At 43.7% G+C, this 63,217-nt stretch overlaps 1 protein-coding gene across 2 annotated transcripts; it reads right to left on the bottom strand.

The window, feature by feature from the left end:
* Positions 1-5,833: 5,833 nt before the first annotated feature.
* On the bottom strand, positions 5,834-22,221 carry EIF2S2 (eukaryotic translation initiation factor 2 subunit beta). Of its 2 annotated transcripts, XM_040981617.1 has the most exons (9): positions 22,033-22,221; positions 15,465-15,642; positions 13,950-14,053; positions 11,282-11,417; positions 10,084-10,184; positions 9,419-9,567; positions 7,714-7,770; positions 7,045-7,130; positions 5,834-6,305 (listed from the first exon to the last, which is right to left on the bottom strand). In XM_040981617.1, exons 1-9 carry the CDS (start codon positions 22,045-22,047, stop codon positions 6,130-6,132), a joined length of 1,002 nt encoding a protein of 333 aa, XP_040837551.1. In that variant the 5' UTR covers positions 22,048-22,221; the 3' UTR covers positions 5,834-6,129. The 2 variants fall into 2 exon arrangements, with proteins under 2 accessions (XP_040837551.1, XP_040837552.1); XM_040981618.1 differs by lacking the exon at positions 7,714-7,770.
* Positions 22,222-63,217: the final 40,996 nt, after the last annotated feature.

Below are 63,217 nucleotides of genomic sequence, written 5' to 3'. Positions count from 1 at the left end.
GTCTCATTGGTTGGGGCTGGCAGTAGGGGAGGGAGGAATAGCACTGAAAATCAGGGTTTCTTCCAAGCCTGGCAACTCCTTCCTCCTCCTCCCCCTTGACCTGCTGTCATTATTTGAGTTTCACAGGTTCTAAGAACTGCTCATTTCCTCCTCCCTGCAGCCTTTCCCTTCCCATCCTCCGAGGCAGTCTGGGTACTTTCCTTATCTTTACACGTCCTGTTTGCAAGCTAGCTGGATCCTTCTGCCCACCCCACTGACCCTAGGCTTGGGGTGTGTGTGTTTTAATTGGAAAGGCAGATACATGGAAAGATCCTCCTGACTTCACTCCACAAGTGGCTACAATGACTGGAGTTGAGCCCGTCTGAAGCCAGGAGCTTCTTCTGGGTCTCTCACTTGGGTACAGGGTCCCAAGGTTTTAGAACGCCCTTAGTGCTTTCCCAGGCCACCAGCAGGGAGCTGGATGGGAAATGGAATAGCTTGTGGTGTGGAAGTCCTGAGGGGCGATCTTTGCTACCTCCCACTTCCCACACTGCTTTGCTGTCATGAGTAGTCTGACATGGCAGTATGGCTGTGGGTCTCAGCCTTTCCTGGCTTTGCAGGGGCCTGACCAGGCTAGTCCCAAGCCTGCCAGGATTCTAGCCTCACACCTGAGCCAAAGGTCCTGCTGGGGACCATATTCTATATTTCAGCCCTTTTGAGCATTAATTGTCCCACAGGAAGACAGTCCCATATCTATCTGCTGGGTTCTCTGCCCCTGGAGAGGTTTCTGAAGAGCCTTATGGTGCCAGCTTGACAGAGTACGAAAGGCTTCACTATGCAGAGGTGAAAGCATAGTGGAGCATAGCTGGTCCACAGAGAGAGTCCCGTTAGTTAACCCCTGTTTCTCCCCACTCCCCGTGGGACACAGCCATCCAGTCCTTGAACCTGTGACTTTCCTCAGTACCTAGAAGGCCAAAGCCAGCAGGCAGCAGATCCATGGGTATGCCCACGTGGTCCCCTGTTTTTCCTGTCTTGGTATTCCTGTCTTACAACATGGGGAACAGTTGCCCTGGATCAGAATTCAGGCAGAGTCCAAAGAAGGGGATTTGGGGCTTGGTAAGTCCCTGGATCTCCAGAGTCTAGTGTGATATTCACTGCAGGCGCGGCCTGTTAGTTTTCACATTGCAGAGCTCGAGGAGCAGGGAGACCAGCAGCGACCACAGCCTGCCTTGGCATGCTGCGGAGGTGGAGCGCCACAGGAGAGGGAGGGGAGGCACCTGTCCTGCCCAGCCCCGCCCTAATCCTCCTGGTACAATCCTAGCACCCCAGAAAAGCCATGCACTGGGGGCCCTGAATTGGAGTCTGGCAAGGACATCCCCTATTCTATCACTTCTTGAGGTGTGTGCACATCCTCAGTTGTGATGCTAATTGCCATCCTGAAAGAATAAAGCAGCCGGGGATTTGCTGCGGACAGGCCGGTGACCGATAACCAATCTCTCCTTGCTAGGTCTCTGCTTCTTCAGCTGTGCGATGAGTGGCTGCTCTGGGTCAGGAGTGGTCCACAGGCCTTCTGTATGTAACAGCTACCCTGGAATTTAGCTGAATAACTGCTTCCACTTCTGGTACTGGGCACTGGTCAGCCCAGTTACCCCTCATCTCATCTTGGCTCTCATGTGGCTGAAGTGAGCTGGCAGGTCAGTTGGGGCGCTGGTTGGTCTCAGGTGGCCTCACCCATGCTTAGGAGCAGCTGGGCCACATGTCCTCGGCCTGGGATTCCCTGTGTCGTGGCTGGTCTAAAAAAACCATGAGAGTAGGTCCCAGCGTGTGAGTATTTTCCAGGACCGAGCTTTTGTCCTGTTTCTAAGATCCCGTTGGCCACGTCCCGTGGCAAGCAACCTTCTATATAGGAGGGAATTTGGGTCCAGTGCTATAGCCTAGTGGCTAAAGTCCTTCCCTTGCACGCACCAGAATCCCATATGGGTGGAAGTTCATGTCCCGACTGCTCCTCTTCCCATCCCGCTCCCTGTTTTGTGTCCTGGGAAAGCAGTGGAGGATGATCCAAAGCCTTGGGACGCCGTACCCCTATGGGAGACCTAGAAGCAGCTCCTGGCTCCTGGCTCCTGGCTCTGAATTGGCTCAGCCGTGGCCGTTGCAGCCACTTGGGAGTGAACCAGCAGACAGAAGATCTTTATCTGTCAATTTGGCTTTCCAATAAAAAATTCTTTAATCACAAAGTCAGATATATTTATTTTAATTGGAAAGGCAGATACACAGAGAGGAAGAGAGACAGAAAGAAAGGAAGATCTTGTGTCCACCGATTCACTCCCCAAGTGACTGCAAGGGCTGGTGCTGCGCCGATCAGGAGCCAGGAACTTCCTCCAGGTCTCCCACGTGGGTGCTGGGTCCCAAGGCTTTGGGCCGTCCTCGACTGCTTTCCCAGCAGGGAGCTGGATGGGAAGTGGGTGGCTGGGATTAGAATCGGCGCCCATATGGGACCCTGGCGTGTTCAAGGCGAGGACTTTTGCTGCTAGGCCACGCAGCCAGGCCCAAGCTCATGACTTCTAAGAACATGAATGCAAGATTTTTCTTGGTAACACCACAGAAACGCAGAAGGCAGAACAAAGCAAAAGATTCCAAGCTAGGCATTTTGGGTTTGAATCCTAATGACAGGACCCCAGTGTGGGCTCTGGGCAAATGAAGTCCCTTCCACCTATGGGTTGTCTTCCTAATAGAAACACGCATAAAGCAAGCTACTTCCTGAGTACCTGCTGGTAATAACCTTAACCTTGGGAATATGCAGAGAACTGAAGACACTGTAGTCAGACCTGCTTGAGCACAAGTTTATTGGTTCAGTCAGTCCAGGGATCAATCTTGAGGCACAGAGGAGTCCTGAACTGCCTTCAGAAATATTTGGTTCTCAGGCGATTTCAAACTGGTGGTAAAACATGCTTATTGTGCCTACGAGGGTGGAGAGAGAACTAGGGTTCTGTTCCTGGCGGTTTTTACTGAGGTGTTAAAAGTGTGGTCTTTTAGTAGAACTCGGCAGTGGTCATCCTGCCAGTCTACTGTCCCAGCTGCTTTCTCCCTTGTCTTCTGCGACTCCAGCTCTTGGCACCCGGCCCTGTGTGCAAGTGCAGCTGACGGCCACCATTTACTGTCACACTAGCATGAGGATGTCTCTGAGAGGATGCCAGCTTGGCCACTGCCTGAGAACCAAGACTGCTTCACTGACCACAAAGCCCAGCACAGTGAGGGATGATAAAAAGAAAAAAAGTGCTTTTTAAGCAATGATAAGTTTTGAAGTGGCTTGTTGGATTTCAAACAGCTAAAACAGACTTGAAGAGCTTAAGTAACTTGACTTTATTTCAAAGCCAAGTTCCTCTCCTAGCTACTTAACGTATCTGAGCTTTATCTTCTCAGTGCTTACTACATAACAGCATTTAACTACTAATTCAATTCAGACTCGTGATTTTTCTCTTTAAAATTATTCACTGTCATGTCCTCTCCTGATACTCATGACGCCTGGCGGGCAAGCCGGCTGTCCCTCCCCTCTTTATAGTAGCTGCCTTCTCTCTTGAACTAATGTGCTGTGTACAAGTCCCCCTCCTTGTAGCTGCCCTACAAAGGGGCCAGTACCTAAGCACGTGCGTGTGGCTCTTCTGTGTACAAAAGAAACAGGCAGGGTCGCCCGGTCCTACCTGCTGACTTTCCTCCACCAGTCTCCACCCACCCTTTCACATTCCAGTGGACACTCATGATTGCTTCCTGCAGGTTTTTGAGGAACTTGGCCAGCAAACTAACTGGAACAATCCAGTATCTACCCTTGTGCTCTTAACTGCATACATTTACAGCATTTTTGGTGCTGGAGAGGTTATTGGGTCAATACTGATAGCTTATACGGGATGCTCTACAGGGACTGGGAAACTGAAATAGTTGACTGGTCACTTGGAGGTAGGGGCTGGATGCAAGCCTTCCCCCACCCACCATAAATGACTCAACTTCTGCTCCTGGTTTTTTGATGAGTTTCTTCTGGCTCGCCTTTCCTGGATACTCTTTCCCTTCGGACGTGTACTTCTCCGTGCTTGGCTCTGCATGTTCCCCAGGTGAGCTCGTCCAGGCTCCACAAATCTCTGCTGCTTGTGAGCACCAGGGGATATACAGAGAGGCCTGTAGCCTCACCCGTGTTTCGCCAGGAATTGCGTCTCTTAGGAAAGGGCGCCACTGTATGCTTTATTTGCCCTGTCAGACATCTGCGTGTCCTCATCCCTGACTGGTTACCTTGAACTACATCTCGACTTGAAGCCTTGTTAACCTGTCAGGCCCCCCTCTCGTGTTGGACTTCGGCAGGGACCTTCTGACTAGCCTCCTTGAGTGTTTTCTTTCAGTTTTTCCTTTCCCCTTTACCACCTTGTTATTCCCTGTTGACTGAATAAAATCTAGGTCCCCTAGTTTGGCACAGAAGCCTCCCCGCAGCCCTCTCAGGTCTCCACTGCCCTTCCCACAATCTGCCCCTTAGTCTCACACCACATACAGCTAATCATGTTTAGGTCAGGGCAGCTCAGCTTCTGTCTTACACAGGCTTTGGGCTCTACCTGATGAGCTGTCTCTCTTCCCACTGGTTAACCCTCACTACCCCTCACAGCTCAGTTCCTGATCTTAACCACGGGCAGCTTTTAGCTAGACTCTTCCACTGGTTTGCCTTGTTTTCTGCTATACTAAAAGCCCCTAGAAGGAAGGAATGTGGTTTTTGCGTAAACAATCAAACTTTTGAACCTATACCATGCTTTCCCTTTAAGAAATAAACAAAACAGACACGCACAGAAAAGCAGTAGAGCGCTAATTGTAGAAGAGGCACTGATCCTTGCTTTATTCACGAATAATCCAACATGGGGAATTGTGTGGGCATAGATAACAAAAAAGAAAAGTGTGTGTGTGTGGGGGGAGGGGAATCCAGGATGATCAACAGCAGGTGGATTTTTGATGGCAGTGGCATCAGCCTAGCCAGTCTGCAGTCCTGCAGAAGGAAAGCTCCTTCCACCTCCCAGCCTAGGTATTTGAGACACCTGGCTTGTACTTTAAAAGGTCACAGTGATTAGAAACAGACTAGACAGCGACTGCCCTGGGTCACTTAGTGTAGGTCTGGCAACAAGGAAGCGAGGAGCACCGTATGTGCAAGCGTGAGCGAGGCGGGTCATGACAGACATTAATGGTGCCCCTGGCACCAACAGAGAAACATGAGTAGCAGCACCCCTCGAGCTTTCATGGTCACATTCAAAAGCTACTTCAGTGCAGAAAACAGAAAATCATCTGTGGTGGGCTGTTTTCAAATTCAGGACAGAGGAAAAAAGGTGAGGTCACCATTTGGACTCTGAAGAGGAGGTTCCTGTATTGCACACAGCACACTGCTTTCTCACCAACAGAGACCTAACTAGTGTGCCAGCTCTGTTTATATAATACCTCTTGGTGGCCATTATGGAAGACCACTCTAAGGAGGGAGGGTGCCCAGCAGCATGGAATCCTTCACACACTTACAGCTGGAGGAGCAGGCAATGAGGTAGCAGCAAGTCCTCACATAGGAAAATCATGTCACTCCCTGGGCACAGAAACTGGGCAGGCTGCCCTGATCTCATGCCCTAAGTGCCCTCTCAGGGCAGGTGCCACCACTCAAACTTCGTTATCGCAAGAGAAGTAAGAAAAATGGGCTGCCTGGCTCAAGTGCCTGCCAGTGTCCAGATTCTGAGGACAAAAATACAGAGACCTCACTAGAGCACAGGCATAAAATGTATGCTTTTGTTTCCACTAAATAATTTTAATGGGGGGAAAAAAGACTGAAGGACAAACCAAATTGAAAGAATCACTGTTAGAATAACTTTAATTTATCTTGCATTTTACAGAAGTCTATGAACGATTTTAAAAAAGCACCTCCTTACCCCATCATGTTTTTTCTGACAGTTGTTAAAGGAGGCAGTGAGTATGTCAACAGCTCACGCATCGGCATCTTGCAAGGATTTCAGCTCACCAACCACTCACCATAGAACTTGGTGACTTTTCTGTCTTGTTTTTAATACAATGGCTTATCCACTCTGATGGGAAAACCTGTCCAGTCAACTCTCCACAATACACTTTGCAAAACCAGTGGTGATTAGCAAATTAGTTAGCTTTGGCACGGAGCTGTGCTCGCTTGCCCGTGACAGCCTGGAAGCCAGTTTTGATACTGGCAACAGAGCATCGAGAATGACAAGTTTCGCACTGTAGGAAGTAGAGTCGGGTGTCCTTCTGCAGGATTGTGTCTGGTGATCGGCATGTGTGACAGGTGACGTATTCCTCTGCAGGAGAAGTAACACAGCGTTACCTGGTGCCTCTGGAATCTGCCTTCTCAAATACTAGAGTACTTCAAAGAAAGGTTTATGGAAAACAAAAGATATCTGGTGCACGAATTTCTTAAATGCATTTTCCCCATAATGTCCATTTTCTATTAACTTTCTGAAGAGGATCCATACACTCTGCACCAAAATAAATCTACCTGTAATTTAATTTTCCAAAATAATTACCTTCATACCTCTTTACAACTCCACTAAACCCAGGCTTACATAATTGTTTCTCTGGACATCATAACCAGCAACATACAGCTACTTTAAAAGGGTAAAAATTAAAGTGGTCCCTTTAATATAAAAACATGGCTTTTTTAAGAAAAAGACTCCAAATGCTGGAGGGTGCAGGAGGAGTCAGAGATGCTTACTCTTGGTTTTGAAAAGCAGGGAGGGAATCCAGCAGCCTCCGGATGGGAGCAGCTAAATACCAAATTATAAGCAATTAACGTAAGAGATGATCAGCTCACATCCAAACAAGACACACTTTACCTTGTTCTTCAGCTTAAGACCCAGCAGTCTTGGCCAGCTGGTCATTCTCAAAAATTGCAAACCTCCTCCTTGCATCCCTTGCACACTTCTGGCCCAATTTTCTGGCACTATCATTTCCTCAACTTTTAAATGCCAGCTTTTCTACACTCATTACAAATAATTCCTCAAAACATTGCAGTTTGATGAAAACAAACTGTGTACTTACTGATATATCTTCTCAAGACATTTTCTATTTGTTTCTGTTGGAATCTTCCTTTGATTACAAGTTGGTTATTACCATCTATAGAACCACTATGGGAAAAGAAACCACAAACACATGATTGATTTTTCATGTTTAATGAATTTAAAATGTATTTAACAGTGTAGGTTTTCATGACCTGCTGTTTCAACATACATTTCTAATTATAAGTAGGTGGTGCCTGATAACCCACCCATACTTCCTAATATTAAAACCCAATATCGGGGGCCAACACCCCTGGTGGGAGACCCAGAGGCTCTGGCCATTGCACCAATTTGGAGGATGAGCCAGCATATGCAGTTTAAAACAGGGAAAATAAAAAAAAGGAAAAATAAACAATTAGGCCTCTTTTTTTCTACCATTGTGAAAAAAAATTCTTCTGAGTATCTGAAACCTAACCTTTGCTTTTCAAAAAATACCAATTTCTGTCTGTTAACTGGCAGGAAACGGTAAGCAGGACAGTGTGTAGTACTCCTGCTCCACAGCAGGCCTGAGAGGAGACCGCTCTACCTGTTTCTGAGCAGCCAAGGTCTCCTAGAAGCTCACCTCAAGATTCTCAGTAATCTGCACTTCTAAAGAGGTCCTTATGAATTAGTCAACAATACTTTACATAAATGTGAATATGCAGGTTCTTACCTTGTACCCAATTCAGCCAATAAAAACGCAAGGAGATGTTTGGGCTGACGATGTAATCTAAAAGGAAAATAGAAAATGTAAGCCTCCTCATGTAAAAGTCCAAATATCTAAAAAACATTCATTGTCTTTGATCTATAGTTGCTTAGCTATTAGGTGAATTTAAGGGCACCACTGATAATTTTTAAATAAATTTGACTTAAACATGATACTATTACATTGTAATATCCATAAGAGTATAAATACACAAAAGCCAACTTCTAGTCTAGAAACAGGAAACAACTGTAAAGGGTAACATCTGCCTCTGGGAAGACAGGAGAAAAGGCTCGGTCAGAGATACAAGGACAGCCTTAATTAGCTGAAAAAACCCAACAGTTAAGCTGTGGCCTGTAGCACTGACATCCCATATGGGTGCCAGTTTGAGTCCTGGCTGTCCCACTTCTAATCTAACTCACTGCCAGTGTGCCTGAGGAAGCAATGAAGAGATCTGCAAGAAGCTAATGGTTTTGGAATGGCCCAGTCTTGGCTCTTTCAGTCATTTGGGGTGCAAACCAGCAGACAGAAGACCTTATTCTCTCTCCTCCTCTGTCTCTGTAACTCATCCTTTAAATAAATCCTTAAAGCCAGCATGTCCACAAATGGCAATACACACCAAACCCAGACAATGGATATGTAATGTCTTTTGCGCTAATCTTTGTATATTTTCTTGTCTTATGAGGTAATATAGCAGGTTAATGTTTTGCCTGCTAGCGCCAGCTCATGTCCTCACTGCTCACCTATGGCCTGGGAAAGCAGCCGATGATGGCCCAGGTGCATGGGCCCCTACATCTACATGTGACACACAAAAGCTCCAGAGTCCTGGTGTCAGCTGGGCCCAGCCCTGGTTATTCTGGCCATTTAGGGAAGTGAACCAGGGGATGAAGATTCTGTCTCTCTTCCTGCCTCTTGACTTTGCCTTTCAAATAAAAATCTTTACGGAAAAAGAAAAAAGGTGGTTGCTGAAGTTCTAAGGAAAATTTTGAAGCAACAAGATATTAAGGAAATATTAGAATGTAATGTGTATTTAAAACAACTATATATTAATTGGAAAGGCAGATACACAGAGAGGAGGAGAGACAGAGAGCAAGATATTCTGTCCACTGACTCACTCCCCAAATGAGCACAACAGCCAGATACTTCAGGGTCTCCCACACGGGTGCAGGGTCCCAAGGCTGGGCCATCCTCGACTGCTTTCCCAGGCCACAAGCAGGGAGCTGGATGGGAAGTGGGGCTGTCGGGATTAGAATTAGCACCATGGGATCCTGGCGCATGCAAGGTGAGGATTTTAGCTGCTAGGCTACCATGGTTGGGCTACCACATTTTAAGTATCCTCAATAATAGTATAGAGATTATATATAATTTTTCCATAAACTAGTGTTAAAATACAGCTTTTCTATAATAAACATATACTAATGTTGTAAGTCTAAATACTTTTAAGTAACACATGAGGTAACAGAAACAGGTGATTATTGCTGCGTGGTAGAATTCTGAGTGCTGCCATCTTGACTGTGGTCACCATTTTTTGTACAACAAGCTTGTCACTTATGGAATTTAAACACCAATAGTCCTTCTTTTTTAACTGTGGCAAAGTCTGCAATAATGACATTTAGTATCCTTAAGATGCCACTGAAGGTGTGGCAATTGGGAGACTCTGTATGAACCAACTTACAGTTTACAGATATCTGTGAAGTTGACAAAAGAAGTTTTCTTGGTTCCTACTCGGACAACCTGTGGAGGCTTCATGACGAACTTCCTTTTCTCCCCAGCAACCATATCTGGATTCTTCTCCCTCATGATGTTGAACACTCGATTCAGCAGCTACAGAAACAAAATGGCATTTGTGTACATTCTTAGCACCCGCAGGAATACTAAATTCCCACTTGAGCCACTTTTCTTTATCGTCCCTTTTCACTAAAATACCAAAGCAGAACTACGTGTTCTGGCAGCTGCTTGAGGGCATTACCACCCAGAATCAGGTCCATCATGGATCCTCAGCAACTCCTTAAAGTTAACTTAAGGTAGAAACCCCAATAATTCTGTTGTTTCTATAAGAAAGTACACCATCCACGGAAAACAAAGATTCAGGAGAACCCAAAACAAGTAAAACCCAGGCTAACCTGGCCTCAATTCCCAGGGAGCCCATACCTTATTAACTCCAGCTGGGGACATTTACCACAGTAAAGCACTCCTGCACTCTGGGCTGGCAGCTTCCCAGGCATGAGCTCTCTGCATCCAAACCCATTTGTATCTTAAAGTTTGGGAAATATCTATCATGCCTTTTTGTGAGCTCCAGTGAACAGCTCAGTGTGTTCCGACAACAGAATTTTGCCTTACCTCCTCGTAAGTGTAGTCTCTCTCTGAGCCTGCCCAAGCAGGGCCTGTCTGGTTACTGAAAGAGATTCCATCGTCTTTCTTGCTGTCTTCGTCTTCTAAAGCTACAGATAACAAAGACTAAAAATGAGGGCAGACCCTGCGACAATAACAAAATGGGGAGAGTGCAGATCTGGAGAAATGAAAGCTTCAAAGACTCTCTCCCACTAGTGCAATCCTGAACAACCTCAAAGAAAAAGGGACCAAGAACACTTCCCCTTTCCTTACAGCCTGACATATTAAGACTTCAGGAAGGAGTATGTAACTTTACTTCCATATTCACAAAAACTCACCTGTGCCTAAAGTGCATTTAGAAACTTTAACAGAACAAAACATTTTTTACCATTACTTAAATCAGTTGTAATGAATTTTCCAGGCCTGGACCAGCATGTAGCAATGTAATCATAATGGCCAAATTCTTTCCCTACCCACAGAAAATCTTTAACTGCCCATATTAAGTGAGGGATCATTTCCTGTTAGCCTCCATGATCATGAAGCAGGAGTAAGGGGTATGCATAGACACACTCCATCAAGGAAATCAGGACTGAAGACTTAGGTAATCTAAAAATGAGCCGTGATGGCCAGTGCTGTGGCACAGCAAGCTAAGCTGCCACCTGCACAGCTTGATGCCCAGGTGCTCTACTTCCAGTCAAGCTTCCTGATAACGATCATGCACCTGGTTACTTATGTAACCACAGGAGAGGCTTGGAAGAAGCTTCTGCCTCTCAGCTTTGGTCTGACCCAGCCCTAGCTGCTGCGGTGGCCATTTGGGGGAGTGAACCAGCAGATGAAAGCTCTCTCTGTCCCTATCCTCCATAACTCTGCCCTTTAACAATAAACAAATCTATGGTGCTGGCCTGATGGCTCAATGGCCTAATCTTTCCGCTGTAAGCATCAGCATCCCATATGGATGTTGGTTTGTGTCCCGGGTGCTCCACTTCCCATCCAGCTCCCTGTTTGTCTAGGAAAGCAGTGCAGCACGGCCCTGCATCCACATGGGAGACTTGGAAAAAGCTCCTGGCTCTGGATCAGCTCAGCTCTGGCCACTGTGGTCATCTGGGGAGTGAACCAGCAGGTGGAAGATCTTTCTATTGGTCTCTCCTTCTCTGTAGATCTGCTTTGCCAATAAAAATAAATAAATCTTTAAAAATACATATATTACCTTCATCCTTCTCTAGTATCTCATCCTCATCTGGGAACTTGACATTCTTCTTTTTCTTTTTTTTATTGCCAAGCATAATATCAAGGTCATCCTCTGGTTCAGCTGGTTCTTGAACATCACTTTCAATTTTAAGATCCTAAGAAATTGAAGTAATAGTTTCAATGTTTTGTACTGGTTTCTGGCAGGAGGAAATTCAAATACTAAAAAACTAAAGCTATAAACAAGAAACACTGTGAGAGGTGGGCTTCACTTGCTCACAGCGCTCTTGGCCATTTAAACTGAATTCCTCAAAACACTTTTGTGGAATCGCTCCCTCTTTTTTAATCCCTTTTTTCCCTCTTCAGCCTTGGGATCTTCTTATTTCCTATTGATGTTTCCAAACCAAGCTTCCATCAGTATCACCTGGAAAATCCTAAATATTCTGATTGACAAACTTAAGCATGGACAAAGTTGATAAATTTTCTAGAAAGAAGTTTCTAAGTGAATTTGATGCAGTTACTCACACTGAAGTCCAACAAATTACCAGTAAATGACATTCAATGGCCTGCAAAAATGGCTCACAGACCACAGGTAAGAGCTTAATTTACTACTGCCACCTTATAGAGACTGACTCAAGAACTGCTAATGCAAGGGACAAATAGGATATAAGGGTGAGGAACTGGGGGTGAGGACTGGAAGCCTAGGGCTGGCATCAGTCTGGACACTCTGTGCTGTGTGTTTACCCAGGACAGTTAAATCCCGTTACTTCAGTATAATCTGAGAGTTTCTTTCTCCAATTTCCCTATGACAGCAGGAAAAGAAGGAAACTCCTTTCTGAAGGATTTGAATTTTCCCTGAACTAAGATACCTCTGAAAGCAGAAGCATCACTTCAGCTCTGTAGCAATTAGCATACAATGCCTTACTCACCGTAATCTCAAATTCATCTACATCTACTAAATTAATCAGATCATCAAAATTGTGACAGTGCTTCTAAAACTCAATGAATTATTTCCTGCTGCATATGGCATATACTTTGCTTTGAGCAAATAAACTATCAAAAGATTGTATGAGGGAATCAAATGGAACACTGATGTATGTGAGCATGTGCAGTCTCACTCTTGTTCTGTGTATAAATACATATGCATAAAGTTGTGAGCATTCTGTGTTTTCTGAACAGATTGTGTTCTGCCAAAGCAATTCCTGGACAGCCTCTTTAAAACAATTTATCTTTAGCCAGGGCTGGTGCTTGCAGTATTGGTTTGAGTCCCAGCTGCCCTATTTTTGATCCAACTCCCAGCTAATGTGCCTGGGAAAGCAGCACAAGATAGCCCAACAGCATGGATCCCCGCCCCATATGGGGGACCTGGAGTAAGATCCTGGCTTTGGTCTAGTCCAGATCCGGCTGTTGTAGCCACCTGGGAAGTGAACCAACAGATAAAGATCTCTAGTTTTTGTAAACTCTGCCTTTCAAATAAATGTTCTGTTTTTTAAACAACTGTAGCTTTAGGCAGAAGAAGTTCAGCTTATCTCCCCATCTATCCTCCTTCTTACTTGATGCTTAGCGCTATCTCTACTGGAACTTAATCAAGAGTCAGAAGGTCTCAAGTGCAGAGATTTCCAAAGAAACCAGTGTTGAATGCTCTGCTTTGACTACAGGCCACATTATCATCACCACCACTCACCCACTATAGCCTAGGATTCACTCTTTGCTGCTCAAAGACACAAATTTAAGGCAACTAACAAAATTTAATGCAAGACACCATAGGAATATCTGCTCTGCAGGATTTCTCAGAACTCTCTTCTCTTAGCCAAAAACCTCAGTGTAATTGAGGACAAGCGGCATTTTATGACCCATTTATGGCACACAATCCAATATAAATGATCTAGCTTTATATTTCTTATGTTACAATCCCTTTAAGATATACTACCAGAACTAGCAGAGTGGCATTGCATCTTAAGCCTCTACCTGCAATGCCGGCATCCCATAGGGGTACCAGTTGGAGTCCCAGATGCTAAACTTTCAGTCCAGCTCCCTATTAACTGCTCCTGGGAAAGCAGCAAAAACACAGCCCAAGTGCTTGGACCCCTACATCATCTGCATGGGAGATCCAGAAACGGCTCTGGACTCCTGGGTTTGCCCTGGCCCAGCTGTACCCACTGTGGCGATTTGGTGAGTGAAGCAATGGATGGAAGATTCTTTCCTTCTCTCTCTGTAACTCTGAGTTTCAAATAAATGAAAAATAAATCTTAAAATAAAAATAAGATACACTGCCAAAGGGCTGGCAGTGTGATACAGCAAGTTAAGCGTGGCTTGTGACACTGGCATCCCGTATCAGAGCACCAGTTTAAGTACCAGCCCAGTTTCCTGCTAATGCACCCGACAGTACAGTGAAGGATGGCTAAGGGCTTGAGCCCCTGCCACCCATGTGGGAGACATGGAGGGGTTCAGTCCGGTTCAGACCCAGCTGTTATGGCCATGTGGTAAGCGAAGGAGCAGAAAAAAGACTGCCACGCTGCCTTTAAAATAAGCAAACCTAAAATAAAAAATAGATACATTCCCAAGAGAAACTACCGTTAACGGCGGTTAAGGACTTGACAGTAACAGTAAAGCCAGTAGCAAGAAGGACATCAGCCATTAACAACCCTTCAAGAGGTCGAATTTTACCTTCAATAAGAAAGCAATACTACCTTTACACCTTCTTCCGCTTCATCAATATCAAATATCTTTTTTGTTTTTTTCTTCTTTTTCTTTTGATTAAAGAAGTTCAAATCATCTAGATCATCAGAAGCATCTAAAAAGACAGGATTGAGGATTATCAATTTCTAAGAACCAGCAGATAAGCAGTTGGTTTTCTGCCACCCACACGGAAGCATGAACTGAGCTCCCAACTCCCAGGTTCAGTCTGGCCCAGCCAGCACAGCCCTGGCTGTTACCAGCTAACCAGTCAGCAGTGACTGCTGCAAGATCTCTGTTTCTCTGCCTTCTAAATAAAATACATGAAAACAATTCGCAGGAGACAAGGAATCTAATTATGAGTTACATCAACACATTTTAGTGATTAACCAACAGCTAAATGATAAATTAACAACTTCTAGTTAGGGGACCATGTTAAGAATATTTACTAATCTGCATAACATTCCACATTATTCCCAAGACATGGAGTTGTACACTTCCCATTTCCAAGACTCTAATCTGTCCCTCACATCTTGGCTTCAGCCCTGCTCAACTAGCTCAAAGTACAGCGTGAGTGCAAGCTTTCCCATGGGCCCGCTTGCACAGCTACCACTTCCATCTCAGGACAGTAAGTCTTCACAAGGCCTGTCCTTTCCCCTAATTGCGTTAAGAGTTCCCAGTGTGCTTGGAGAGTACCTTCTGCTCAACCCAGTGGAGGTCTTAGTTCCAGCTTGCGTTTCTATCTTCCTTGCACATACAGGGTGAGCCACATTCAACTAAATCCTATTGCCAGAGGCTCATTTGCTGAGTTAATCAATCATTCAAAACCTTATAACATTTTTTCATGTTCACTAAAATAAGACTGTACCATAAATATGCCTACCAATTAATTTATATCTATCACTAATGAGAAATAATGGATCTTGCTTTGCTCTGCCATGTTGTATACTGAAGATATTCTGGGCTCCTGCTGCTGCTGTTTCCAGGAATTCCTTATGAATTCATTCTGCCACATTACAACAGAAATGATTTAATTTATAAGCTTATTTTAAGCATGTAAGAGATCCTTAGCACCTGGCAGAAGCTCAATGAATGTCAGATCCTTTATTCCAGCAGTGTTTTATTTGATATAAATTACATTTACTGAATCACTTGCTTCTGATAGTTAAATTGCGTCTATGTTAGATCTCAGAAATAAGTGAAGTTTCTAATGTCAAAAACATTTGAGGTTAGGTTGTAATTTTAATCTCATAGAATTTCAGATTTGCCTGCCTACATTCAAATACAACCATCATTAAAACTGAAGAGATCTGACAGGTCCGACTGGAAAACCAGCCCTGAAATGATAAGGTTTCACCATCTCAGCAACTTATGAATTCCAGGGGCATGCTATAAGCCTATCACAAGTCGGCAAGGTCTAGAGTGTGTGGGCCCTGGTGACCTGGCCAGCTGTCCAGGCTCGCTCAGCCCATGCACGACACCAACAGGATGAAAGCTCCTAGCACAAGCGTGAGTTTGCAGCACTGCACCTTTCTTCCTGCTGTCCTCCTCATCAGCTTCCACATCTTTGTCCTCCGTTGGCTCTGGTTCTAATTCTTTTGTTTCTAAGGGCTGGGTCTCTTCTGTCTGAGTATCCCCTTCCTCATCGAGCATAAAAGGCTTCTTCTTCTTCTTCTTCTTCTTGCTCATAGTAGGATCGAAAATCATCTGTTTAAGACAGAAAAGAAAAAGCATCCAAGTGTTTTAGATAATGCTCACATTCCAAACAGCCGTTATCCGCAAAAGGCAAAGTCTTCAGAATGACAACACCGCAGAGGATTTTACAGTAACTATCCAACCTTCTGCCTACTAAACACACAGCAGGGAATACCAGATGCACATGTGGATGCCTCAGCACATGCGTGTATATTCCAATTTGCAAAATACAAGATACTACAATTTCACTTCTACAGGTTTACCTTGTGGGTTCCTGGGGAGATGCAACCTGAAGAAATGGGGCACAGTGCTCTCTTAGGGAACTGACAAAGCTTATTTCCAGGGTTCCAGTTTATATTCATTCAACAAAGCAACACTTGAAACGTAGTTTAGCTCAGACATCGGGTAAATGATCAGGTTTGATATACAACTCATGTCACATGTGTGTAAGCAGGGAGTTCCAGGAGAGCCAACAAGGCACCAGGATCAAAGCACCACTGGTGTGAGATAAGGAGCACTACTTTGAATTGGATAATAGGCTGACTAAGCACAGATGTTCGCCATATATCAGGGAAGCAGGAAAGCACATCCAAGGACTCACTAGGGGCAAGAGTACGCACTGGGCGAGAGGCCGTCCGTCTGCTCTTTCCTGGAACCTCTTCTTAACAGGATCCCACAGGCCTCTGCTGTCCCGGCTACCCCGCTGGATGTATCCGACAACTTTTAGTTTCATGAGCAAATCTGGACATTATGAATGAGTTATGGAATTTAGGGAGGGAACCTCAGAAATAATAGAAGCTCTACACCTCACCTTATAGGCGAGGAAATCCACGGGGGAAGCAGACATTGAGGTATAGCAGGCCAAGCCACCACTGGGCTCCTGGTTCCCACAGTGGAGTGCCTGGGATGAATCCCACTGACCTGGCTTCCTGCTAAAGTGTCTGGGAAAGAAAGATTTTTATGATGACCCAAGTGCTCGGGTTCCTTACACCTATAGAGACCACACTGAGTTACTGCCTCCTGGCTTCAGCCTGGGCTGGCCCTTACTGTGGACATCTAGGTACAAAAGCAGACAGTAACTCTCTTTTCCTTTCAAAACTAATACATTTTTTTAAAGTTCTCTTTACTATTACATATAGATAGATATATTTTAAAATATTTATTTATTTTCATTGGAAAGGCGGATATAGAGGAGGAGAGACAGAAAGATCTTCTGTCTGATGATTCACTTCCCAAGTGGCCACAACAGCTGGAGCTGAGCCAATCCAAAACCAAAAGCCAGGAGCCTCTTCCGGGTCTCCCACATGGGTGCAGGGTCCCAAGGCTTTGGGCTGTCCTCTGCTGCTTTCCCAGGCCACACGCAGGGAGCTGGATGGGAAGCAAGGCTGCCAGGATTAGAACCGGTGCCCATATGGGATCCCAGTGAGTGCAAGACAAGGACCTTAACCACTACTACATAAATTTTTACATATATTTTAAAATGTAGATGACATTTATTTAAATATCTGTAATAGAAAAGTTAACCCATAGACTGTACTTATCCATTGAAAAAAGCTACTCTAAACATACTTGTTTTGATACTCACACATAAAGGACAACATGCCTAATAGAGTAGGAAAAACATCTTTGAAGTTAAAGAGAATGGATTCAAATCCCAAGCAAATGGGATTTATGCCTTATCTATAAAAAGGAAAATGCCGGACACAGTGTGGTAGCCTAGCAGATGAAAGTCCCCACATTGCACATGCTGGGCTCCCAAATGGGTGCAGATTCTAATCCCGGCAGCCCCACTTCCCATTCAGCTTCCTGCTTGTGGCCTGGGAAAGTAGTCGAGGCCAGCCCAAAGCCTTGGGACCTTGCACTTTCGTGGGAGACCCAGAAGAAGCTCCTGGCTCCTGGCTTCGGATCGGCTTATGTCTGGCAGTTGCAGCTGCCTGGGGAATGAATCAGTGGACGGAAGATCTTCCTCTCCATATATCTGACTTTCCAATAATACATAAATAAATCTTAAAAAAAAAAAAAAAAGATGATGACACTGGGGCCCAGGGGCTAAATCCTTGTCTTACATGTACCGGTTCTTGTCCTGGCTGCTCCACTTCATCCATCTCCCTGCTTATGGCACAGGAAAGCAGTTGATGGCAGTCCAAAGCCTTTGTACCCTGCACCCGTGTGGGGGACCCAGAAGAAGCTCCTGGCTCCCAGTTTCAGGCTGATAAAGCTCTGGGCATTATGGCCATTTGGTGAGTAAATCAGCAGATGTAAGATCTTTCTGTTTCTCCTGCTTTCCATAAATCTGAGCTGCCTTTCTAATGAAAACAAATAAATCTTTTAAAAAAAAAAGTTTCAAGGGCTGGAATTTTGGTGTAGGAGGTACAGTTACCACCTGTTAGGCCAGCATCCAGCTGCTCCACCTTTAATCCAGCTCCCTGCTGACTTCCCTGGAAAAAGGCAAAGGAAGATGGGCTACAAGATGCGGTTTCTATAAACCACATGGGAAACTTAGAAGAAAATCCTGGCTTTGGTTAGCCCAGACTGGGCTAAGGTAGCCATTTGAAGAATGAAACATTAGAAGATTTTTCTGCCTGTCTCTTCCTCTCCCTGTACCTCTTTCATATAAGCATTTCCCCCTGAGCCCCATTCTAGAACCTGTCCACATTCTACCTGGCTTAAGCAGCATCTGCCCAATGATCTGCAGCAGGCTCTGGTCCAGATCGTAACTACTGGATTCAGATCCTGACTGGCTCACACCTGTGTCATCCCATGCCTCGTCTACAAAAAGGGAGTTGCTCAGCAGAACTGAAACTGAATTTCACCAAGTTGCTTACAAGATTTAGTGAGTAAATAAATACACCCTAGGCACAATGCCTGGCATGTGTTCTTGATGCATTTTCACAATTATAATTTGTATGAAAAGCTTTATAGTTCACAAAGCATGGCATCTCTAGATTCGTAGCACTAAAACATCAACAAGTCACCTAATTTCTTACACATAAAATACTCGAAATGTTCCATAGATTGGCTTACTACCCAGATGGCTGTCAGTGGCCATAACTGGACTGGTTAGGAGTCAGGAGCCAGGAGCTTCTTTTGGGTCTCCAGCATGACTGCAGGGGCTGCAGCAGTTGGTCCATCCTCTGCTGCTTTCTAAGTCACATCAGCAGGGAAGTAGACCAGAAGTGGGACAGCAGAACCTGAACTGTGCTCACACGGAGTGTTAACACTGCAGGTGCTGTTTTAACTGTCTAACCCACAGCTCCAGCCCCTCAACTTGTAATCTGTGTATGTCACAAGCATATTAAGGAAAATTTATTAGACTGAAACTCCAGTGCTGTCTGTAAAAGGTAACGCAGTTATTGTCTACACTCAGTACAGAAGCATTTGGGAAGCATACTAAAAGTTCTAAACAGTTTTAAAGTTATCAACTTGCCTTAAGCAATACAGACCAAAAAATGGGAGGGATCCTGAAATAATCAGGGCAGTCTTAGTTTCTAAAAAAACACTCAATTGTAGCCTGTAAAGGAAAATAAATGTGCCATAATCTGAAATTATTCACTCTCAATTACTGTCTCTGGATACTAACATACATTCATTCCCTCATTTTATTTATAAAACTTAACAATATAGTTTACTAAGATTTTTATATCTGCTTTCCAGATTATTCAATGACTGCACTGCACTAGCTCGCATCTGAGAAGCAAATAGTTGTTGACAGTGTACGTAGGACGATAAATTACAGCATCACCGGAGCTACTATTTTTCAGTCTACAACCAAATCATCCAAAGCATCAAGTTTCCACTTTTCACATTTCACCTTGTGCTGGAGAAGGCTAGGGAAGGGATGCCAGCTAACAGCACGCTGGTGAGTGCCTGGAGTGCTCTAGCAAGCAGGAAGTCTCCCACCCCTCCATCACACCAACCAAGACATCAACTTTAAGGCCAGCATTGTCATCACTGGATAGTAAGAATTTGGGAGAGTTGCCTTCTTTGTAGGCAGAGTTTTGTAAACTTCATCCAACATACATGTGGACATTAATTGGAAAAATTTTTAAAGTTTCTTTTGCAACCACATCCTAATGTTATACCCAATGTTCTGATAGCTTGTGAATGGCATCTGGAAGTACACAGGTCTTGGATGCTGACACTACTTTTTAAAAACACCCTGAGCAATACTAAATCCCTGCAAATGAAGGGCTTCCTTTCCTTTGCAAATGGCACCTGTATCTCCAGGACGCTGCTTTTTAAAAGATGATGGCTATACAAGGTTAAAGGTGGTTGCTATATTTTGGTCAGGCCCAAGCTTGTCAGGTTAGAAAAAAAAAAATGGTGCAATTTATAAATTACAAGTGAAGAAAATGCTAAAAATGTTTTTCTTTAAAAAAAAAAAAAAACAGTTTAGGAAAAAGAAAGTGCTTTTTAAAATAATAGGCTCTTTTAACCTCTCCCAGGCTGTACTACACTTCCAAACTGGGAAATCCCCAGCAGGTTATAAATCATTTTAATGTGATCCTCACAAGCCTGTAGTCAGAAAGTAAGGGACTGATTTAGGAACACTTACCTAGTCAGTAATCACTGAAGGAACTAGACAGAAACTATACTCTGGTCTCCATACTCACCTCTTATTCATAATCCCCTGACCAGGGCAGAAGCCACAGAGCTTTAGAATGCTAGTCCCATTAGTTGGTAGGAAATTTAACCATCCTGGGCCCTACCAAATGAAGTTGTTCTGGTAAACTGAATAATGGGATGCTCAAGGCTTTATGGGTTAAGTCTTGGGCTGGACCACTACTTCTTCCAGCTCTGACAAAATCCTTTCCAACCTTCTGCAGTGTACTAATACTCCACCTCTCAAAATCCAATCCCACCGCCAAAGGCTAAACCTTCAGCCTGCGAAGCCACTGCACTGACAGCCCTATTTCTAACGCCGGTGGCAACGAGCAGGTTTTGTTGCAAGTCCTTTGGTTTTTTTACTTTGCATTATAGTTCTATCTTTTCCTTTACTTCACTGAGTACTGTATCCTAGGAACCAAAGAAAATCCCAAAGTATTTCCTCCTCAGGAAGTACTGTATGTCTCAGAGTTTAAAACATGAGCAGAAACAAAACCAATATGAAGCAATGTCACTGCCAGAACTTTTTTTTTAAGCATGTATGCATGGATTACAGAATTGTTCTCGCACCAAATACATTCATCTTTTCATATCGTCTTCCATGAACCCATACAGTAGCTCAGAGCCTTGTCTACTACCAGGATCTCCAAGCAAGAGACCTCTACCTTCCTCTGGTCTCCTCTAGCCACCTGGATGGAAGCAATACACACAGATGTGAATGACACTTCCGGCTCCGCCACCATGGAGAATCCTCCCCTAGGCACGAGACAAGGCTTTTGAGTCCCAGTTTTCTCATCTCTAAGATGGGCCGGAGCTACATCACAGCGTTGCATGTGGGAGTCCCTTCTGGAAGTTATGTGAAGTTTTAACTGGCTCTTCAATGTCCGGTGTGAACTAGCCACTAGCGAGGTTTCGTCTTCACTCTGCCTTGGGAACAGCCTCGTGTGGGTGACCAGGCCTCGCCACAGCCTCAGGGCCGTCTCAGCATCACTGTGGGTCAAACTTACAGAGCCCGGAGTTCCCTCTCTCCCACCTCTCCAAGGCCGAGGAAATACAAATCCTTCATCAGCTTGGTTTTCTTAGGGCCTCGCAGGCGCTAAGCGCTGGCTCTCCCCACGTCGTTAAGGACTCTCAACATGGATTTCGTTGTAGATCGCTAGAGTTCACACGAATTAGGGCCAAATTTATTATTTTTTTTTAAAGAGATTTGTGAAAATTCGTCCTGGTCCAGGGACGATGGCAGAAAAGCCCTCAGCACTTCCTGCTCCCGTGGCCGGAGAAAGCTCGGAGAGCCTGTCTGCTGGCAAACTCTGGGAGGCGGGGGGATCTGAAGGATCTTCCAGTCCTAACTTTCCGACCCCTCGTCTTTTTCGGCAAGAACAAGGGCGAGGTTCCGGTCCGCACAAGCCAGCCTACAAAGTTTCTAACGAGCGCTCCCCCTGCCCACCACGACAAGGTGAGCGACGGCCACCGTGTCCGGCTGGGGGAATTAACTGGACTCTCGAGCCCCCTTAAGGCGAGGGCGACCCCAAACGTGTGGCCGTCCCAGTCCCCGGAACGCCGGCCCACGGGAGGAGGCCAGCTCTCAGCGCCGCCACCCGGCCTGGGGAGAGCGGGGTGCGGTCAGGCCTGCGGGTCGGGAGTCCTCGCCCGCTCCGTCGAGGCCGCCCTAGGCCGTGCTGCTGCCCACATGGCGGCGGCCGGCGGCTAGGCCGCAGGCCCCGGTCTCCCACACACCCGGCTGCGTTCCGTTTCCCGCCACAGCCCCAAGCCCCAGCGCCCAGCTCGGGTCCTTACCTCGTCCCCGGACATGGCTGCGTCTCGAGTGGGCTCGGCACGGACGGAAAGTCGGATGGGTCAGCCCCTGGGAACACACGACGGATCTGCTCCAAGCCGAGACCTCTCCCTCCACCACACCAGCCTCTTGCATCAGCGAAGGGAACGACTCCCCGCCCTCGGAACCAGCCTTGGAAGTGCGCCTGCGCAAAGCCCACCAAGGCGCATGCGTGAGGAAGAACCAGCAGAGCGGCGCCCCGCGTGGCGCGAGTTACCAGGCGACGCCGCGGCGCTTGGCATGCCGGGAATTGTAGTCGGCCACAAAGAGACGCGCGCTTGCGCTGCCGCAGCCTGGCGATTGGCGCGCGCCTGTCTGAGGCCGCCGTGGCCGGAAGGTTCGAGCGCGTGTGGTGACCCTAGCCGTGGGCTTGTGCTGGGTTGCACGTTGCTTGAGGCATGCGGTTCTCCTGTGTCGCTAGGTTGATTTCGGCGCCGTTCCTCCTGAGGTAGTGTAGTGAGTAAAACATTCAGTCTTGTGAACCCGCCGGGACTGGAGTTTCCACACGTCCCCGGGTGTTGTGCTTGAGGAGTTCTAAGTCGGCGCTGGAGGCGCTCGCCTCAGAGAGGGGTTTGTACTGTGAAATTTGACGTGTTCGTATTCTACTTGAAAGTCAAAACCAGAAGTCCCCATTCTGTCTTCAGAGTTTGAGGGAAGAAAGATGTTCCCCTGAGGAAAAACGCCGTGGCAGGCTGGCTGGCCGTCGGGACATCCTCGTTCAGGAATGCGTTCTCTTGCACCGTGTGGGGAGCGAGCTGTGCCGAGGGCTTCAGAGAAGCTCCCTCAGCGATTGCACAAAGTTGGGTTTACTGTCCCCCTGGAAAGATAGGAAGCCCTGAAGAAAGTGACGAAATCGACGCTTCTTGGGCAATTTGGGAGAGAGTTCAAGGAAGCTGGGCTTCTCTGCTTTGGATTCCTGCAGAAAGTGCAGGTATTTCTGTGATTGAGTATTTTAATAATCCGTCTGTGAAAGGGAGAAGAACCAAGCAGTTAGGGGCTGTGGTTGTAAAGAAGCAGGGGTCTTTCACACTAGAGGGGAGAGAGGGGAGTGTGTTCGTCTTTAGGGCAGCAATTCTTGTAACCAAACCCCATCCCAAAATAGCCTTTAAAGCAAACTTATTGTGTCCCATTATCTCTTCCTTAGTTTGAAACATTTAGCTTACAGTTCCTCTGTATAAAGTTACCTCTTTAGGTTAAGGAAATAGCACGACTGGTCCCATCTTGCAGAGGTCTCACTGTTGGCCTCTTGTCAGAGCTGCCAAGTGACCACAATGGCCGGTGCTGCGCCGATCCAAAGCCAGAAGCCAGGAACTTCCTCCAGGTCTCCCATGCAAGTGCAAGGTCCCAAGGCTTTGGGCCATCCTCGACTGCTTTCCCAGGCCACAAGCAGGGAGCTGGATGGGAAGCAAGGCTGCCGGGATTAGAACTGGCGCCCATATGGGATCCCGGCACATTCATGGTAAAGATTTTAGCTGCTAGGCCACTGTGCCGGATCCGACATTTCTTAATCTAAGCATTACAAGGTCATTACAAGGGCCTGGCGCAGTAACTAGTTGCTACAGTCCTTACTTTGCATGCCTGGCATCCCATATAGGCACTGGTTCATATCCCAGTTGCTCCACTTCCCATCCAGCTCCGTGCTTTGGCTTGGAAAAGCAGTAGAGGACAGCCCAAAGCCTTAGGACCCTGCACCCATGGGCAGGGAGGCAGCCCAGAAGAAGCTCCTGTCTCCTGGCTTCAGATCATCTCAGCTCCATCAGTTATGGTCACTTGGAAGTGAGCCAGTGGATGGAAGATCTTTCTGTCTCCTCTCCGTAGTTCTGTAGTTCTGACTTCTCAATAAAAATAAATACATTTGTAAACATCTAAGCGCTACAAATTCCTGTCTCCAAGAAGCTTTATATATTAATAAGGAACTCTTTATTAACCCTCTTTTCCAGATGAGGAAACTGCTCTTGTAACAATTAATAATAGTCTAGCACCATACAGTCAGTGAAACAGCAAAGCTGGGAATCCAAGCCAGGGAGATGCCAATATGCTTTTTAACACCTTGAGAATCTTAATTGGTACGAGTCCTGAACTGGCTGCCTCCAGACCTCATCACCATTAGCTATACCTGGGTTTTTCAGCACCAGCAGCACTATTAATATGTTGGGCAAGACAGTTCTTGTGTAGAGTGGTGTTCTGTGTATTGCTGATTGTCTAGCAGTATCCCTGGTCCATTCACTAGATGCCATTCATTATAACAACCTAAAATGTGGGCCTGGAGTGATGGCTGAGTAGTTAAATCCTCACTTGGCAAGTGCTAGCACCCTTATGAGTGATGATTCGTGTCCAGCTGCTCCCCACTTCCCATCCACTCCCTGTTTGTGGCCTGGGACAGCAGTCAAGGACACCCCAAGCCTTGGGGCCCTGCACCTACGTGGGAAGCCCAGGGGAAACTCCTGACGCCTGGCTTCAGATTGGCTCAGATCTGGCTGTTACAGCCATTTGGGGAGTGAATCAGTGGATGGAAGATCTCTTCGTCTCTCCTTTGTGTAAATCTGCCTTTTTAATAAAAATAAGTAAATATATTTTTTAAAAGCCCACTAAACCAAATTGTGTCCAGACATTGTCAAATGCTGCCTGGGAGGTACAGAATCAATGCTAGCTAGTTGAAACCCACTGATGGTTAGCATTTGTCTCTTTGGTATTTGAGACACGACAAATACCTGGAGGATAACAATATGTATCACCGAGTGGGGAGCCCTTAAGAGAAACTGTGGATTAAGTTTTTGAACAATTTGTTCTACTAGGAAAATGAAGAGAGAGAGAGAGAACAAAAAGAGGAAAGCCAAATAAAGTGGGGGAGGAGGAGGAGGAAAAGAAGTGATAGAGGAGATATGGAGGGGCGCATAAGGAATCAGGACATTTAGTTCTCCCTAACAACACTAACTCACGGGGCCCAGCATGATAGTCTAGTGGCTAAAGTCCTTGCCTTGCATGCACAGGGATCCCGTATGGATGCTGGTTCATATCCCAGCACCTCCACTTCCCACCTAGCTCCCTGTTTTGACCTGGAAAAGCAGTCAAGAACGGCCCAAAACCTTGGCACCCTGCACCTGTGTGGGAGATGTGGAAGAGGCTCCTGGCTCCTTGCTTTGGATTGGCTGAGCTGCAGCTATCAAGGCCACTTAGGGAGTGAAGCAGCAGGTGGAAGATCTTTCTCTCTGACTCTTCTCTGTAAATCTAACTCTCCAATAAAAACAAGTAAATCCTAAAAAAAAAAAAACTAGCTCACACCAACAAAATGAAGTTGTAGTATGGGGCCTTGGCATTGTTTCATGTAAGTTAAGCCTCTGCCTGCAACACCAGCATCCCCTATGGGCACATGTTCAAGTCATAGATGTTACACTTGTGATCCAGCACCTGCCTATAAACCTGGGAAAGCAAATAATGGACCAAGTGCTTGGACCTCTACACCCATTCAGGAGACAGAAGACGCTCCAGGCTCCTGGCTTTGGCCAGGCCTAGCCCTGTGTGTTGTAGCCATTGGGAGTAGGGTAGGAGGATGGACAGGAGAGGAGGTTGGGTAGGGGGTGTGAACCAGCAGATAGAAGATTCCTCTGTATATCCTAACTCTGCCTTTCAGAGAAACAAAATAATGATTTTTTTAAATGATCACTTTGTGAAAATATGTATTTTTCTTCACAGTATACTGTCAATTATAACCTTCCTGATGTAACAACTTGCAAAAAGTCTTCAGAGATTTCAGGTGTCCTTCAATGAAGTAGTTTGTTTTCTAGGGGAAACCAAGACACTCTAAGGAAGTAGCAAAATATTCATCCTATAATAGCTAAATTCATCCAGATTTTTCAAGAGATGAGTACTAATTAACATCAGCACAAATAATCACTTATTTTTCTTTTTCAAACAAAAATTATTTGTATTTATTGAAAAGGCAGATATACAAAGAGAAGGAGAGACAGAAAGATCTTTCACCTGCTGGTTCATTCCCCCAAGTGGCTGCAACAAGCAGGAGCCAAGTTGTTCCAAAACCAGGAGCCAGGAACCTCTTCCAGGTTTCCCACGCAAGTGCAGGGTCCCAAGGCTTTGGGCCATCCTGGACTGCTTTCCCAGGCCACAAGCAGGAGCTGGATGGGAAGCAGAGCAGCCAGGACAGGAACCACTACCCATTTGGGATCCCAGCGCATGCAAGGTGAGGATTTAGCCACTTGGCTATTCTGCTAGGTCCCATGTCTACTTTTTTTTTTTTTAAGATTTATTTTATCATTATTATTTTTTTTATTGGAAAGGCAGATATACAGAGAGGAGAGACAGAGAGGAAGATCTTCCGTCCGATGATTCACTCCCTAAGTGAGCACAACGGCCGATGCTATGCTGATCCGAAGCCAGGAGCCTCTTCCGGGTCTCCCACACGGGTGCAGGGTCCCAAAGCTTTGGGCTGTCCTCTGCTGCCTTCCCGGGCCACAGGCAGGGAGCTGGAAGAGAAGCGGGGCTGCCGGGATTAGAACTGGCGCCCATATGGGATCCTGGGCGTGCAAGGCGAGGACCTTAACCACTTGCGCCACTGCGCCAGGCCCCCATGTCTACTTTCATAAATTTTTTCTTGTAGAACTATCTGCAAAACACATAGGGATTTCTTAATTTTCTTCTCATACCAGTGAAGGAAATCACTGTGATTTTCCTGTTTTACAGATGTAGAAGCCAGTTATGGAGTCTACAAAAAGAAATCTAGAACCAGAGTCCTGGAATCTTCCTTCTGACACATTGATTATGCTGAGCACCATTCCAGATCTCCAGCTGCCTAACTGTAAGCAAATGATGATAAACTTCTAATTACGTATTAAATTGTATGTGTCTATTATTCTCAGAATATTCCATAGTTTCTTAAGCCAATTTAATATTGTGTGGTAGGTATTTTAATTAGTGACAATACTTGAACTAGAACCCAGAGCTCATGATGCTTAGTCCAGTACTCCTTCTAATGTTTGATATTTAACTTGTTTTTTATTTTATTTTTTTAATAACAATTGTATGGTTGATCAGAGTGGGAAGGATCAAGGTTTAGGGAATACTGGGTGAACTCATTGCTTCCAAATTTGCTATTTCTTCTTGTTGTTTCTGGGGAGACAAAGGGGGAAATCACTCATGAGTTTCCACATGTCCCAGTACCCAGAGATGAGGAACCGCCACCTTATATCAGCCCAGTTGATATTCAACTTATAGAAAGATAATTAAAGTATATACTATTTTCTACAATGGGAAACTCAGATCTGTTCAACCCTTTTTATCAGTACTTTTAAGAGTTAGCTTGACCTAATTGCTTGACCTCCTACATCTTAGTGGTAGTGCCAGAAGCTTCTGAATTCTGACTAGCATGATCCAGTCTAACTGTTGCAAACACTGAATGGAAAATCAATTTCTCTCTCCTTTTCTCTCCCTTCCTCATTTCTCTCTATAGCTGTGCCTTTCAAAGAAAGTAAATCTTTTTTTTTTAAGTGAGCTTTTATTCATGGCAAGCATTAATATATTTGGATTGATGTAAATGGACAAGAGACAGTGAGACCGTCCCCAAAGAAGTCTTACTTGGGATTGCCCTTTGAGAATTAAACTGGTAGAATGAATTCTCAATTATTATAATTATTAAGTTTAGTCATATAGAGAAATGACTTAAGAGGGTAACGATGTCATTGGGATATAGGAATCACCAGTTCTAAGCAAATTGATCAACAAATGCCATTTCTGTAAGCATCATTATGTCAGCAATTCCCAAATTCATATTAGTAATCCAAACCTCTTTGAGTTTCAGCTTCACTTTCTACATTTTTTTGTTGCAGTTATTGTGCTTAAAACAGAACTTTGTGTACTTTCCACAAGTAATTTCTGTTGGAAGGCAGTGGAGGACGGCCCGAAGCCTTGGGACCTCGCGCGCACATGGGAGACCTGAAAGAAACTCCTGGCTGCTGGCTTCGATAGGCTCAGCTCTGGCCATTGCAGCCACTTGGGTTGTGAACCAGTGGACAGAGGATCTATCTCTCCTTCTCTCTATAAATCTGCCTTTCCAATAAAATTAATAAATTTTTAAAAACAAAAGAAGATTTATTTATTTGGAAAACAGAGTGGCAAAGGAAAGGAGAGAAAAAAAATATATATATATATATAAAGTGCACACAGCACTTTGTTAGGTAATGTGTCAAGAGATCAGAATTTTTTTCTTTCAGTTTTCCGTGCCTTGCTACATGGCATCCCTACAGGCATTTAACAGAGGAAATAATGAAGGAAAATATTCAGATTTGGGGGACTTTCCTGGCTCTTCTATCACACAGGGGACGATAACTAAACCTAGTACCCTCATGCAGAGCCTAATTCAACATTCCACCAATTATTTTGTCACTGCTTCCTTTCATCTTGTGCTGCTTGTATCTTTGTCATTTTGCTACTTTTCTTTGGGATTTTTGAGGAACAATTAGGCAAGGGGGAGTTAGGAATAGGAGGATACAAGGAAGGGACAGCTGCATATTGGTTTCCAGCTAGTTAAGAAGGGGCTGGTTGGAGTCACTGTGCTTATTTCATCTAGTTACATGTTTAATTCATATCACCTTTCTAGTTCTGAATCTGAAGCTGGAATCTAGTTGGCCAGCAATACTATACACTTCAGGGATTTATTGTAGCCAAGTGGGCTTTAGTATTTGCTGCCATGAACTTCCCTAAAGAAAAGTCCTTGGGATAATAGTGGTCATTAAGGTTTTATTTATTGGAGAAGCAAATGACCTCAGGAGTCCAGTGATTAAAACGCTGAGTAACTCACTATGACACTCCCTAAATTCAGTGAGTTGGTTTTAGTACTAACAAAAGGCAGAGCAAGGATACTTTAAGACAGGGAGGCTAGAAGACTAGAGCTTAATCCACATTCAAGGCTTTTACTCTCTTATTGGATAAATTATGCACTACACCTCAAAATATCTTTAGGTGCCACTCCTCTTCATAGCCTTTCCTTTGTGTAAATCTATATATCTTTATTACAAATAAGATGTTTTGTAGTTTTATTTGTTTTATTTATTTGAGAGGCAGAGAGAATGCAAATGAGCAAGGGAGACATGGGAGAGAGAGTGCTCCTGTATTGAATTACTTCCCAAATGTCCATCCACAAGGCTACAGCTGGACCAGGCAGAATCCAGGAGCCAGGATAAACTTCCTCCCACTATTACAAATGTTCCAGCCCAGGTCTCCTGTGTGGGTGGCAGGGACCCAGCTGGTAGAGTCATCACCTGCTCCCCTCAAGGTGTGTACTACCCTGAAGCTGGAATCAATGCTACAAATGTGGAGTTGGGGCTTGATCCTAGACTCTCGCTAGGTCTAACACCAATTTTACACTTCTTTGATGTTATGTAATGTTTATTAATATCATTAAGCAAGTAGATTATGCTATTTTGCATTACTATTTTTTTGTGTATTTGATGCATTTCCAGCTAGATTGTAAAATCCATGAGAACAGGGACCATATGCTGTAGCTGTGTTTCCAACAGTGTGTCAGATCTAGTGAGATCTTAATAAAGTAAATTACTGGTGATGTAACCCAGGATTAGTGCTTTGGCATCTCCTCAAAAGACTTCAAAACTCTTGAGAAAGTTACAATGAGATCGCATCTCAAACTATTAGGATGGTAATTACTTATTAAAAATCTATATACCAGAAAATGACATGTTAGCAAGGATGTGAAAAAAAGTTGGAACCCTTGTGCAATGTTAGTAGAGAGTTAGATGGTGTAGCCACACTGGAAGGCAGTATAAAAAACACGTATTTTGTAGAGTGACGGGGACGGGGCTGTCCCATCCCCAGACTGCCTCCTCAGATTCCCACAACAGCCATGGTTGCACTGGGCTTGGCAGAAGCTAGAGTTGGGAACTCAATCAGGGTTCCTACATAGGCGACAGGGACTCAGCTACTTGAGCCGTCATATTTTGCCTCCCAAGGACTCCATTAGTAGGAAGTTAGAGTTGGAATTTAAACCAAAGTACTGTGAAATGAGATGTGGGCATTTGAAATAGTAGGCCAAATACCTACCCATTCCCAAATTTTAAAATACAATTACACATGATCCAGCAGCTCTACTTTAGGGTTTACATCTAAGATAATTGGAAAGTAGGCTGTCAAAAGTCATATAGTCATAGTCATAGCTGAATAATTCACAGTAGCCAAGAGTTGGAACCAAACCAGGGATCCAAGGATGGATGAGTAGATAAGGAATTTTTTTATATACACACACACACACGTAGGAATATATATATATATATATGCATTTTTTTTACACGTAGAAATATTATTCAATCTTGAAAGGAAGGTAATTCTGGGCCCAGTGCAATAGCATAGTGGTTGAAATCCTCGCCCTTGAACACACTGGGATCCCATATGCATGCTGGTTCTAATCCTGGCAGCCCTGCTTCCCATCCAGTTCCCTGCTTGTGGCCTGGGAAAGCCGTCGAGGCCAGCCCAAAGCCTTGACACCCTGCACCCGCGTGGGAGACTCAGATGAGGCTCCAGGCTCCTGGCTTAGGATCGCCTCAGCTTTGGCCATTGTGTCCACTTGGGGAGTGAACCAGCAGACAGAGGATCTTCCTCTCTGTATATCTGCCTTTCCAATAAAAATAAATAAATCTTAAAAAAAAAAAGGAATGTTAAATTCCTTTTTGATATATTAAGGATGAATCTTGAGGACATTATGCAGAGATCAGCCAGTCCCAAAACACAAATCTATAATACCCATTTGTATAGAATATGTAGAGTTGTCAATTCGCAGAAACAGAAAGTAAAATGATGGCTACCAAGAGCTGGAAATAGAAGTGAAAGGGAGAAGTGTTGAATACTTATAAAATTTCAGCTTTGCAAGATGAAAGAATTCTGGAAGCTGATAATACAATGTGAATCTACATAACTATACACTTAAAAATCATTAATGTGGGCCTGTGTGATGATTTAGTGGCTAAATCTCTGCCTTGCTTGCATTGAGATCCCATATGTGCATCGGTTTGTGTCCCAGCTGCTCCGCTTGCCGTCCAACTCCCTGCCTTCGTCCTGGGTAGAGCAGAAGAGGATGGCCCAAAGCTTTGGGACTCTGCACCCTGGTGAGAGACCCGAAAGAAGCACCTGGCTCTTGGCTTTGGATCAGCTCAGCTGTGGTCGTTGTGGCTACTTGAGGAATGAACCGATGGGAGGTCTTTGTCTCTTTCTCTCTGGAAATCTGCCTTTCCTTCTCTGGTACTTGCCTGGTTCCGACTTTGGGTCCCCACCCTCTCTCGTAATGACCATCAGGATCGCTCCAGAAAGAAACCCCTCAAAACAAACAAACAAATAAACAAATAAACTAGAATAGATAGAGAACAGCAAGGAAGGCTTGGAAACAGACAGGAAACGGTCAGCGGGGATGCACTTATAACTCACTGGGTGGGACACAAAGATTGGTTGCTCCTCACTAAGGTATTGAAGATTTCTCTGCACACTCCTCCTAAAACTGTTCACCTAAACTGTTGACATATGTCTTGTTAGAGTTATAGAGTTAGACTACCCGAAAATCAGCCAGGTTCAGTAGAATCATGCTTCAATGCTATAAACTGCTAAATACTAAAATTAAAATAGACATGAGACAGCTGAATAGTAATCTATAGCCATTTTTAAGGTGTATAGAACCCAGTTATATATAACTAATAATTGAAATGTCAATGTGGAAGTCACAGGATGTGGTTCAGAACTTGCATTCTTTTTTTTCTCTCTTTTAACATGTTGTTTACTCAGTACCATGTCAACTAATTCCATAACGTTATAAATAGTTACTGATGTAATGTCGGGGCTTTAATTGATCGGGATGATACTCTGCCGGCTCTGCCTTCAGACCAGAGATGGTCTCCCCAAGAAACCGTTGAACTTATCTGGACAATAAGACGCTGGACTTTATGCTTGGTAGATGCTTGCAATCAATGAATCTCAACTGAATTTGAACGGTGGTAATGCAACAAGGTGAAGCAATCCACCATGGTGGGGTTGGGGAGGGGGGAATCCCAGTGCCTATAAAACTGTGTCACATAATGCAATGTAATCAATAAAAAAAAAAAATAGAAAAAAAAGAAATTTGCCTTTCCAATAAAAATAAACAAATAAAAAATATCTTTTTAAAAAGAGCTTGCTGACTAAGGTTTTGCACAAGAATTATATAAAATCCAAAAAATGAAATAACTCTGAAGATAGTTTTTCTGATTGGAAGTTGTTTTTTTTTTTTCATTATTCTAGTGTCCCTGATCACTCAATATTCTTTACAAGTTTCATGTACTGTTTTGCAACAGAATGCTCCTAAAGCTGCCTCAGCAATAATTGGTTACCACTTCAAAGTGTTTGTATGCTGAACCCTTACAATTTTGGCTGCTCACCTTGTAATTTGGTTCCTGAAAAAAGCAAATAAACAGCCTTTATGAGGACTATTGATGCCCTAAGATGCTAATTATCGATTTGGCTTAGCATTGTTGAGGAATTACAAGCACAGGATTTTCATATTAAATAAGAAAGATGGTCCCTCATTAGGGGGTCAAGAGGAAGAATTAACTACTGAGTATCTATTGAGAATCAGCTCCTCTTGCAGATAGATTTTGTGTATCGCTGAATACAACAATCTTGTAAGGTTAATAAAATGTTAATTTTTTAAAGAAAGGAAACAAGGCTCGGAAAAGTTAAGTACACAAGTTTGCACAGTGAGTGACAGGCGTAAAATATAAGTCTAGAGCTTTCAATGATGTTTCATTGCTCTCAAAGTATTTGACTATCCCTGCTGATAACACAGTTTATGGTAGTATTTGATGTTCATTTATTTCAGTAATCTTACTTGGTTATTACAGTAAGCAGTAAAGATTGTACAGGGTTGATTATCATATCTTTACTAATGAAATGAGTCAGAGAACTTAACTCATTTTTTAACATCAAAGCACTAGTAAATAAAAATGGGACACATGTATGATAATTTTCAAGTTCCTGGTTTTTTTCATATCAGAATTTTTTCATATCGAATTTTCTGGATTTGACTTTTTATTGGAGAAAAGACTGAGTATTTAGTGAGTCTTACACTCTGATTATACATGTACGTGATAAGCAAAGATGATCCCTGTGCACTCCCAGAAATCACTAGCATAAACTGATTTTTAAATTTGTTTGAAAGGCAAAGAGAGACAGAGATCGATCTTCTGTTCTTGGTTTACTCATCAAAGGGGCACAGCAGCTGAAGCAGAGCAAGGCCAAAGCCAGAGCCAGAAACTCCATCCAGGCACCTGGGCCATCTTCTGCTGCCTGCCTGTGTGCTTCTGCAGGGGGCTGGATTGGAAGGGGAGCAGCTGAGTCAAACTGTGTCTCAGTGGGTAGCCTAACTTGCTTTGCTACAATGCCAACCCCAGAACTGATATTTTTAAAGCTACCGGCATGCAAAGATGAAGCGAATACAATGAAAATAACAGCTGATAAAGGAGATAAGTACATTTTTAGATGGAAAATCATAGCTGAGCTGAGGAAAATGAATTGTAAAGACTCACAGAGTAATCTACTAACAAGAGACAAACAGGTTCATATTGGAGAATAGAATTTCAGGAACCGAGTGATAGATGCAGATGTAAAAAGATTGAAATGGGGATTGGCTGAAGTACTTTATAGGAAATAAAACTCCCTCGTTTCTTTCTGCCATCCTGCTCACTTCCCTGACAGACCCTGCCCCTGGACATTTATTTTGTGGGAGGAAAAATGACACAGGGTCGCTCCAGGATGTGAGACATCAGGGGTGACTTAACCACCAGGCAAGCCATCAACCACAATAATTTATACTTACAATAAAAAGGAAATGTTTTACACAAAATATTCTAAATATTGGCTCTAGAGGGTACCCCCAGATTTGTTGAATTTAATTCAAATTCTTATTTCTGTCCTTGTTCTTATGGAATATTAACAGTAGAATTTGTAAACTATCAAACAAAGCTATAGCATTGATGGGCCCGGCGCGGTGGCGCAGTGGTTAAGGTCCTTGCCTTGCATGCCCAGGATCCCATATGGGCACCGGTTCTAATCCCGGCAGCCCCGCTTCCCTTCCAGCTCCCTGCCTGTGGCCTGGGAAAGCAATCGAGGACGGCCCAAAGCCTTGGGACCCTGCACCCATGTGGGAGACCCGAAAGAAGTTCCTGGCTTCTGGTTTCAGATTGGCACAGCACCAACCGTTGCAGTTACTTGCGGAGTGAATCATTGGATGCAAGATCTTCCTCTCTGTCTCTCCTCCTCTCTGTATATCTGACTTTCTAATAGAAATAAAATAAAACAAAATAAAATAAGATAAATCCTTTTAAAAAAAGAAGTAAAGCAGCCACAACTTGAAGCAGCGCCCATATGGAATGTTGGTATCACAGGTGGCGCATCACTGTGCCACAATGCTTGACCTATGCACTTCTTTTTAAAATAAAATCTTTTTTTTTTAAGATTTATTTATTTTTATTGGAAAGTCAGATATATAGAGAGGAGGAGAGATAGAAATATCTTTCATTCAGTGATTCACTGCCCAAGTGACTGCAACGGCTGGTGCTGTGCTGATCTGATGCCAGGAGCCAGGAGCTCTTCTGGGTCTTCCAAGTGATTACAGGGTGCCAAGGCCTTGGGCCATCCTCAACTGTTATCCCAGGCCACAAGTAGGGAACTAGATGGGAAGTGGAGCTGCCAGAATTAGAACTGGCATCCATATGGGATCCTTGCGCGGTGAAGGCGAGGACTTTAGCTGCTAGGCTATGGCACTAGGCCCTGAAATTGTTTTTTAAATTTTATTTAAATTTATTTATTTGAGAAACATGGAAAGAACCCTAATGTGTTGATTTAGTCCTCAAATACCCACAGCAATTTAGAGCTGAAGCCAGAAGCTGGAAACTGAATCCAAATTGCAGGTTTCTTAACTGGCATCTTAACATTAGACCAAATGCTTCCCTCCTTCATACATTTTTTTCAAAAATTATTTTATTTAAAGAACACAGTGACAGAGAGAGGGGGGTTGGGCCGGGCCAAAAGCAGGAGCTTTCAGCCTTTTCTTGGCCTCCCACAGGGATTGAGGCACCCAAACACTTTGCGCATATTTTTGCTGCTTTCCCAGTTACACCAGTGGGGAGTTGGATCAGAAGTGAAACAGCTGGGTCTTGGACTAGTGTCCACATGGGATGCCAGTTGCAGACGGTGGCTTTTCCTGCTATACCAAAATATTGGCTCCTTATGTACTCTTTTGAGGCTTCTTGTATGCCATGTATTCTTGTGCTTGGCTTCTTTCACATAGCACGACATTTTTGAGGTTTATTCATGTTGTTGAAAGTGAATTCCTTTTTATTGCCCAAGCATCATTAGTTTTATATAACACTTTTTAAAAATCAGTTACTAATGGACATTTAATTGTTTCCAGTTTATGGTTTTAAAGAGCTGCTGTGAACATTTGAGTACAAGTCGTTGTCAGCTTTCACTTTGGCATGTGTTAGAATGAATACATCTGGGAAGATCCCACCACCCCAGGACAAACAACCAAAATGTGTGGCTGGCACAGGGGGAAGGTAGCTTGAAAAATTTGCCTTGGGCCCAGAAAACCACAGTCCCTCATTCCCCTGACAATAGTAATTGGCCCAAGGAACAAGTATGTGACCCAAGAAAGTTAGAGTCTTTTCTAGAAAAAAGAAAATATTTGTTTCTACGTTGTTTACTACAATATTAAGTTTGAAGCTGTCATATACTCTTAGATGTTTAAATGTAAAATTTCTTTCCTTCAGTGATAGGAGAGAAAATGAACAATGCAGAGGGAAAAGTTGAGTAGGTTAACAGGGAAAGAGACTCCCTACCTTCTCCAAGAATGACATGTAAACTTGATGAGAGTGCCCACATTTACACAGAAGTGGGAGCGAAACAGCAGGGAGTAACCAGACATACTGCAATGGAAGCCAAAGTGGAGTCAGGAAGGACTTTGAGTGCCATAGTAAGATTATGTTTGGTGTTGTGAGCACGAGAAAAGTGTCTCAGTCTGCCATGGTTGCTGCAAGAAAGTGCCATGGACTAGATGACTTACACAAGAGAAATTTGTTTTCTCACAATTCTGATGTAGACTGAAAGTCTCAGATCAAATTGCTGGCAGGTGTGAGTCTTCTTGGAGGCCTCGTTCCTTAGCGTGCAGATGGCTGTGCTCTCTGTCTTCATCTAATCTTCAGTCTGTGTGTTTCCACATTTTCCCTTAAGGATAGCCCCCATATTGCATAGGGACTCACTAGAAGTCTCATTTTAAATTAATAATTACCTCTTTAGAGACTACCACTTGGATTTCAAGTACTGGGACTTCAACATTTAAATTTGGGTTATGCAATTCAGTTCAGAATTGAAGCCATTGAACATTTAAGAATTTTAAATAGAAATCAAGTGACTACTCCTATACTGTAGAATCCTTACTTCACTTCGGTGACAGTAGGGGATGGGCTAGTGGAGCACAGAGCAGAGCCAGGAAAGCATGTAGGGCCTCTTGGGATGCTCAGGCCAGACTCGGCTCAGGCTTACACTGGAAAGGCTGCTCTCAGACTGCTACCTGGCTAGAACAGGAATCACTTAAATACAAGGGACTTAGGAGATGGTGTCTCTGGCGGGGACAGTCATCTATAGATGTTTATGCGCACTTCTTCAAAGGTGATGAGAAGTAAACGGGGTAAGAGGGCATTTCATGAATGATCCTTCAACTACATTAAGGCTTTGTTAGGTTTGGTGGTCTTACAAGGGTCTATTTTAGCTTGCTAGTGTTCTATTTCTATCCCTACTTTTGTTATGCAGATGTGTTTTTGTCGTGTAGAAGACCACACAATGTGGAGTTGGGGCCTTCTTGGAACTTTAGTTCTGGAATGAGTAGTTATCTTTGTTTTGATTCTATAATGAAATACCTGATGTTGAATAATGACTCATGATTTCATTTAATTCATGATTCTGGGGTTTGAAACAATATAAAGTCTGAATAACAGAGCACTGCATCTGATGTGGGTCATTTTTTTTCTAGTGGGAAATAATTTTAATCAAAGAATTGTACATTTTCTTCCCACATATCTTGCTTTCTATTAGGAAATGGCATGGCCATCCGTTTTACTTCAGGTAAAATATTACAAAATATTTACAGGAATATTTTAAAATAGTTAACATAAAAGGCAAGATGAGATACACTGATTTTCTAGGAGTCTCTGTTCCAGTGCTCAGAGCACACAAAAGTCAGAATAAATACCTAAGATTCCCCTGTCACAGTGAAACTTCCATCTCTTTCATGAAACTGGCCATTTCTCTATCTTTCTCTCTTCCTTTCTCTCTCTGTAATTTCCTTTCAAATAAATAGATAAATCTTTTTAAAATTAAAAAAAAAATTGTATTGCAAAGTCAGATACACAGAGAAGAGAAGAGACAGAGAGAAAGATCTTCCCTCTGATGATTCACTCCACAAATAGATAAATCTTAAAAAATAAAATAAAAAAGAACTTGCTCTAGGCCAGCATGGTGACTTAGTAGGCTAATCCTCTACCTGTGACATTGACATCCTAAATGGGTACTGGTTCAACTCCCAGCTGTTCCACTTCTGACCTTCCTGCCTACTGCCTGGGAAAGCAGCAGAGGATGGCTCAAGTCTTTGGGCCCCTGCACCCACAGAGAGATCCCGTGGCTCCTCTGGCTCCTGACTCCTGGCTTTGGATCAGCTCAGCTTTGGCTGTTTTGGTCATCTGGGGAGTGAACCAGCAAATGGCAGACTTCTCTCTCTCCTGTCTCTGGAAATCTGCTTTTCAGACAAAAAGAAATGAATCACCCACCTTCACCCTGGCTGGTGGGGGGACGGGGGTGAAACTTGTTCTCACTAGACCTAACATATTCCCCAAGCCAACCTTAATCCATTCATTAAAGTGGAACATCCATGACCTAATGATCTTGTACCAGGCCATACCTTTTTTTTTTTTAGATATATTTTATTTTTATTGGAAAGGTAGAAACAGAGAAGAGAAGAGACAGAGAGGAAGATCTTTCGCCCACTGATTCACTCCCCTAGTGGCTACAATGGCTGGAGCTGAACCAATCTGAAGCCAGGAACTATGAGCATCCTTCAGGTCTCCTACAGGGTCCCAAGGCTTTGGGCCGTCTTTGACTGCCTTCCCAGGTCACAAACAGGGAGCCAGGGAGCTGGGTGGGAAGCAGCACTGCCGGTATTAGAACTGGCGTCCATATGGGATCCTGGCACGATCAAGGCAAGGACTTTAGTTGCTTGGCCACCATGCGGGGAGTGCAGAGTGGCGAGCCCCCAAGTCCTACTTCTTAAAGGTTCCATCACGTCAACACTGCCACACTGAAGAACAGCCTTCCAATATGTGAATCTCTGGTGGTATAAACTCCATCTAACATCACAGCAGAAACCCTGGGGAAAAGTGACTTTATCTCTTTGAGCTTCTGTTTCTTGCAATGTAAAATGGGATGATAATAATGTTTACTTCGTGGGTCTGTTGAAAGAATGTAGTTTTAGGAGCTCCAAGCATGTTATTTATTGCACTTGGTATCTCTGGGATACTTGTATGACTATACCTGAGTGTAGGAGGCAGATAATCTTTACAGGGAATAGTAGTGGCTTTCGTTTATTGAGTTTCTTAGTATGAGCCATGGATGTGAGTCTTAGTGTGCCTCTTTCCTTTTTTTTTTTTTAAGATTTATTAAAATTTTAACACAGAGAAAGACATGAAAGAGAGAGAGAGAAATCTTTCAACTGTTGATATACACCCAAAAGGGCCGCAACAGCCAGAGCTGGGCCAGTCTTAGGCCAAGAGCTTCTTCTTGCCTCCCATGTTGGTTCAGGGACTCAACCTTTGGGCCTTCTTCCATTGTCCTCTTAAGCCCAAGGGTAGGGAACCAGATAAGATGTAGGGCAGCTGGGTGGCAGCTTTACCCACTATGCCACTGTGCCAAGATGCCTCTTTCTAGTGGAAAGGGTCCCCTAATCATAGGAGTTTGTTGGACCATGATTGTATCAAGGTTCCATGATTTTATTTCAGTAAATGCTAGAACCTGGTGGGGCGGAGGCAGGGAGGAGAAGGATGTTTAACACCAGGACAAAGGGACGAAAGCAAGCAAATAAAAGCAGAGAAAACAGGATGACAAAGTACCACAGAGGCAATATGTAGACAAAAGGCAGAATCAGAAAACAGACTGGAAAGGAAAAACAAAGACTTTCCCCCAATGTCTTTTATTTCAGACTTCGTATTCATGCCTCCTTTTCTTAAGTAAAAGAACCTCAAGGGAGAGGGGAGAAACTGTTCTTTTTAATATCATTTGTTTATGGCCAATATCATCCATTATGCCTGGCCAGTGTCAACTCATTATTAGTAATGTTGTGGTTTGCAAAAGAAAAAAAAAAAGATTCCAAGAAATTTTGGCTTGTGTTTGTTATTACATATAATTGTAATTCTGTGAATTACATAACTGACTCCATGCAAACATAGAATGTAATCCACTTGACAAAGTTTTATATAACTTTAAAGCTGATTTTGTTTATCAAGCCTATACACTTTTAACATCAATACTGTGATGAAAATGTTTGTTCAAAGAAGTCTGGCAAGTTTTTGTAGAAAATGTGACACAAGAACTAATACTTTATCTCAATAATCCATTGAATTTTTGTATAAAGAAACAAAAAACATAATAAAAATTGGTCCCCAGAAGACAGCAGAGATCCACCATTCATTCCATTCTTTCATTCAACAAATATATAGACGAGATGGGAGGTGAGTGAATGAATGAATAAGAGGCATGGTTCTGGTCCCTGGAGAGATTACACTTCTGTGGAGAGTTTGGTAGTAAATAAAGATAACCACTGTACATTGTAGTAACTTTTTTTGAAGGAAAAGAAGTTGTTGTGAATGAGAACAATGGTAGAAGCTTCATTTTTGAGATTACTGAGTAAGTTTGGGAAAACCAACCACTTTCTCAGCTCTCACACTACAGTGATGAACATGAAGTCTTCTGTGTCCTGATCTCCAGCAAGCCTTTCCTTAAGCAGTGGATGGAGATTCTCTACTTCATCTAAATCCTGACACTATCCACCCATAGAGAGCCTCAGATTCCACAAGCAGTAGGACAATCACATCTCTTAAAATTCCAATTATAATGCTCAAGCTGGTTTTGCCTGTGTTTCTGGTCAACCAGCTGTAAATTATAGTTCCCAAACCTCCATAGTTTCTAATTAATTTGCTAGAGTGGCTAATAGAACTCAGGGAAATAATTTCCCAGAACAATGTGAAATTACAAAATGTACAGATTAAGAAATGGAGAGCCTGGAACATTGGCTTAATTGGGTTGATCCTCCCCCTTAAAGTACTGGGATCCCACGTGAGCACCAATTCATGTCCCAGCTGCACTACTTCCCACCCACCCTGGGAAGAGAACTTACAGTTTCTGAAGGCTTTCTTAGAGAGGGAGTTGTTAGGGCTCAGTGCAACAGCCTAGTGGCTAAAGTCTCACCTTGTATGCACTGGGATCCCGGTTCTAAACCTGGCAGCCCTGCTTCCCATCCATCTATTTGCTTGTGGCCTGGGAAAGCAGTAGAGGACGGCCCAATGCTTTGGGACCCTGCACCTGTGTGGAATACCTGGAAGAGCTCCAGGCTCCTGGCTCTTGGCTTCGGATTGGCTCAGTTCCAGCGGTTGCGGCCACTTGGGGAGTGAATCAACGGATGGAAGATCTCCCTCTCTGTCTCTCCTCCTCTCTGTATATCTGATTTTCCAATTAAAAAAATATTTATTTGAATGGTGCAGTAGCAGGAAAGAATACAGAGATCTTCCATCACTCTTTATGCCCCAGTGACTGCAATGGCCAGGCGAATCCAGGCTGAAGCCAGGATCTCACAGCTCCATCAGCATCTCCGTGTGGAGTACTTGGACTGTTTACTGCTTTCCCTCGCATATTAGTAGGGAGTCATACTGGAAATGTAACATCTGGAACTTGAACTAATGCTCCCTCATAAGATGCTAGGGACATAAATGGCAGTACAACACTCTGTGCCAGAAAAATTAGCCACTCTTGTTTATACCCTTTTCCAGAAACTTCTCTTTAGATCTCCTAGGAAGCTTGTATATTATCTGGTTTCTATCATGATCTCCATTGAAATATCAGGATAAAAGCATTAGGACAAAACCTTTAAACTCAGGTATCTATGTTAATTGTCCTCATCTTCAGCAGTTCACATGAGCTGTGACTCATCCCCATAGCATGCCCGATTGGGACTAATAAGGTCATTGTGGCACAAGAAGAGAGGCAGTGTAAGAAAGGATGGAATCCTGCCACCTAGTCCTAAATGTAGGTTTATTTTGCTAACACTCCATGCAACCACAAAGACTCACAGCTTGATCGGCCTGGAATGGGACAGCAGAGCTGCACTTCATCATTCTGGATGGCTCACATCTGGAAATTTCTGCTGAAAAAATACCTTTGTGTTTGTACTACCCCCTTCTTTCTCACATATGTCTGCTTTGGAGGGGAGATTTTGAGGGAGTGAAGTTTCCGAGCAAGGGGGAAAGGCCCAGAAACAGAACACTTCAAAGTGCAGGCCATCTTCCTCTGTCCTGATGGAGTTGATGCTTTGAGATTTACGCTTCTTCCTCTCCGCAGGTTGGTAACAATTTCCTCCTTTACAGAAAAGCTGCAGCTCTTTGAAGGGATGTAAAAATTCACTTTGACTGTCAGACTTCTGAGGGGAGAACAGCTCTCTTCCAAGCGGGAAACACATTTGTCAAATGTTCCTGTGCCTGGTCCAGGGCAATTGGAGCTATTGTTGATTTTCTTCTTTCTGCTGTTAAGCCACACGGGTATTTGAGGGCAAACACAATCCCATAACTGAAGGCTCAGTAGAAGCTGGGCTTTCTCTTGCATTTCTGGCTATCTTTGCTGTGAAACCTCCACTTGCTGCGATCTGACTACTGTGGGGATACATGGGTAAAGTCAAACTGCCACAGTCTGCTATTGAACCCCTTGTTAAGATGTGTTGGGGTTCACTAATTGTTCTTTATGCTTCGATGCAGAAAAATGTGTCAGAAAGGCCATAGGAAAATGTCTTTCTATATTCTATGCCCTCATCCTAAAGTAAGAAGTGCTGAATTAGGGAATATTCATGCATATCTGTCAATAGATACTATCCTTGACAGGTTTCCAAAAGCAGGGCTTTAATAAGAGGAATGTTTTCATTGCAAATAACTTTTGAGATGTGTGAAAAAAATCTTCCTAGGATTCTGTGACTCATACACTGAGATAGGGTTATCAAAATGATCCTTTAAAAAGACAAAATGAGAGTTGTTAAGGCCCTATCATTAGTTTTCAATGGTAACTGGTTTAAGATTGGGAAATTCTTTGTTCCTGGTGGTTGCAAACAAGAAATAGACTGCTTGAGCAGAAAGAACAGTCTAGGTACTTCCTAGATCAACAGTTTATGAATGGCATTTTAACCCTTCTCAGTGTTGACTGTGACCTGTCTTTAAGGTTTAATTCTTCTTTTCAGTCCTTTTAGAGCATTGTTCTATTTCTTCAAAATCTAGGAAGAATCCTAACCAGACCCAATTCTGATAACTCAATAAGTGCTACTGAAGGTTATTCATACTCATTTCTTGGATTTCTACTACAATTTCCTACCCATCACTGCCTCTCCTGCATGGTAAACTCTTCATCCTTCTAGATGTTGATTCATGATTTTCCTTCAGGGAAGCTTCTTTGAAATTCTCTTTGTGCTGCCACTCACTCCTCATGCTCATTTAATATCAAACTATAGTACAATAATAATTATATATTAACCAGGCAATCACCTTAGGGTAGAGGCTCTCGTTCATTTTTATACTCCCAGACACTGAAACCTATATGAAAATTGAATGAATGAATGAATGAATGAATGAATGAACAAGTGAATAAAGGTGCTAATGGTAAAACAAAAACGTTCTCTAAGATTGATAATGTCCCCTGTATTGCTAAAGTCAGTAGACAAATTTCTGTTCTTTTCATGCTTAATCTTTCTGGATCATTGGACATTATAGATTACCCTTGCTTAAAATTCCAAGTGGCCGCAACGGCCGCAGCTGCACCGATCTAAAAGCCAGGAGCCACGAGCTTCTTCCGGGTCTCTCACATGGGTGCAGGGTCCCACAGCGTTGGGCCGTCCTCTGTTGCTTTCCCAGCTGGATGGGAAGTGAAATAGCTAGTACACAAACTGGCACTTGCAGAGGGGAAGATTAGATCTTGGCATGACAAAGCCTTTTTAGAATGATTTTCCTAACATTTTTTTTCCCCCAACTTCAATATCCTTTCGCCCTGTATCTGTCCTCTATGTCTACTCAAATGAACTATTTATGGGAAGAGTTATCCTTTATCTGGCTCTTCCCCCCCACCCAAGATTTATTTTATCTATTTGAAAGGCAGAATTATAGAGCGAGAAGGAGGAACAGAAAGATAGACAGATCTTCTACCTCTTGTCTCACTCTCCAGATGTCTGCAACTGGTACCCATATGGAAATTAAATTTGTTATCACGTACCGTCCAAATGAAAGGAAATTACTCTTATTTTTAGAAACCTGGAGAGTATCTTTTAATTACAAGCAGTTACTATTCTTAATACATTTCTCTTTGGCTTGGAAAATGGAAAATGTCAGTTAATATTATACTTACAAATCAGTCTGTTCACAAGAATATTACCTGGGGCCTTGTGTGATGGCCTAGTGGCTAAATCATTGCCTTGGATTGCCAGCATTCCATATGGGTGCTGGTTCATGTCCCAGCTGCTTCACATTGCATCCAGCTCCCTGTTTGTGTGCTGGGAAGGCAGAGGAGGATGGCCAAATGTCTTGGAACCCTGCACCCGCTTAGGGGGCCAGAGGAGCCTCCTGGCTTTGGAGTGGTTCAGCTCTAGCTGTTGTGGCTACTTGGGGAGTGAAGCAGCAGATGGAAGTTTTTTGTTTTTTAAATTTATTTATTTTTATTGGAAAAGCAGATATGCAGAGAGGAGGAGAGACAGAGAGGGAGTCCGCTGATTCACTCCCCAAGTAGCCGCAACAGCCACAACTGAGCCAGTCTGAAGCCAAAAGCCTGGCTTTTTCCGAGTCACCCACGGGGATGTATAATCCCACAGCTTTGAGCCGACCTAGACTACTTTCTCAGGCCACAAGCAGGGAGCTGGATGGGAAGTGGAGCTGTCGGGATTAGAACTGGGATCTGTAGGAAACAAGCGATTGGGGGTGGTGTTGGGAGTAGGGATGATAGACTGTAAAAGGAAACAGAAGGGAACTTCAGAGGGGGTGATGGGAAAGAGAGAAAATAACAAATGGAAAAAGACAATAGAGAGATGTTCAGATGTCCTCATTCTACAAAGTGGAAAATAAAATATGGAAAAGAAGGAGCCATTGAGAAGGCTGGAGAGAGAGTGGTTTTGGAACAAGGAAGCGGCTCCTTTTTTACTGAGGACTGGGGAGAAGCAGAGAAGGCAGGAGCTTAGGGGAGTTTACCCCCAGGGAGCTCTGTTTATTAAAGAAGAAAACAAGATCATCTGCTGAATATGAGGTGGTCAAGGGGCTGGAGCGGAACAAGATGGTTAGTGAGGAAGAGCCCAAGTACTCGTATTCAACACGATGTATTCAACACACTGTAGACTTAAGTCACAGTTGGAAAGTAGGAGAGATGATCTTGTCATGTTGATCTTCCCTTTTATAAAATCTCAAGTGCCCAGATTCTCCAACCAAATACTGTCTTAGATTTGAGGGATGGGGTTTTTATTCTCGATGGGAAATTGGCAAAGTTCATAGCTAGAACAGTAGAGACAAAGACAAAATGTGAGAGGCGATCAGGAGCCGCTCTGCATGCGTAGAACGATAGCAAAAGGAAAAAAAAAAAAACAGCCAAAAACTGGTTTGAACTTGTGGGTTTCTGATGTGTTGATTGGATACTTTCTAATGTGTCAATTTAGAATTTTTAAGGAAATTTAACAACCCCTGAAGCAGTGGGAGAATTCTATAGCTAAAATATTTAGTCATTCTTGAGAAGAAGGGGAGCATTTCTCCTGGGAGTGTTATTTTAAATTCAAAGCAAAATGCACAACAAAATAACCAGTAACTATCTCTATAATGAAGAACATTCCCATTTCAAAGTGGCATCTGAAATGAAACAGACATGTTATTAGAGTTTCTCAGCATGTAATGCTTCATGGGGGTGGAGCTGAGGGCTAGGGGTTGGGGATAGGCGGGGATGGAAGAGAATGTTAACACTGCTCGTTCTTGGATCCAAAGCCAAATTAAAAAAAAATTATAAGTTTCAAATGGCAAAGTGACCTAAAATCTAAATGTTTTATAGGTAATCTTGAAAATATTTTATCATGAAATATTTTGGTCTTATAGAATAATGGTAAAATGGATCTTATTATACCATTGTACAACTGGGGCCAGGAGTTATGTGGGAGTTGGAAAAAAGTTGCAGTCTTGCCCTAGTGAAGCAGTTTGTCTATTTAAATGTTGTTACCTATCCAGATCACTACTCTAATTAACTTCAAATAGCTTCTCAAAAAGAAAATCTCCTCGGGCTTGGTGCAGTAGCCTAGTGGCTAAAGTCCTTGCCTTGCAAGCACAGGGATCCCGTATGGGCACCAGTTCTGATCTTGGAAGCCCTGCTTTCCATCCAGTTCCCTGCTTGTGGCCTGGAAAAACAATCGAAGCTGGCCCAGAGCCTTGGGACACTGCACCCCCGTGGCAGACTTGGAAGAGCTCTTGGCTTCGGATTGGCTCAGCTTCAGCTGTTGCAGCCACTTGGGGAGTGTACCATCAGGTGGAAGAACTTCCTCTCTGTCTCTCCTCTCTGTATATCTGGCTTTCCAATAAAAATAAAAAAATAAATCTTAAAAAAAAAAGAAATAAGCTCTCAAATCTAAGTGAACAGAATCATAGAACAAAGAACAGGGAAATATAAAATAAGGGACAGAATTAAAGGTTTATTGGAGGTCATTTTAATTTCTTAAAAATATGTAAAATTCCAAGGCAGATTTATTGAAATATTTTCCTACTTTACAGAGAATGTGCCTTATGGGATAATTTAAGTCAAAATGAATCTTATTATCTTGCTTTAGTTCTTGAATCATTATTTGTTTTTCCCTGGTGTTCTTTTGTTTCCTAATTTTTCACAGTTCCATTGGGTACAGTTATCTTCTACAAAATTAAAATCAAATAGTTTTTGCCAAGCAGCTCTGTAATGCAGCTGTTTCTCCTTAACTTTGAAAATTTTGTATGATGCTATTTTCCCTTATAACTAAAGCTCTCATTGAATAGTGAGGGTACAATCAACATTTTCAGTAACTTTTGCAGGGTTTAAACTTTGCTGAGCAGGATCTTCCCTAAAAGGAAACCTCAGAAATACCCTGAGGTTTCATAAAGTGTTAACTTTTATACATATTTCTTATTTCCCATGAGCATGCTGCAGAAGAAACAGGGAAGGTGATTAATCCTAGGAATGTGTACCATAGGGGCAAAAAGTAACAGTGGTGACAAAGTGCTCCCCTTGAGATGACTAACTTCTTGATATTTGTGCCTACATCCTCACAATCAACATTTATTCAGATGCTACCACATACAAGCTAGCAGAGACATAAAGCAATGTAAGAACTACTTCTTGTTCTACTATAATCTAGAACAGCAGGTTTAAAACTCTTTTGGCCTCTGGATTGTAGTGATTAGAAGCACTGCTTATTTTCATGCCATCCTTGTCATGCACAAAGATAAGTACTGACATACATGAGGTGAATTTTATTCAAAAGGTGAGTAAGAGAACACACGAAGCCAACACGATGGCTCAGTTGGCTAATTTTTCCCTTTACACACACCAACATTCCATATCAGTGCCAGTTCATGTCCCGGCTGCTCCACTTTCTTTTTTTTTTTTTAAAGATTTATTTTTATCATTTTTTTATTGGAAAGGCGGATATACAGAGAGGAGAGACAGAGAGGAAGATCTTCCATCCACTGATTCATTCCCCAAGTGAGCGCAACGGGCCGATACTATGCCAATCCGAAGCCAGGAGCCTCTTCAGGGTCTCCCACGCGGGTGCAGGGTCCCAAAGCTTTGGGCCGTCTTCGACTGCCTTCCCAGGCCACAGGCAGGGAGCTGGAAGGGAAGCGGGGCTGCTGGGATTAGAACCGGCGCCCACATGGGATCCCGGGCGTGCAAGGCGAGGACCTTTTACCACTTGGGCCACCGCGCCGGGCCCCCGGCTGCTCCACTTTCAATCCAGCTCCTTGCTTGTAGCCTGGGAAAGCAGTGGAGAATGGCTGAATGCCTTGGGACCCTGTATCTGCTTGGCAGACCTGGAGGGAATTCTGGGATCCTGGCTTTGAATTGGCTTAGCTCTGACTGTTCCAACCATTTGGGGAATGAATCACCAGATGGAAGATCTTTCACTGTCTCTCCTTCTCTTGTAAATCTGCCTTTCCAATAGAAATAATAAACGTTAGAAAAAAGAATTAAAATTATGTAACTATTGTTGAAAAATAGTTTGGCAATTCCTAAAAAAGTTTAACATAGAATTATCATACAACTCAGCAATTCCAGCCCAAGAGGTCGGAAAAACATGCCCAACATAAATTTATACATGTTCATGCTATTCTTACTCACAGTAGCTAAACAAAATGAAAACTATCTAAATATCAGTTTAAGGAATAGATAAAATGTGAAATATCAATACAATGAAATATTACTTAATCATAAATGGAAGTGCTATATGAACCTAAAAAATGTTATGCTGTGTCTGTCATTGTGGTGTAGTGCTGTGGCCACAGCCTGCGATGCTGGCATCCCAAATGTGTGCTGATTCAAGTGCTTCCTGCTCCACTTCCAATCCAGCTCCCTGCTAATGGTCTTGGTAAATTGGAAGAATATGACCCAAGTGCTTGGGCCTCTGCAGCCTCGTGGGAGAACTGGTTGAAACACCTGTCTCCTGGCTTCGGCATGGCCCAGCCCTGGTCCTTACAATATCTGGGTTGGGAGTGGTGGTAAACTAGCAGAGGGAAGATCTATCTCTCTCTGTGCAATTCTCAGTTTCAAATAAATCCTGAGATAAAATAAAGGATAAGAAAAGAAGTAAAACAAAGAAAGGAGCGAAAACAAGTTGTAGTGTCAAAGAATCCAGACATAAATGGTCGCATATTGCATGAGTTCACTTATATGAAATGTCCAGAATAAATAGATCAGTCAAGACATGAAGTAGATTAGTGACTGCCAAGGTTAGAATGAGGAAGGTATGGGGGTTAACTACAGACAGGGGGGAACTTCTTTTGGGGTTATGAAATGCTATGGAATTAGATAGTAGTGATAACTGTACAGCATAGTAAATATACCTCTAAAACACTTTAAAATAGTGAACTTCATGTGATAGGAATTATAACTTAATAAATGTTCTAAAATGCAAATGGTGGTGGGAATTGTGATTTGGAGGTTTAAGCTCCCTCTTGGGACAGTCTGGATTTTGAGGTCTGCCTCAATTTTCAGTCCAACTTGTTGCTCATGAATACCCTAGAAGGCAACAGACAATGGTTCAAGTATTTGGGTTGCTGCCGCTCAAATTGTATACCTTGATTGAATAACTGGCTCCTGGCCTCTGTGTGGCCCAGCCCTATGCAGATGCTCCGGTTTCATCCAGTTCCCTGCTAATGTGCCTGGGAAGAATGATATAAGGTAACCTGCACTCCTATGGAAGACCTGGAATGAAGCTTCTGGGCTCCTGACTTTGTTGCAGTCATTTGGGGTATGAATCAGTGGATAAAAGATCCACTTAACTTGCTATGCTAAGGTGTCAGCCCCAAGTAAAGCCAAGTTTTAAGCTGATAATTGTATGTAGCCCTTGAGTGATACTATAACAGCCTTTGAACCAAAAAAAAAAAAAAGTTTCCTGTCCCTGCCAGGAAGGTGGAATCAGGAACAAAACCAAAGCCAAGGCTTGATCTGAGGCATTCTGATCTGGGATAGGAGTATAGGATATGGGATAGGCATTCCACCATAAGGTCAAACTCCCACCCCCAGCTGGGGGATTTCTAACCACATGCTTCTGTGGCATGGTTCCATTGCTCTCTGGCTTCTGATGATCCATTTTTCAGTTCAGTGGGACATGCATGGCTGACCCTTCTCAAGAGAATCATCTTTCTTTTTTTTCTTTATAATGAATTTATTTTATTTTTTGCTGATGTTTACATAGTTAAGAAAGATGCATGCCCATGTGGACTACCAATTAGGGTAGAAAGGGTTGAGGAATGGGGAAGATAGATAAGACAACTGTTTCCAATCTTCTTTTTTCTTTCTGTACCTGGAGGAAGTGGAGAGAGAAGGGGAGAGGGCTGCTCCCAGCAGCCGAACTGCAGCCTAACTGCATCAGTACCTGGGGATAGGGGACCAGCCTGGTCTGTTCCCAACTCCAACCCCCATGAGTACTACTGAGTGATCATGCCTAGCTTGGCCCATCACCACCTGCAGCCTTCAAACAAACTAGCTGGCATGGCAGTTCCACAGAGCTGAGTCCACAGATCTCCTGCAGACCGGGTTCTCTCACATGCTGGTTACTGTCATGGCCCAGCGTGATGTGATCCACCCCCTGCCCACTCACTGATGTGTGCTCTGGTGAAGCCCTGCCATGACTTTTGTGTGTGTGTCAGCAGGCAGGAAGTGGTTGATACCATCAAGCCCAGCTCAGGTCTCCCACGTGTGCTGGTGTATTGGGTTGGTCCCCAAAGGTTCTCTGGCTTCCCTCCTCTAACCTGCCTGGTATCAACCCCCTTGTTTACCTGCAAATGCAGTAGCTTGGTTGGTAGGATTCTCCCACAAGTCGTGCCTCATCCATCACATTCTCCCTCAGCAGTACTCTCTCCCACACATCCTCAGACCCCTTTTCTGAGCGATCTACAGCGCCCCTCCCACCAGCCCATGAGTGCGCATATCCCCAAGGCCAGTCCTTGTCCTGCTGCCTTGGGTCCCTGCCAACCTGACTGCAGCCCACGTACCCTCTGGTGCGAGTCTCCAGACCCCTTTTGCTGTCATGCTGATCTCTGCCCCCCACATATCTTAAAAAAAAAAAAAGAACAATCATGCTGGCACACTAGTATAGTTAACCCAAATTTGGCATTAACCAGTCCCAGAATACCCACCAACTATTAGGTGCGTTTCTCCCAGCAGTGTAACACTTGCCTAGGTACAATGCAACCTAGACAGTTGCCTACAGCCGGACTTCTCTTTTTCTTCTTCTTTTTTTTTTTTTTAAATTTTTTATTATTTTTCTATTGGAAAGGTGGATATACAGAGAGGAGAGACAGAGAGGAAGATCTTCCATCCGATGATTCACTCCCCAAGTGAGCGCAACGGGCCAATACTATGGCGATCCAAAGCCAGGAGCCTCTTCCGGGTCTCCCACACGGGTGCAGGGTCCCAAAGCTTGGGCCGTCCTCGACTGCTTTCCCGAGCCACAGGCAGGGAGCTGGAAGAGAAGCGGGGCTGCCGGGATTAGAACCGGCGCCCATATGGGATCCCGGGCGTGCAAGGCGAGGACCTTTAACCACTTGCGCCACCGCGGCGGGCCCCTCTTTTTCTTCTTAACTATAGCTTTGTAGTGCTCACTGGTATAGTGAAGACCTGTGGCACTTTTCTGATACCATCTCAGCTACCTATCTGCCTGGCATAGGCAGTACCCTGCTGCTTTTACAATAATTTAGATGTTTGAAGATACAGAAAATTCTGTTCCTCAGTACCAAACTGTGATTCTGAAACCCAAACTAGTAAAATTTCTGACAAAATCATCTGGGTACCCCAATTTAGGGAAAGTATTACTATGGAGGAACCAAAGAAATAAAAATAGGAGGATGATGAGAAAGGGGTGGCGATAAGGAGAAATGAAGAAAGGAATAAGAGGAAGAAAAAAATTAGCCCAAAGATGCGTTTACATAACATATCTATTGTACTATACCAAACAACTCAGTAGCAAACAGGATGAAATTTCTTTTTCACCCACTGGGTGGGGCTCACCTCTCACTATATACAGGGAGTCTTCTGTAGGTGGTGTCTGTAATCAACGTAGGTAAATCCAGATCTAAAGGGTTCTGAAATCCAGATGTTTTTCGATCAGTGGATCTCCACATGGCATCCAAGAACCTGTGGTGAGGCCGTAAAGAGACTTCCAGTCATACCATGGACTGGGTTAAAATGCAAGGCTCACAAGAATATCGTGGGGTGTAGTTTTGGTTTCCTTTTTTTTTTTTTCCAAGGAGACATTTCTCACTGCAGATTTGGATCAAAATGTGAAAGCATTAAAGCAAACATTTTTTTCAGGAGAGCTACAGATAATCACAAGTTATTCAGCAAAAACACTTTAAAAAGTCTTTTTGCTTGTGGACTTGTTTTCTGTCCAAACAACATAAAAGTGGAATATTTTGACTCAGCCCTTCTCTACTGCACTACATGGTATATTAGCTCTAGAACCTGCCTCATTCAGGTGAAGTCCATGAACTCACTCGTGTCTTTGGGAGAAGATTCTAGTCCTGTCTTGAGAGAAGGAGATAGAGAAAGATCTTCCATCTATTGATTCACCCCCAAAGTGGCCATAATGGCCTGAACTGAGCTGATCTGAAACCAGGAGCCAGAGCTTCTTCTGGGTCTCCCGCATGGGTGCAGGCTCCCCAGGCTTTGGGCTGTCCTTTATTGTTCTCTCAGGCCACAAGCGGAGAGTTAGATGGGAAATGGAGTGGCCACAACTCGACCGGTGCCCATATGAGTTCCTGGAGCATGCAAAGCAAGGACTTTAGCCATTAGGCTACTGCCCCAGGCCCACAAGGCAAGGATTTAGCCACAAAACCATTGCTCTGGGTCCAGCTTTAATTTTTTTTTAAGATTTATTTAATTTTTATTGCAAAGTCAGATATACAGAGAGGAGGAGAGACAGAGAGGAAAATCTTCTGTCTGCTGATTTACTCTCGAAGTGGCATAAGTGGTTAAAGCTGAGTCAGCCTAAAGTCAGGAGCCAAGAGCTTCTTCCGGGTCTCCCACACAAGTTCAGGGTGCCAAAGCCTCGGGCCATCATCAATTGCTTTCCCAGGCCACAAGCAGGGAGCTGGATGGGAAGTTGGACCTCTGGGATTAAAACCTGTGCCCATATGGGATCCCAGCAAGCTCAAGGTCAGGACTTTAGTTGCCAGGATACCGGCCCCCAGCTTTAGCTTTTTAAAATCTCCTGGGAGGCACATGGCTAAAGCTTCTGGATCCAGAGCCATGTCTCATATAATTGTGGGGACTGATCAGAACAAGAGCTATAATTTTATGTACTTCTCTGACTTTAACATGTAGTAGAGCAAGTTAGGTGGAATAGGAAGTAGGGAAGGTGTTATTTTTAACATAGAGTCTTTCAACTTTAAGAAAAATAAAATTTAGGACCAAGCACAATGACGTAGTGGTTAAAGTCCTCGCCTTGCATGCACCAGGATCCCGTATGGTCACCGGTTCTAATCCCAGCAGCTCCACTTCTCATCCAGCTCCCTGCTTGTGGCCTGGGAAAGCAGTCGAGGACGGCCCAAAGCCTTGGGACCCTGAACCCATATGGGAGACCCAGAAGAGCTCCTGGCTCCTGGCTTCGAATTGGCTCAGCTCCAGCCATTGTGGCTGCTCGGGGAGTGAATCATCGGATGCAAGATCTTTCTCTCTGTCTCTCCTCCTCTCTGTGTATCTGCCGTTCCAATAAAAATAAATAAATCTTTAAAAAAAGAAGAAAAAAAGTTTAAAAAATCCCTAGGGGAAGGTATTTGGCCTAGTAGTTATGTAGTTAAGATTCCCGATATATAGGGCCCGGTGCGGTGGCACAAGTGGTTAAGGTCCTTGCCTTGCACGCCCGGGATCCCATATGGGCGCCGGTTCTATCCCAGCAGCCCTGCTTCCCTTCCAGCTCCCTGCCTGTGGCCTGGGAAAGCAGTCGAGGACGGCCCAAAGCTTTGGGACCCTGCACCCGTGTGGGAGACCCGGAAGAGGCTCCTGGCTTTGGATCGCCATAGCATCGGCCCGTTGCGCTCACTTGGGGAGTGAATCATCGGATGGAAGATCTTCCTCTCTGTCTCTCCTCTCTGTATATCCACCTTTCCAATAAAAAAATAGTAAAAATAAATCTTTAAAAAAAAAAAAGATTCCTGATATAATGGCTCAGTGGCTAAATCCTCACCTTGCAAGTGCTAGCTTCCCATTTGGGCACTGGTTCGTACCCTGGCTTGCTCCACTTCCCTTCCAGCTACCTGCTTTTGGCCTGGGAAGACACCTGCATGAGCAACCCAGAAGAAGCTCCTGGCCTTTGGCTCCAGCCTTTACAGTCATTTAGGAACTGAATGAGCAGATGGAAGATTTGTCTGTCTCTTCTTCTCTCCATAAATCTCATCTGCCTTTTTAATAAAAATAAATAAAGCTTAGGGTCCAGCACGGTAGTCTAGCATTTTAAGTCCTTGCCTTGCATGTGCCAGGATCCTGTATGGATGCTGGTTCTAATCCCGGCGGCCCCACTTCCCATCCAGCTTCCTGCTTGTGGCCTGAGAAAGCAGTCGAGGATAGCCCAAAGCCTTGGGACCCTGCACCCATGTGGGAGATCCAGAGGAGGCTTCTGGCGCCCGGCTTTGGATTCGCCAGCTCTGGCTGTTGTGGCTGCTTGAGGAGTGAATCATCGGATGAAAGATCTTCCTCTCCGTCTTTCCTCCTCTGTGTATCTGCCTTTACAATAAAAATAAATAAATAAAAAAAAAACATGAACTTAGTCAAATTGGGACAGCACACATTTATGAAGCTCTTGGATCTTCATATGATTAGCAGTGCGTGGCGGTACATGAGCAATTCAACTCAGCCATGACAAAATCAGCAAAGAATTCTTGACAACAAGGTGTATCAGTGAACCTTATAGATGTGGCATCAGTACAGTTCAATATAGAGAGAAATGCTGGCGTGGAATGCCAAGCTCATGTCACATGTAAAAAAATTAAATTTAGGTACCATGTTTTCATGAAATGTGTTTTCTATCGATTTTTTAAGACCTCTCAAATGGGGCTATACCTATTAATGAGGTTATATCTATTAATAGTATCTGTCACCTGCCTCCATGCTTCCTTTTAAAGAATCTAGGTTTCTTAGCTCAAAGAAGCTTCTAGTGTGATTTCATCATTTTCTACATTTATGTTTTTTATTTGAAAGGCATAGTGACAGAGAGAGAGAGAGAGACAGGGGAAAGAGAAAGAGAAATGTCTTTCATCCTCTGCTTCACTCCCCAGTGTCCAAAGCCGGGAGTCTAGGGCTCCATTGGGGCTTCCTCTTATGGGTAGCAGAGTCCTTAGGATTTGGACCAGTTTCCACTACTTTCCCAGGCACAGCAGCGGTGAGTTGGATCAGAAGAGGAGTAGTAGAGAGTCCAGCTGACACTCCAACATGGGATGGCCACACTGCAAGCAGCAGCTTACCTGCTGCACCACATCGCCGGTCTCAGCCTGATTTAACCGTGTCTCTGGGGTTAGAGGAAGGATGGGCACATAGGTGTGTATGCTACTCTATGAGCAAGCCTCCCTCCTGGGCATCTGCTCCAGCTCCTCCCTTACAGTGGGAGCCTGCGGGGTTCAAGGGGGGGGGGGAGAGAAGTGAAACTGCACAAGTGACCCACACACAGCTATGACATTGTGACACTGTAGGTTAAGCATGTGGCTACCATGCCAGCATCCCATATCCCACATGTGAATCCCAGATAACCTGTTTAAAATTCACATTCTTGCTAATGTGCCTGAGAAGGCAGTGGAATATGATCTACGTATCATGTGGGAGACCGGGTTGGAGTTCCCGACTCTGACTTTAGCCTGCCCATTGGTTGGTGTGGCTATTTAAGTGACCCAGCAGAAGAAATATTCTTTCTCTCTTTTTCTTTCTATCTCTGCCACTGCCTTTCATATACTTTTTCTAAGTGGTACACAGGACTGGGATTGCTTAGAACCAAGGCATCCGAAGCCTCACTGTGAGATCCATCGGTGAGTCTGTACTGCCCCTGCGTGGCCGTTTCACAGCTCTGCTCTCTCTCTGGCTTGGGGAGAGGAGGGTGGCAGATATGGATCTTCTTGATAAATCTCTTTGAAGAGTCAGTAGTGGAGCTCCTAGGGGAGAAACCAAGTCCTACAGTCACCCAGTTACTCACTGTAATACTTCAGGAATACATTTGTGCAATGTCTCCATTTAATTGTTATCATCAAAATAGATTCAGAGAAATAGATTCAATTCTCTAAAATGTTCAGGGAATTGGAGAAAGAAATGTTATGTAATTGAGGTTAGCTAAAATAATTGCTCAGCTTTTTACTAGTAAAAGCATTTTGAAAAAGTAATACTACTTTTCTGGGATTTATTAATTAAAATAATTATTGGAGGATTAGTTTATGCTATGCACTAGGAAACAGGATATAAAGACATTATCTCTGCCTAAAAAAGAACTTACACTTCCAGAGAGGAGATGCTTAAATATAATGAAATTATAAGAAATTATAATAATAATAATAATAAATGAGGTCTGTATGTTGATTAGGGGACAGTAAGAATATGCAAACACCTGATGGGCCAGAAAATGAGACTACTTAGGGAAGGCTTCCTGGAAGAAGTGATGTCTGAGCTGAATCTTAAATGGTGAATAGGATTAAGCTGGGTGGTGGTTGGGGGAGGAAGGAGTTGATGACAAGAGATAGAAACATTTCAGACAGAAAGCCCACAGCGTGCAAAGTTAGGGATGAAAACAAGAGGGTGGAGGAGCCCAGCATCAACAGTCAGAGACATGTTAAGGAGTCTGGATCCTATCATGTCACAGAGGGATTTCAAACAGGAGTGACATAGGGGCAGGACTAATTTTTAAAATATGTGAGGGTCCGGCACCATAGCCTAGTGGCTGAAGTCCTCACCTTGCATGCGCCAGTTCATGTCCTGGTGGCCCCACTTCCTGTCCAGATCCTTGCTTATGGCCTGGGAAGCAGTAGAGGACGGCCCAAAGCCTCGGGATCCTGCACCCGTGTGGGAGACCCGGAAGAGGCTCTTGACTCCTGGCTTCAGATCAACTCAGCACTGGCTGTTGTGGCCACTTGGGGAATGAACCAGTGGATGGAAGATCTTTCTCTCTGTATCTCCTTCTCTCTGTATATCTGCCTTTTCAACAAAAATAAATAAATCTTTTAAAAAGTGTGTGTGTTTGTGTGATATCATACCCCATAAGTATGTATACATTTTACTTGCCAAATGAATAATTAAACAAAATTTTTAAAAATATGACAGTTGAGTTATAGGAGTTACATTGAAATGACACATCTAGATACAGGGAGACCAGAAAAAAAATCTAGGCAAAAGCAGTATTCAGAGCAAGACAAAAGAATGCCTAAATTGGTGAATTTGAGGAAAAAGCAAGAGGATGAAGAAGGAATGAGATACAGGATTCCAAGTAAAAAGCAAGGCTTAGTGAGCAGGGGGGTGAATTTTGTACTCTGATGCATCTGTAGAACACACTGAAGTAAGATATCTAGGAATCTTCCTGAAGTTAGAAAAAATAAACCTTAAAGTACTGAGGAGAGGTCTAAAGTATACATGCAGATTTGGATATTATTAGCATATTGATAGTAATTAAATCCAGGCTGACATTTGAGGTCATCCCTGGAGAATGGGACTAGAGACAAGGACTGAGGTCCAGAGTGGGTTAGGAACACTTTGGTAGTATCTTCTTCTACATTTTTCTGGGACTTTAGCGTGAATCAGCTGCGTTACTGTCCATTATCTTAACTTCTCACATTAACTGGTAAAATGAGGTGTGATTTGGATGATGCCAAGGCTGCACGAGATCTGTCCTTGGGCTGGGTGGGTGGGGCTCCTCCCATGTTACAGAGGATGTGTGATGTTGGAATGACCCAGGTAAAGGGCACAGCTGGCTTGTGGCTCTGGTGACAAGCGCCGTTAAGGGACAGTGGCAGAGCTGGCATCACCCAGATAGTGATCCTGTAATAATGGCTCCAAAGTAGCTTCCACACCGAAAGTTTACTTAGAGTAAGTGATGTGCTCCAGGTTTGTCCTTTTCTTTCTCTCCTCCCTCCCTCCCTCCTATTTTCTCTTCCTCCCTTCTTCCCTGCTAACAAATTTTAGTGGAAAAAAATAATGGAGAGAGTACACCTGAAAGACAGATGGGCATCTTAGTTAAGAACTGAGTGCCCAGGTGTGTTACACTGCAAATAAACTATCAGGGACCACTCCTAACCTACTGCATCTAAGAGACTGTAGCTCTACGTTTGTTTATAACCACTAGGTTATGTTTTCTTGATTTTGTTTTGATAACATTAGTGATGGATACATAAAGTATATAATTACATATTTATTTTTTAAAAATCTGGGTGCTAGTACTGTGGCAAAGTGTATTAAGCCCCTACATGCAATATCATATGGAAAGCTGGTGCTGTAGGTAGAGGATTAGCCCACCTCAACATCTCTAAAAAAAAACAACGAAAAACAAAAACAACTGAAGTCTTTCAAAAGCACACTAGGAAATTCAGGGCCATCCTAAGGGAAATTTGAAAACACCCTCAGTAGATCTTTAGCCTTGGGAATTCCATTTTAAAGTGACAAGGTGTGTGGATATAGGTATCACTGGCAAAACTGGGCCCGGTGCAGTTGCCTAGCAGCTAAAGTCCTCACCTTGCACATGCCAGGATCCATGTGGGCGATGCTTCTAATCCTGGCAGCTCCATTTCCCATCCAGCTCCCTGCTTGTGGCCTGGGAAAGCAGTTGAAGATGGCCCAAAGCCTTGGGACCCAGCACCCGCATGGGAGACCTGGAAGAGGCTCCGGTTTCCTGGCTTCAGATGGGCTCAGCTCTAGCCATTGCGGCCAGTTGGGACGTGAATCAACAGACAGAAGGTCTTCCTCTCTGTTTCTTCTCCTCTCTGTATATCTGACTTTCCAATAAAAAAATAAATAAATTTATATAAAAACAAAAAGATACTGGTAAAACTTACATGTTTAGCCCTAGTTGGCAGTGGGGAATTGACTTTTTCTCAGAGAACTTTAGAGCCTAAAGGAAAACACAGGTTGAAAGGAAATTGTTTTTTGAAAAGGGTGTACAGAGAGGTTTTAGAAGCTTCTTGGCCAGTGGATCTTTCTCTCTAGCCTCAGTCCTGTGCCCAAAGATGAAGAGGAACCAGTTTTTGACTTTTGCTAGAACTGTTCACTTTATGCTCTCTTCCCCTTTGTGGATCATTGATCCATCAATTTCTACATGGCCAATTGGTTCCCCTTTGTGCCTCATGCATCTAGTAGCACATTTCCAAATGGTATTAATTATTTTGATTTTCAACCCAAATTGAACATTAAAAAAATTAAAATCCTATAGCTTCAAGGCCTAAATTCCAAAGTAAAATATGAATTGTCGTTTATTTTATTTGAGAATTCTTACCAGGCTCCCTATAGGAAGAATGAGAATTGACCTCATCACTAAATTGTATCATGATCAGTGGTTCATTTCTTCTCCAACTCTAGCAAGGACATTCTTATACCAGAAGAACAAAATTAAATTGTCAAATTCCTGGAGTAATCCCTCTTCTGGATATTTCTGAGTAGACACAGCTGAACCCAGGGTCGAGGCTTTGGTCCAGTGACTTTGGCGACCCAACCAAAACTATTCACTGCTTTCCCACAGCTTGTTATGCAACTCCTGGCTGTTATTGACCTCCAGCTGGGGGGCAGCTGCCTTTACCACTTGGCCTGGCTTCCTTGATTTTTAGTGCTTTTGTGGTGAAGGGCCCTCTATATTCTTCTGCTCAAAGACCTCCTCAATAATTAGCACCTCCAGGTTGCTGCCAATGTAGCAGGGACTTGCTTAATGGATGGTAAGTTCTTTGGTAGATGGCAACTGTGCTATCACATTTCCTCCAAAAAGAAAACAGCCTAAAATTAAGATGGCTAAACAGAGATGTGGAAACCAAAGGCATTTGGTGCAATTCAATTTTCAGGCAATGATTGGGTCTCGTTGGAATCTCTTTACAATGTAAGAGCCTCCTGTCCATTGCTATAGAACAGTTTAGTAATATGATAGAACCTGATGGAGCTAGCATTCAACAGATTTCAAAACTAGGACTGCATCTACAGCCCCTGCATCTGAACTGTGAGCTTACCACTTAACATTTTGTGACCTTAGGGGCCCGGCGCGGTGGCGCAGTGGTTAAGGTCCTCGCCTTGCACGCCCGGGATCCCATATGGGCGCCGGTTCTAATCCCGGCAGCCCCGCTTCCCTTCCAGCTCCCTGCCTGTGGCCTGGGAAAGCAGTCGAGGACAGCCCAAAGCTTTGGGACCCTGCACCCGCGTGGGAGACCCGGAAGAGGCTCCTGGCTTCGGATCGGCATAGTATCGGCCCGTTGCGCTCACTTGGGGAGTGAATCATCGGACGGAAGATCTTCCTCTCTGTCTCTCCTCTCTGTATATCTGCCTTTCCAATGTAAAAATAATAAAAATAAATCTTTAAAAAAAAAAAAAAAACATTTTGTGACCTTAGACAACTTTTTTAACCACATTGAGTTTCCCTTTCCTTAGTTGTAAATTGGGGTAATGATATTCTGCAGTGATATTGTAGCCTTTAAATAAAAAAGATATATATCTATAAAATTATAAATTATATATATATATATATATACTACATGGCAGATACTCAATGAATTCCAGTTGCCTAACTCTACATTTTAGAGGAATCTATTTACCCGCCTCACCTCTTGCTTAATAGGCATGATAATGAGTCCTGAGGAATTTACTACTCAAGGGCAGATCTAGGAAGGATGTGAAGGTAGAATGACCTCAGTAGTCATAAGGATTGGTGACTTTCATTACCAAATCTAGTCACAACGATAAGACCAGGAGATACCCTGCCTGAATTCAGCTCCATCTCAGAAAATGCCTTCAATACTCCTTTCTGGGGCAAGTAGATTTGACTAATATTCCTTGTTTACAAAGCCTAGGCCAGAACCTTAGAAATGTCAGTAATTTAAATCTTGTGGCATAAAGGAAATATGCTAGACTATTTTTTTATAAGGCTTCTTTCTCTCCCAGTGGAAGAAATGGCTTTTTGTTTTGCACACAAAAGTGCTAGGGATCTTGCCTGTGGTCACCTAGGGGACTATACTAGAGGTCCACATGGCACCAGACACTTGGTAGGAAGTGAGGCAAAACAATGATCTGCACCAAATGATTAGAGAGCTGGAGTTTTCAAATGGCTTCAGGTGGTCAGGTGTATCTTCTGAAGTTCTAAGTAGTGGCAAGAGAGGAGAGCTAACCACCAGAGGGCCCTCAGAGAATTGATCAAGAGCCTGGAGCTGCCTATGCTGACAGGGGGACAGGATCTAATTATCCAGCTGTTTACTGAGGGCTCAGGGTTCAAGGTGGTGGTGAAGGTGATGGGGTTCTGAACTTCCTACCAACATAATTGGCCTTTCAATTCTGAGGAGCTGATTTAGCTGACTAAGCATTCAGATGAGCTAGATGTACTAGCACAGATCTACTTAATGCAGGTCCCCACATGAGGTCAGCAATGAAAGCATCTTCAGTCTCCAAAGAATAGTAAAACAACACGACATCCTAGTCATTGGACTGGGCCACTTTGTATGTCTGAATAGACTTGGGTACAGAAGTAGCAGTTTCATGCTTTCTCCTCCATGGGTTTTGGCATCTGTTTGGGGTTGGCTGTTGTGAGATCATTCCACCACCTGGAAGCCTGCGCTACCTGTAAACTTCTGCCAAACTTCCTGATCATCCTGGCTAAAGGAGTTTTTGATAGAGGCCACTAGGTAGTTTCTTCTTGATGATATTATTCAGGTTGTGGTAAACCTCAGTTCAATGGTTCGTTTAAATTTGCCGCATTCACCAGGAGGAGGATGGACTCCTACATAGTTTTGTTATCACAAAGACACTGAAAGCCAGGACTGGCAGGATGACTTTGTAGTTGCTGATATTGGCAGTGTGTTGGTTACAGAGGCACCCCCTTCTCTATGGTACCAGCTTTGCAGACAGCCAGGGACAAAGAATGGCATACAACAGACTTAAGATTTATATTCTGTTCTAGGTATGATGGCTATCAGTTTGTCACTCTCTTATTCTGTAATGTTTGGTTTCTTGCTAACCAGGACACACATAACAATGTTTGAGACACCCTTTCCCATATGATGAGTCTTGTCACTGTTCTGGAGCCCTGGGGCCTCAAAATACCAGTTGAGGCACAACTGGACATGGTAGTTTGGAAGATACTTCTTTTTTTTTTTTTAAGATTTATTTTATTTTTATTGGAAAGGCGGATATACAGAGAGGAGAGACAGAGAGGAAGATCTTCCGTCCGATGATTCACTCCCCAAGTGAGCGCAACAGGCCGATGCTATGCTGATCCGGAGCCAGGAGCCTCTTCCGGGTCTCCCACGCGGGTGCAGGTTCCCAAAGCCTTGGGCCGTCCTCGACTGCTTTCCCAGGCCACAGGCAGGGTGTTGGTTCTAATTCCGGTGGCCTGGCTTCTCATCCTAGCTCCCTGCTCGTGGCCTGGGAAAGCAGATGAGGATGACCTAAAATCTTGGGACCCTGCACCCACATGGGAGACCTGGAAGAGGGTCCCGGCTCCTGGCTTCTGACTAGCTTAGTATTAGCTGTTGTGGCCAGTTGGGGAGTAAATCATCAGACAGAAGATCTTCCTTTCTGTCTGTCCTCCTCTCTGTATATCTGACTTTGGAATAAAAATAAAATAACTCTTAACAAAATTTAAAAAGAAAAAGGAGAAAAAGAGGAAGACTTCTTACAGTAGATATCAATTTTCACAGCAGGATGTCTGTGAGAATCAAATATTTCTCTGACTGGGATCTTGAGAGCAGGCATAATGACATTCTGTCACTGACTGCTAATGCCCAGAAGGAAAAGAGTGCTGTAGGCAGCAAGGCGAGTGTTAAACTGGTGAGGTCTGAAAGCCCTAGGTCCCTTGAGATCATCCTCTGTGGCTTTTATATATGGCTTGTAAGAGCATAAATGCTTTTTACAAGAATATGACATTTTCAGGTCGATATTATGGATAATGAAATACATGGCTTAACTTTTGAAGCAGGGAACATTTTATTCTTGTTTATTCTCTTAATTACCAACCATATTGCTTTGTGAATTGAAACTGCTCATTAAACTGGATAATTGGATTGAACTGGTTTAGAATCCCAGAACAAGAAACCAAGAGGAAAAAAAAAAAACCTTCAAATTGCTGGTAAGATCCAGACTGAATGAAACAATCAAGAACAAACAAAAGCTGGGTATCATGCACCAGAATTCACCTTCATCACCTTCATAATTTTTATTTATGCTTTTCCACTAGGTATTATAGAGTTATCACCCTAGGGCCCAGCACGGTAGCCTAGCAGCTGAAGTCCTCACTTTGCATGCGCTAGGATCCCATATGGGCGCCTGTTCCAATCCCAGTGGCTTGCTTCCCATCCAGCTCCTTGTTTGTGGCCTGGAAAACAGTTGATGATGGTCCAAAGCCTTGGGACCCTGCACCTGTGTGGGAGAACCGAAAGAAACACCTGGCTTTGGATCAGCTCGGCTTCAACCATTGTGGCCACTTGGGGAGTGAAGTAGCAGATGAAAGATCTTTCTCTCTGTCTCTCCTTCTCAAATAAAATAAATCCTTAAAAATAAGTTATCATTGTACTCAGAAAAACTATCTTGCAAATGTTTTTGGTGGGATAACTGGCGAAAACAAGGAATGCAATAGATGATCTTAAAAGCCGTACCTAGTTACCAGGAAGTGAGCCTTTCCCCAAACACAGGAATTCAGGCTACACTCCCCCACCAGCCATTCGGTACTGCCACAGGGCCAGGAGCTTTGACTCAAACCTTCTCTGCCAGGGAAGACTGCTTTGAGGAAAATTTTAAGTCAGTTGCTACCTCAGCTGTGTTTTGTGTTTCATTCTTACGGAGAATTTACAGCTGTAGTTCATTAGTCAAAATTTTTCTTTCTTTAGGCTGGTTTTACTACTTTCAGACTGATTG

The sequence above is a fragment of the Ochotona curzoniae genome, unplaced genomic scaffold (genome assembly GCF_017591425.1).
Source record: "Ochotona curzoniae isolate NIBS_2020 unplaced genomic scaffold, NIBS_Ocur_1.0 contig_3520, whole genome shotgun sequence".
In the NCBI taxonomy this organism is placed as follows: domain Eukaryota; kingdom Metazoa; phylum Chordata; class Mammalia; order Lagomorpha; family Ochotonidae; genus Ochotona; species Ochotona curzoniae.
This window is presented reverse-complemented; position numbering and strand designations above follow the sequence as displayed.

Coding starts and splice junctions, on each gene's coding strand:
- EIF2S2 (XM_040981617.1), bottom strand. Junction 7,771..9,418: donor TTCACAGATATCTGTAAACT/GTAAGTTGGTTC, acceptor TTTTCCTTTTAG/ATTACATCGTCAGCCCAAAC. Junction 6,306..7,044: donor TGTCTTGAGAAGATATATCA/GTAAGTACACAG, acceptor CTTCTCCTGCAG/AGGAATACGTCACCTGTCAC.